Below are 71,884 nucleotides of genomic sequence, written 5' to 3'. Positions count from 1 at the left end.
TGAGCAGCCTCATCCTATGTTTCCATTTTTCCATCATCATCTGTGGTTTTAGAGTAAATGAAATTGGTTCTTTTGTTGCAAATCTTTATAATATGACCTTTTGACATTATTATTCTTTTGTTTAGATATTGAGAATTTATTTTTTGAGGAGTAACTTACGCTGTTAGTATTTACAAGTGCAGGTTTTCAAATTCAATCATATGCAAATGTGGATAATTTGTTGAAATTATGTAAATAATAACATAAAAATTGCTTACTACTAGGGGTGTGCATTCGGGTTTCGGTTCGGTTTTTTGTCAAAACCGAACCAAAATCGAAAAACCGAATTTAGTTCAAAATCCAAACCGAACCGAACCCGAAAAACCGAAAAACCAAAACCGAAAGACCAAAACCGAAAAACCAAAAACCGAACTTAAAAAACCGAAAAACCCGAACAAAACCGAAAAAACCGAAAAATCCAAAAAAATAAATATAATATTAATATATATATGTGTGTAATTTATTTTATTTTATATATACTAATAGAATATTTATATATAATATAAAATTAATAATACATATAATATATATAATATAGTAGAATTTATTAAAAAATATACTATATATTATATATAATATAATATATTAAATTAATAGAATATATATATAATTCGGTTATTCGGTTTTTTTCTTCGCCCGAACCGAACCGAACCGAAAAACTGAAATTTTTGTATTTTCAAAACCGAACCGAACCGAAAAACTGAAATAACCGAATCGAATTTCAAAATTTCGGTTTGGTTCGGTTCGGATATTCGGTTTCCGGTATTTTACTCACCCCTACTTACTACAACTCTTATGCAAATGGGCGTCTGGCGAAAACTAAAATCTAAGTCGCCTAAAATCCAAAAAAAAAACTACAGAAATTAACTTTTGGGCCTACTAGGCCTTGAAAAACATATATGGCTTAGAATCATATACTACTTCATGTTATTAAAATAATTATTCGTATACAAACTTTTTCAATTTATTTAAGTACGATCTTCATTGCATTTTCTATGCAATAGAGTCAAGATTCTTAGAGAATGGGAAAAAAGCATCATAATAATTATGAAGTAATGATATCAAAATTCAATCAATCTCCAATTTTACCCACATTTAAAAAAATAGAGTAAACTGCACAAAATACCCCTAACATTTCGCTGTGTAACAGCAGACACCCCTAACCTCTAAAAATCACTACACAGGTAATCTAACAAAATATATAATCACAAACAGTGCATATTTTGCCATTTTTCGGACGAAAATGCCCAAATGGGCTGAAGGGCATTATAGTCCATTTGGCTACATAGCTTCTGACTCTATCTGCACATCTAGACTGATGTGTAAGAGACGTCCCTTCAAACATCAATTATCTAATTTTCCATTATGCGTTTGTATTTCACATTCCCTCTTAGTATGATTGCTTTCATCTTTATCGTTCCACTTCATTTTAAATTTCATCTTTCTCGTTGTCGTTCCACTTCATTTTACCTTTCATCTTTCTCGCGTTCCACCTTGTTACATTTCTTCTTTCCCTCGATCCACTTCCTTACATTTCGGTTTGCTATCTGTAAGTTGTAACGTGTGTATTTTGCAATCACATTTCATCTTTCCATCGTTCCACTTCGGTTTGATCGGCAAGGGTTTGTGGCTGTAGGGTTACAGTGGTATCCACATTTTAGGGGATTTCATATGTGCGGTAACTGGAATTTTGGGTATTTCATCTGGAATGGAATCCCCTAAATGTACTGTATACAAGGGTTTAGGCGATTGAATCTCGATTTGGGCTAGGGTTTCCGTCTGTAGGGCAATAGTCGGGCAGTTGAAAAATTTGCAATTCTTGGATGAAGTTTACAGTTGGGCAGATGGAATTATGATTTTAATTTTTGTGCCATGGGCCATGTTTCGACGATATTGCATTTCTGATTTGAAATTTTGTATTGTTGAATTGAATTCAGGGCGTGTTGAAATGTCTTTTTCTTCTACTGAATCCTTCGGTTCCAGCTTCAATTGGGATTGGCCTCATCCTGAAATAGTGAGTTGTAATCACGATCTTCAGGCAGAGCTTGTGACTTCAAGGACGGCTGCTAACCCCGGTAGACGTTACTATCGCTGTCCAATATGGAAGGTTAAACTCATGTTTTTTTGGTCGTTTTCCCATTACTTCTGTTGGCAAAATTTTCGAGAAAGTATTATGCAGGAAGATGATTGCAAGTTTTCTTGATGGTTTGATGCGAGTCTATCCCCAAGTCAAGACAGTTACTTTCAGAGAGTCAAACTTGAGCGTGACCGATTGGAATCTGAACTTCGATCGAAATCGGTACTTGAGGGTGTTCTTCAAGAGAAATTGCGCATGAAAACTGTGGAGTTTGAAGGCTTGAAGTTACAACTGGGCAGAAAAACTGAAGAGTGTGAAGCATTGACGCTAACAATTGCTAAAACGGCAACAACTTTCCGAAAGTTAAAAATCACAATCTTGTTTTTAATCATTGTAATTTTGCTACTTTTGTTATAACAAAGCTATGTTATGTCGTGTTCACTCCTCCGTTATATTCGGATGTTGATAGATTACATTACGTTTTGTTTTCATTCATTCATCATTTGTTAAGGCAGGAATGAAGACGTTTTCAAATATGCCATAAATCACGAATGAAGTTACTAAACTATGACTGAAATCACAACCGTTGTATTGTACACAAACTATGAGTGAAATCACGAATGAAGTTACTAAACTATGATTGAAATCACAACCGTTGTATTGTACACAAACGATGAGTGAAATCACGAATGGAGTTACTAAACTATGACTGAAATCACGAATGAAGTTACTCATCAGCAACTGGATCAGATGCCACTCATGAGATATAGCCACCACAAATACTAGTCATTTTTTTACAAACCAGTTTGTAACAACACTTCGTTAACATACAAATCATATCATGTTTTCCACAAAATATAACCAAAATATTAACCAAACACGGATATTGTAACATACAAAGGGTTCACCCATCAGAAACCAGCACCACTTTTTTAAGAGTACGTAAGGCCAGTCAATCTTGATCACCGCGGCGGCCACATCTCTGAGGTTGAGTCCTGGTTCGTTTGCTAGGTCCCTGATCTGAAACATTAGGCTGCAACAATTAATGATATAGTAAGTATATACGAGAGAGAAAGCACTGCGTACGAGTAGAAAATATAGTGATAGATGCTTATTGAATACTACCGCAGGCAAAGTACTCTCTTCACGCTGACGCGACTCGTTCTGTTGCGAAGTCTCCTGAACCTGAGAACGAGCATCTGTCCGAGGATCATTGCTGCATGTCCTCCTATTATGACCTTCTAGACCACACCGGCGACATTTCATCACGAATGTTCGGCGCAATGACTCACTTCCATCAGCATGAAGACGAATCTGTGGCTCCTCACGCCTCAATTTCTTCGGCCTACCACGCTGTCGCTTTGACCTCGGGGGCGCCAGTTCCAACACACCATCAGAAGTATACTTGGGCCAATTGTCCACCCCATTGATTGGGTAAAGGACATTCTCGTACAGCATCATCATTGTTGTCTTCAAATAATATCGGGAGACGTGTCACGTCACATCATCACCCATCTTGTTGATTGTGGCGATAGCATGCGTGCACGAGATTCCGGTTAGCTGCCACAATCTGCATGAGCATGTAAAATCTCACATGTTGACAACATATTGGCCAGCCGGCCCTGATACTTGATACGAAGACTGTCCGTTCCATGTAGCCCTCCACGACGAAGCCCGCGCGTACCACTTATCCACAAGCTCCTTGATAACCGGAGGGACTGCGTGATCGTAGCTTTTGATCCACTGGCCTCTGATCTGTATCCTTTCCATTTGACTTGTTCGAATGTCCTCCAAGATGCTGATAATTGACTTTTCTCGCGCCAATGCAATCTTCGAATTGAATGTCTCACAAATGTTGTTGAGGAGCACATCACAACAAGTATGTGGAGAGAAAAATGCCTTTACCCACTTTTCTTTGGGAGCAACTCCAGAAAGCCACTGATGTGCTTGGGGGTACTCGGTCTGCAGAGCATCCATCTTATCCATAAAATGTTCGATGGTGGTAGTCACGGCAATCTCCCATAACCGTTCTTTGAAATTTTTGCCAAAAAATCTCTGCTTGAAATTGTTATATATGTACTGAACACAGAAGCGATGCTCGCTCTGTGGGAATTCCTCAACTATCAACTTTGCAAGGCCCTGTTGTAACACAACAAAACAAAAAGTTTCACAAAATCACAATTCCAGTACGTAATGTATGGATCAAAACACAGATGAAAAGTAATCACATAATAAGTACATTAAGTAATATTGAAATTAAGCCGGCCATATACCTTTTGTTGGTCAGACATAAACACGTATCTTGGGCCATTTGCATGCAAGTTAAGGTCATCAGACAAGTACTCCAAAAACCACTTCCACTGGGCATAACTCTCGGCCTCAGTCACAGCCCATGCAATCAGCCACCAGCCATTGTTGGGATCAATTCCGATTGCTGGCATGAGTTGTCCTTTATACATTCCTCGCAAGACACAAGCGTCCAAGAAGATAATGGGCCTACAGAACTGCATCCATCCCTTCTTCAATGGGCTTAGACAGCAGTAGAACCGGAGGAATCTCGGACCCACTGCACCAGAATCCCTCGTATTCTCGTAATGTATATGTATGGAGGAATCAAGGTGCGTCCTCTCCAATTTGGCTTTGTAGCTGAACAAGATCATGTATTGGGTTGCTGCATAGCCGAATATGTCGTCCAGTGCGTGCTCTCTGGCCCGATATGCCTTCATCCGACCTATCTTCAGCCCAAAATCTTCATCGACACACTGCCGGATAGCGGCCAGTGGTATGTGAGGGTTGGCTTTGATCTTCTCTATGTAACGCTCACCTAACCACTTTGCCGCCAGCCACTTCGAATCCAACACCTGAGAACATGTGTGCGCGTGATCGCGCTGCATATTCATCACCACATAATCCTGTCCGTTGTAGGATTATGACGAGGGAGGGAAAATGACGAAGTGAATGAAATTGAAATGGAGGGAAATGGAAGAGAGTGAAAAAGCTATAAGAGTTTAATTAACAAAAATTAAAATATCATTGCAGGCCCATTCCTCTAAGGCACAAAAACTAAAATTTCAAACGAAAACAAAAATTTCAAATTAAGGCGTCCCTTGGGTAGAGAAGAGAGAGGACATGTGAAATGATGTTCAAGGTCACATCACACAGAGGCGGCGTCATCCACAGTGCATGCAACAGGTGTAATACGCAAAAGGTCGCATTTGCCCTTTTAGCCCTTGAGGGTACTATGGTCCGAAAAAACCTCATTCGTGATTATATATTTTGTTAGATACCTGTGTTGTAATTTTTAGATGTTAGGGGTGTCTGCTGTTACACAGCGAAAAGTTAGGGGTATTTTGTGCAGTTCACTCTAAAAAATATGAAAGAAAAGTTATAAAACCGCCTTAGCCCTCAGTGTACGGTTGAAAAGAAAACAACTAAAAATTTATAAATGCAATCAGACGAAAGAGCCTAATGTGATGACAGAGATTAAAAAAATTATTCCCTTCGTCTATGAAATATTGTCCAAATTTTGAATGGCACGTGTTTTAAAAAATGTGAATAAAAGTGAGTTAAAAAAGTTAGTGGAATAAGAGCCCACGTTTATATATTAGTTTTATAATTGAATTTGAGTGTAAAGATGTAGTGGAAAGTAGGGTCCATTTACCAAAAGTAGTAAAAAAACAACATTGATAACTTTTTACGGATGGACTAAAATGGTAAAACTGGACAGCATTTCACGGACGAAGAGAATTAGTACTTAATAAAAGTAACTTTTATGAGTAGGTTTAGGGGCAAAATTGTCAGTTCAGACACCATTGTCATGAATTTGTAGTTTTTACAATTAAGATCTTTGAAACATGATCTTTCTAAGTTCAAGTATTTAAAAGTGTAAATATTGTTTTTCATGGACGATGATGTGCCCTCGATATATATTACTACTCTCTCCGTCCCGGCTAAGATGACGCATTTCTTGACCGACATGGGATTTTAGGAGTTATGAGTTAATATGTTTAATTGGAGAGAAAAAATGTGAGTGTAAGTATTAAAATAGAGAGAAAGAAAGATGAATAATTTAATAGAAATGAGAAAAAGTAGTTGGGGGTATTAATTGAAGAGAGGAAGTTTTAAAAAAAAGGAAATGTGTCATCTTAACTGGGTAAAATTGAGAGAGAAAGAAAGATGAATAATTTAATACTATAAGTGAGAAAAAATAGTTGGGTGTATTAATTGAAGAGAGAAAGTTTTCAAAAAAGGAAATGTGTCATCTGAACTAGGACAAACTAAAAAAGAAAACGCGTCATCTTAAGTGGGACGGAGGGAGTACTGGCTAGCAAATTCTATCTTTAGGTGAGAGAAAGCTAAGAGCCCAAGTCTTGAGCATATTAGCAATACACGAACAAATTGGTAGTAATTGAAAAGATAGCTAAGGGGGATATGCTTAAATGTTGAGGTATAGCTGAACGAGAAGACCATGAAGGCTTCTTAACAAAGTGCTACTATACAAGGAAGGCTGAACATCTCTTGTCATTGTACTCATTTACGATCAAGTTTACTTATTTCGTTCTTGTTCCAATTTCATCTTGTTCCTCATTTTTCAATTCTAGATTTGCATTAGACTGATTGTGCTGACAAACGGAAGAGAGATAAATTTTTTGACGAGGTGAGAAAACAAAAAAATATTTCACACTTCACAATCAGAACGACGATGTTTTAGATTTTTAGAGCATCCGCAACTGGGCTCTTATCAACGAGCACGATTGTGGGCCCGACCCCACTTTTTCTGCCTACACTTAGGCAAGAGTACAACACCCACATCCGTGCTCTTCCACAAGGACGAGCACAAGGGTCCCACCATTCTATTATTCAATTTAAATAAAAACATTTCCATAATATTAAAATTCATTAAAAAAACCGAAATAACATTACAAATTACAAATAAATAAAAATTACATAATTAAAATCCTAAAAAATAAAAATTACATAATTAAAATCCTACAATTAAAAATTACATAATTAAACTCTTAAAAATTAAAAATTACATAATTAAAGGCTAAAAATACCCCCGTAGAAGACTATTCATCCGACGACACTACCCCCAATTGTTTTTGGAGGCCCAATATCATGGCCTCATGCGATCGATGTTGCGCGGGGGTCATAGTTGACCTATCGGGCATATTGAGTTGGGCCAAAATCCCCCACAACGAGTTGGTGGGGGGTGGAGGTGGCTCATAGGGAACAGGAGCGGGTTCGGGAGCATCGCAGGATGGAGTCGGGCGCGACGGCGGTTGGCCGCCGCCTTCTTCCTTCCTTGCCGTCGGCGTTGGGAACCGCTCGGGGCGGCGTCGGGGCTACCCAAGTTAGCTCCGGCAAGTTGGCTAGCCACGTCTTCGGAGCCGGCGTCGGATAGGGATACCGACCTTTACCGTTTGGAGGAGCCGCTAGAGGAGGATGTTACACCTCCCCTATACTTCGAATGTGACCGCATCTCCTGCCAAATGTTGAGGTACTTGAACGGCTTGTAGTTCATGGATTGGTAGGTCGACAAGGCGGAACTGATGATGTCGACCTTGCTCCGGCCGCTCCCCGTCGACCGCTCTTCGTGGAGGTAATACCCCTGAAACTTTTGGATTTCTTCGTTGGCTCTGTATATGACGTTGAGCACCATACTCTCGTTGCGCTCGATTGTTCCCGCCGGCCGGTTTCATTATACCGGCGACAGATGCGCCACCAATATTGATCGCCGGATTGGTTCGTGCCATCCTCCGGATCTTCGGAGATTGACAAGAACGCCTTGAACAATTGCTCCATCTCCGCCGGATAGTACGGTGTGCGGACACCGCGAGTAGGAGGAGTCGGAGTTTGGGAAGGGCCGCTCGACCTCGCTCTAGGCTCGGGTGTCCACCCGTATTGCCCTTCGGGGGCATCATGGTCGTCGATCGAGTAAGGCCGGTAGCCACCTGGAACTCCCGAACTTTGGGTTTGAGGAGGGGCCGAATATTCCGTTTCCGGACTAGGAAACGGTTGTGAACCGAACCAATCGGGGTTCCAACCGTGGGAGCCCGGGGGGTGATCGTCGTGGCCGGACATTGTTATGTTGTAGGAGTGGAAGAAAGATTGAGAATGGAAATGAGAGAATGTAGATGAGAATGGAAATGAGAGAATGTAGATGTGAGAATTGTGTAGTGTGGTGTGAATTTTTGAGTGTGAAAGTGGGAGTATTTATAGATGAAAGTGTTTATTTTTGGGGGAAAAATTGAAAAATAAATTAAAAGTGGGTAGAAAATGGATATAATTTTTTGGGAAGTGGGAATTTTTTTTATTTTTAATCGGCTTTTTTAATTAAAAACCGATTTAAAAAAATCAAATTGCCAACGGCTATGCCGTTGGCCAATCACCATCTGCCACGTCGCCTGCTCGCTGGCACGGACTCTTAACGATGGTAATCGAGAGAGGCGGTGTTCATCTTTGGCGAAAGAAGAGTTTGTGAGTAGAAGATGTCATGTATTTCTTGGTTGATTTTAAAGTATTACAGCCCCTTCAATATATAGAGTAGATTTATCCCTATCTATGGTAAAACCATAAATGTAATCAATCACTCTATTCTAGGGAATTATACAATTGAATCAATCTATGGAAATCAATCATTCTGTAATCTTCTCTCTTGGTGGGAATATCCCGTTTGATATGGTTTGACACGGACGTGCTCGATGCATCGAGCAGCGCCGTGCCAGCGGCGCGAGCGCAGCGGCGGACAGCATCTCCGTGCCGCTGGCACGGACGGACGAGCTGCAGCTCGCTGTTATGGATGCTCTTAGTACGTGTAAATATTCAGACATAGCATCTGAGACCAAAAGGATGTTATTTTTGTTCATTGTATTAGGGTTATGTGAAATATGATTCGGAGAACTTCCGACTCTGGGAGAAAATTGACTAAAATATCAAAATTTATTAATTCTTTTATTTATTTAAAATTGTACAATAGATATTTTAGAATATAGTAATATACACCATTTTTTTTCAAGGGTTTTGATCCAAATCTGATTATTATCTCAACGCAGAGTGATGGATCCGCGAATTTCTGATGTTAGTGAATGCAGGAAAATACAGATCACGACACAAAGAATTTACGTGGTTCGATTTACTGAAGTAAATCTACACAGTGATGGATCCGCGAATTTCTGATGTTAGTGAATGCAGGAAAATACAGATCACGACACAAAGAATTTACGTGGTTCGATTTACTGAAGTAAATCTACGTCCACGGGAAGAAGGGAGAGCAAGATTGTATTGCTTGATCTGTTTTCTACAGCTTACAAATACAAACTTGCTATTTGCTATATGGTGTTTTATCTCTAGAGAGCTTCTAACCCCTTTCTACCAGATCTAAGTTCTATTTATACATTGAACTAAGATCGTGGCTTACATCATCACTCTAGGTCGTGGAGGTCGTGTAGGTCATGGCCTAAGATCGTGGCCTGAGTTGACGCCACGTGGTAGTGGGTGTGTTGGAAGTTGTGGAAATCCTGCATGGGTCCACTAACTCCTTGTTCGGTCGAAAACTGAGACCGAACTGCTTTGGTTGCCGATCTGAGAGTAGAGCTTGGTTGGCTTTTACCGAGCTGTAGGCTGAAGCCGAACTCTTTGGTAATGCCGAACTCGCAGAGCTTGATTGGTCGGCTTTTACCGAGCTGTAGGCTGAGGCCGAACTCTTTGGTAATGCCGAACTCATACTCTTCCTTGGGCTTTGGGCTGATGGGCCGTCATTGCTGTCGGGCTTGTTTAGTACGCACCCCATCACTACCCCCCCCGAAAGACGAAGTGAATCACTTCGGCGAAGCGAGTCACTTCGGCATTCTGGATAAAGGTACGGGGGAGGCTGACGTCAGGGGACGTGCCTTGCATGTGGCTGCATTAAATGCGACAGTAAAATCCGGCCGTTGAATCCTAAAAAGGTGGGATTCGAAACGGTGCGACGATTTTGAAATCTTCGCCGAATCTGATAAATACCTCCCTTCTTCATCATTGAAGCACTTTTGCGACTGCTTCTTCTGCACTCTATCTCCTTTGCGAAAAAGATTTTCTTCCGCTTTCAAAAATTTCCTCAGATTTTGCAAAGAGTAAGGACCATGTCTGCTTCTTCTTCGTCTGAGTCTGGTAGCGGTGGTGAAGGGGGTAAGGGGTCTTCTAGCCGGAAAGAATCCGGGGAGAAGACCGTAGAGTATTTTCACAGTATCTTGAGTAAGGATACTGTGATATCCCTTCACGAAAAATACTCTTTTCCTGGGGGGAAGGTTGCGATTCCCGACGACCTTTATAGGGCGGACTCGCCGCCGGAAGGTTACGCCACCGTCTACGAAGCCAGCTTAGAATGCGGGCTTCGTTTCCCCCTTCCCCTTGCCTTTGTAGAGTTGCTAGATTTTTTTTCAACTCCCTTTAGGTCAGGTGACTCCGAACTCTTGGAGGCACTTATCGGCTTTTGCTGCCGAACTGCGTAGGCTAGATAAGGATCTGTCTCTGAGGGCAATCCTTAATTTTTTCCAGTTCAAAAGGAAGGGATCTTGGTTTTACTTGGTCCCTTTACAGCCTTTTAGGGCCTTTTGTAAAACCAAATGGCCGAAATGGCAAAATCGCTTCTTTTTTTATAATAGGACTGCGGCTCCTAGTTTTCCCTGGAGAGGGCCGAAGTCCGTTATCCGTCATCCTCGGCCTGAACCGTTGGACGAGCTCGATGGCGAGCTCAACAAGATTCCCATAGTTAGGAAACAATACACGGAGTCTGAGCTCGTCAAGGGCGACGTCGTGTTCGACATCTCGTCTTCGGACGAAGAGGCCGAGGGTGAGGATTTCTCTTTATCTTTATGCTCTACTGCTTTAACGAAGAAAACTAACCTTGCTTTCTTGCTTTTTGGCAGTGTACATGCTGAACAAGGCTACCCGAAAATCTTCGGAGTCCAAGGAGCCGGAGAGAGAGAAGGCTACCAGCTCGGCGCCTGATGCCGAGAAGAATCCGAAGAGGCAAAAGACCTCTTCGGGTCCAAAGAAGCCGGAGTCGATTTCGGCAAGTAGGAAGGGGAAGACCCAGAACCCCCCGAGAGCGCCAGAGAAAGACGTGGTCTTGGCGCCTCCTTCGGAGCATATCTGTGAGCCATTTTTATGGCCCACGGACTTCGCCGAGGTGAATTGTCTTCTTGATTCTTTGGCTTGGCTTCTGTCCTGTATTTTTGGTGCCCTCTGTTGACTTTTTTCCTTATCCATTTTCAGAGGAACGATATGCTCTCCAAGCTCGTCGCAGTCGAACTTTCCAAAGCGTCCAACGACTATGCTGAGATGCAGAGGAAATTGGCGGCTGCTTGTCACCGGGCCGAGCAGGCTGAGGCAAACTTTGAGAAAGCCAGAGCTGCTAGGATTTCGGCCCAGGATGAAGCTCAGTTTGCCAAAAACCAGCTCGTCATCCAGCGAGAGCAGACGAAACGGAGTGATGCTGCCGCCGTGGTTGCCCAAGGAGAGGGTCTCCGTGTTTACACGGAGAAACTCTTTTTGAGCAGCCAGTTCTCGGCCTTTGTCGGTAGTCTGGTAAGGCTAATTGCCGATAAGGGCGAGCAGGGGGCCGACGTCGTGCTGCCTCTGTACAGCCGAGAGATAGCAGCTCGGCTTCAGAATCTGCCGCTCCTTGAGGAGCTCGCTTCATCCTCGGTCCTGCTTTCTGCAGACCGAGTCCGGAGTTGTCGAGCTGATCGGGACGAGAACCTGGAGGCTATCTTTGCCTCTGTGGGACCCGTTTCACCCGCTTCGACTTACAACGGAGAGGGTGAGGCCGAGCCGCTGGAGCTGGAGGCCGAAGTCGAGCGGGCCGGGCATCCGGAGAAGGAGGCCGATCAGGAGGCGGAGGCGAGGCCGGCAGGAGGCGAGGCCGAGGCTGAGGTAGCCCAGGAGAATGAAGCTGTACCAGACCGAGGAGCCGGAGACGAAGCTGGCGGAGTATGATTTCGTCTCCCTTCTCTTAGTCTAGTTTCTTCCTTGTAAAATGGCCTTGAAGCCCTAGTGTAAAAAAATTTTCCTTGTGAATGAAAAATTCTCTACACTTGTCTTCGTATAGCTTTTCGTACTCGCCTTTATTCCTGTTGTATTTTACTATCTGCTCGGTACAGCTGCCGAACTAATATAGCTGCTTTGTACTCAAGGAGATGGAGATACTTCACTGGAAACGGCTGTACTCTTCGGCTTTAGACGAAGCTGAGAAAAGAGCTATAGCCGATCAGACGAAGAATGACGAGCTTCTGGCTCGTTTAGTGAAGCTGGATGCCGATAATAAAGACTTAGAGTCCGATAAGAATGATCTGGAGGCCGAGCTGAATACGACCATTGCTGAGAGGACTGCGTACGAGGATTACATCCGTGTGCGCGGGTGAATGACCATATCAGATGTTCAGAGTCGAGTTGACGAACTGTGGGAGGAATATAATGTACTCCGGAGGAACAATGCGCTGGAGAGCTCGGCTTGCCAACAAGTCGTGACATCATTGCGGCGCTGGGCCTCTCGGTACGACATAGTTCTTGCCCGGCGTCCCTCAATTGAGAGATTCCTCCGGCATTTCCCGCCAACAGATGCTAGTACTCCAGCTCAAACCTCTGATTCACTTGCTCAAAACCCTACTCCAAGTCAGCAACGAACTCAGGGACAACCGGAGACGTCAAGTCGAGGACGGACTGAAGTTCGCAGAGGAGCTGTGGTTATGAGTGAGCAAGATCGGCAAATGCTTCGTGAAGAGACTCTTCGCCGCCGAGGTGCTAGGGCTTCCCGGGCTCAGAGAAGAGGTGGCAGGTCGATTAGAGCATCTCGTCGACCTGCTTATTCTGCGGCTGCCTGGAACGCCCGAACTCAGCTTCACGAGGATTTTGTGAATAGATGGCTCAACTTTAGCAACCCTGGACAGTAGAATAGTCCTTTGTAATAGCGTAACGCCATCTCGTAGGGTAGCGGAGTTGTGTGCCGAACAAGATTTGAAAAATGAAATTTTGTTTTCGCTTCTAACACTCTGTATTTACAGCTTAGCGAAAAATTTCATCGTACTTGTCCTCGGTCTTATGAAGTAAACTTCTTTGACCGGACTTGTCTTTGGTCTGATGAAATAAACATCTTTGACCGGACTCGTCTTTGGTCTGATGAAATAAACATCTTTGACCGGACTCGTCTTTGGTCTGATGAAATAAACATCTTTGACCGGACTCGTCTTTGGTCTGATGAAATAAACATCTTTGACCGGACTCGTCTTTGGTCTGTGTTCTAATTTGGCGATTTTTGTCGCCGGGATCGAACTTTCCCTTGTCCTAATTCGGCGAGTTTTATCGCGTGGATCGGACTTTCCCAGTTAACCGAAGTGGTCTTATGCAGTAAACCTCTTTGACTAGACATGGTCGTCCTCGGTCTTATGAGGTAAACTGCTTTGACCGAACTTGGTCGTCCTAATTCGGCGAGTTTTATCGCATGGATTGGACTTTCCCTTGTCCTAATTCAGGCAAGTTTTATCGCGAGAATCGGACTTTTGTTGCAGTTCGTTTCAGACGAAGTGCTTGATTTTTAAGCAGAATTGTGGTCTTGTATCCTCTTTAGAAGCTTTGACACACAATCTTTGGCTTGTTGCAGCTCGTTTCGGACGAACTGCTTGTTTAAGCTGAATTGTGGTCTTGTATCCTCTTTAGAAGCTTTGACGCACAATCGTTGGCTTGTTGCAGCTCGTTTCGGACGAACTGCTTGTTTAAGCTGAATTGTGGTCTTGTATCCTCTTTAGAAGCTTTGACGCACAATCGTTGGCTTGTTGCAGCTCGTTTCGGACGAACTGCTTGTTTAAGCTGAATTGTGGTCTTGTATCCTCTTTAGAAGCTTTGACACACAATCTTTGGCTTGTTTATGTTCTAAGAAGGGGATCAGCCTTCGAAGAACAAGATACCTCAGTAACATTTGTAAGAGACGACACGCACATAGACAGACAAAACGCATATAGACAAATAAAGACCAAGCAAACCAAAGAAAACACATTGACCGGACTGTCTCTTACAAATGGAGCTTTTTGAGGTTGGAAACGTACCATGTTCGGGGTACTTGTGCTCTTGACACGTGAGTCAATTTGTAAGACCCTTTGCCGAGGACTTCTGACACCCGATATGGACCTTCCCATGTGGGTTCGAGTTCGCCCAGCTTTTCTGCTCGGCTTACTTCGTTGTTTCTCAAGACGAGATCTCCCACTTGAAATTGCAGCTTCTTCACCCTTTGGCTGTAATACCGGGCTACTTGCTCCTTGTACTTGGCTGCTTTTATGCAGGCCAATTCTCTTCTTTCTTCGGCAAGATCTAGTTCGGCTCTCAGTCCGTCACCATTCATTTCTGAGGAGAAATTGAGTTCGGGGACTGGGTATGCCAATCTAAACCGGAATCACGGCTTCAGTGCCGTACACCATCGAGTTCGGCTCCGGTGTGACTTCGGTCATTCCGCCTGCCTCTGACTCCGGTTGCTGTGATTGCTATGCTTGATGGTGCCGAACTGATTGCTCGGCACTTTTAAGCGCAATCTGCGAACACACTTGCTCTTTTTTCGATCACCTCGGATGACCGCTATCTCTCCTTTGGTGGGGAAGGTGTTCGGCGAGGAAGCCTCTGATCGCTATGATCGGGCTTCTTTTTGTCTTCTCTAGATGAGCTGTCTAAAGACCGTTTTCGACGGTCTGCCTCATCGGCACGAGAAAACTTGTCCGCAATGTCCCACATCTCTTGAGCTGTTTGCGGACTGCATTCCACGAGCTTTCTGTAGAGAGCTCCGGGCAGGATTCCATTTTGGAATGCCGAAATGACAAGTAGATCATTGAGATTATCTACTTGTAGGCATTCCTTATGGAATCTCGTCAGGAAGTCGCTGATCTTTTCGTCGCGACCTTGACGTATAGAAAGCAGCTGAGCCGAAGTAATCCGGGCTTCCGCTTTCTGAAAGAACCTCCTGTGGAAAGCATCCATTAGATCTCGGTAGGATCTAATGCTGCCTTGGGGGAGGCTATCGAACCACCTTCTTGCGTTCCCGATAAGCAGTTCGGGAAACAGCTTGCACATGTGGACCTCGTTGAGACCCTGGTTCGCCATGTTATATTGATAGCGTCCCAAGAAATCATGAGGATCCACGAGTCCGTCATAGGTTATCGACGGAGTTCGGTAGTTCTGTGGTAGGGAAGTTCGGGTAATATCGTCCGAGAACGGAGTCCTCAATGCTCCGTACATGGCGAACCCGACATTTCTTCGGTATGGAGGAGATGGAGTTCTCCTGTGATTCCGGTACCGAGGATTCTTTCTTCTGGAAGACATGACACTACTGCGGTAGTGACTGTCTCGTATGGAGGGAGAGGGAGAATCCGCCGTTTTCGCCTCCGGCTGTTCTTGGCTTCTCTGCAGGAAGGTTAAGAATTCCTCCTGCTTTTCAGCCAAAAACAGCTTGACAGCCTCGTTCAAATCGGGCTGCTGGGAAGACTCGGTGTGACGGCTTTTGGAGCGGCTTGTTCCTCCGCCATGAGAACTGGTGGTGGATTTATCCCTAGGCTGTTTTCCAGACCTATGGGGTGGATTGGCTTCCTCCTGGTTCTCACGGGCAGGAATACGGGTACTCTGCGATCTGGTATGCATTTTTTGGGTTGAAAAAATGGTCAAAAATTCGCTTTATCACAAATTTGGTTCTCTGTTTCCCACAGACGGCGCCAGTGATGGATCCGCGAATTTCTGATGTTAGTGAATGCAGGAAAATACAGATCACGACACAAAGAATTTACGTGGTTCGATTTACTGAAGTAAATCTACACAGTGATGGATCCGCGAATTTCTGATGTTAGTGAATGCAGGAAAATACAGATCACGACACAAAGAATTTACGTGGTTCGATTTACTGAAGTAAATCTACGTCCACGGGAAGAAGGGAGAGCAAGATTGTATTGCTTGATCTGTTTTCTACAGCTTACAAATACAAACTTGCTATTTGCTATATGGTGTTTTATCTCTAGAGAGCTTCTAACCCCTTTCTACCAGATCTAAGTTCTATTTATACATTGAACTAAGATCGTGGCTTACATCATCACTCTAGGTCGTGGAGGTCGTGTAGGTCATGGCCTAAGATCGTGGCCTGAGTTGACGCCACGTGGTAGTGGGTGTGTTGGAAGTTGTGGAAATCCTGCATGGGTCCACTAACTCCTTGTTCGGTCGAAAACTGAGACCGAACTGCTTTGGTTGCCGATCTGAGAGTAGAGCTTGGTTGGCTTTTACCGAGCTGTAGGCTGAAGCCGAACTCTTTGGTAATGCCGAACTCGCAGAGCTTGATTGGTCGGCTTTTACCGAGCTGTAGGCTGAGGCCGAACTCTTTGGTAATGCCGAACTCATACTCTTCCTTGGGCTTTGGGCTGATGGGCCGTCATTGCTGTCGGGCTTGTTTAGTACGCACCCCATCACAGAGCATAATAGGGAGTACTGATTTTCAATACAAAACAAATACTCGGCGACTCCGATGTCACTTCCGACGGCGTCGTTTGACTTCGGATTCGACTCCGACGCCGACGAACTCCAGGCCATCGCCGCCGAGCAACGCTTCGAACTAATGACCGTCAAAACCGTCGACGCCGACCTCGACTTCGCCTTCGATCTCCAACTCCAGGAAGCCATAACCGCTTCTCTATCCATTAATCCCCAACCTTCCACCTCCTCTGCTGCCGCCGCTGCCTATCAACCCCAACGAAACGAGGATGAATTGAAATTCACCGACGTCCTCTCCGACGAGCTCCTCAAACTCGAGCAGGAACTCAGAGACCAAGCTATTTCTGAGAGAGAATTCCAGAATTTGAAGAATGATCTCGACAGGCGGCTCCACGATCATCAGTTGGCGCTTGAGATCTCGAGAATGTCGGATGATGAGTGGGATGATTGGGGGGATGATTTCGAGCGACCGTTTGGGGAAGGCAGTTCGAAAGGGGGGAGTAATGAGATATTTAGGGTTTATTTCAAGGGTTTGATGGAGAATCGTTTGACCGACGAATCTTCTCTGGGAGGAATTGGCGTCGCGATATGCAATTCGAGGGATGATTTGTTGTTTGAGTTGCGGAAGCCGTTCGTGGCCCACGGGGCGAACCGGCGGACCGCGGATATCGCGGCCCTTATCGAAGGGCTCAATGCTGCATTGGAACTCCAACTGCAAAGGCTTGTTTTCTACTGTGATTATAATCCGATTTTGAAATATGTGAGTTTTGGTTTGGTCTTCAATTGCAGGTTAATTGAAACAAGATTTTTTAAAAATAGATGCAGCTAGCTTTATTAGTTTGATTGCTTGGGGTGTATATCTACACACTGCAATCGGTGCTATGATCATTGTATGATTGTGTTTCAGTTGTTAAATTAGATGACATGAATTTGGAACCATCCATCGCGTTGTTGTGTTATATAATGAATGTCCTTTTCAAAAATTTTAAAAGATTTTCTAGTTTATGAAATTTGAGGGGTTGCTATGATTGACCGGTATTACTGGTGGTTTTATCGTTCCAAAATAATGAAATATGGTCCCTTCTTGCTATGATTTGAGTTTATACTAAAGCATTATGAATGCATCAACATGTTACAGAATAATGACTAGAGGCTAGGATACGGCTTTGTGTTTCATATCATGAATCATGATCACCCTGATGTGTTTAGTAGAGGGTGGATTAGGGATTGATTCCATGCTGAGAATCATTTGGGACTGGCTCTTCTATGTCTAAACTATAGATTTTATTGTTTGAGTTGGATTCCCACATGTTGAGATATTTTGATGTTGTCTTGAATACAGAGCTATAAACTAGTCAGGTTGATACACGAGCGCTGTATGATTAACAAATAGTGCTTGTCCTTTTTTTGTAGTTGTGTAATTGTCCTTTGTTTTCCTTCTAATTTCGTGAATTTTGTCTTTTTTGCGTTATACTATGATCTTGCTTAATATTAGTGCGTACACTGACTATTCTTACCCCCCACCCTTAACCCCTCCCTCATAGGATAGTCTTCGTATTAAGGTTAACAGTTAGACACTTGTGCAAAAGTGGGAGAGATATGACCTGGGTGGCTTGGGTTCATGTTGCATTATTAATATGGGAACATGGTTACTGTCACTTAGCTTTCACTTCACTTTGACAAAAGTATTATGAGCACTGTTTGGTAAATTACGATCATCCTTAACAATTGCAATTGATGGCTTGGATTAAGTATTAGGGTTTCTGTATTTGCGAATAGCTAAATTGCTGCAACTCTTTTTCAACCGCAGGTTACTAGACAGTGGTCGAGCAAACAGAAAAAAGTTGCTGCACTGATAGATAGAGTAACCGATCTTTCAAAAAAGTTTACGTACTGCCAGCCAGCTCTTGCAGCTCGAAAAGACATAAAGTTTGCGTTTAAACTAGCTAGAGAAGCGATAGATGCTCAGGTGAACAGGGCTGCAGAGGCAAGTAGCTCTAATAATCCAAAGGAGGCGTGTGTTATCTGTTTGGAGGATTCAAATATAAACCAGATCTTCTCTATCGATGATTGTATGCACCGCTATTGCTTTTCTTGCATGAAACAACACGTGGAAATGAAGCTACTCCATGGACTGCTGCCGACTTGTCCACACGAAGGGTGTAAATCTGAATTGAGAATCGATAGTTGCAGAACATTCTTGACACCTAGGTTGATAGACATTATGAGTCAGCGTATGAAGGAGGCCTCGATTCCAGTGACAGAGAAAGTTTACTGTCCTTACCCTAAATGTTCAGCTCTAATGTCCAAGTCAGAGGCTCTTGAACATTCAAAGCCTGCCATAGTAGGAGCGGAAAGATCTGGAGCCAGAAAGTGCTTAAAATGCAACAACCACTTTTGTATTAATTGTAAAGTTCCCTGGCACAACAACTCAACTTGTACTCAGTACAAAATGTGCAACCCTCATCCCCCACAAGAAGAGGCAAAACTGAAGAACTTAGCAGCAACAAATTTGTGGCGTCAGTGTGTAAAATGCAACCATATGATTGAACTCGCTACTGGATGTTACCACATGACTTGCAGGTATGGTTGAACCTCATATATCTCCATTAAGTTGATATCATACTTGCAGTATGTCCAGTCTGAAATGTTTACATTATGTTTCTATACCATATCATATGAAATTCCTTATAGCTAGGATCTTGACATTCTTTACTTTGAATATCCTTAAATTGTTTTTCTTATTTGAAGTCTCTTACTATTACTGAATTTAAAAGTTATCAAGAAGAAAAACAGAAATTTTCTTTTCAACCGGGATGTATTAGAACTAAACATGTTGTTTGCCCTATACAACAGGCAGGATTGCCACTCCATTATCTTCCAAAGAATAAAAAATAAAGAATCACTGATCATATTATACTACTACTAATGCTTTTATAAGTTTTTCTGAGAGGGCTTTTAGAGATTTTTAATATTAAGGTATTCTGGTTTTCACATTTCCCTGCAGATGTGGAAATGAATTTTGTTACACATGTGGTGCTGAGTGGAAAAAGAAGAAGGCGACCTGCTCTTGTCCACTTTGGGATGAGGAGAACATTCTGGAAGATGACTTCGACTCGGATGAAGAGGACGAGGATGCATACTTTGATTCAGATTCAGATGGATATTAGATTAGATTTTCGAATAGTAAAGAGTTCTCCTTTGAGACTACTTATCAAGTATTTTTCGGAACCATTTTGGCTTAGGAGTGTAAATATACCACTTGTTGGAATCGTAAAGAGTTCTCCTTTGAGACTACTTTTCAATTATCAGTTGTGTTTGTTATGAAAGTACTTTTGTCTTACAGAAATATTAACGGATGTTTATGTACATCCGTAAGCATGAACTTGTTAAGTGATTACCAATTTTTCATTACTAATATCCTGTGAACTCACTTAATTGTACACTCAACAGTCAACACAACTCACAATTAGCCAAAAATAATGCTAGGACATACAATTTGTATAGTTTTTATAAAGATATGACATAGAAGTCTACAACTTGTCGATATGTCCGAGTGGTTAAGGAGACAGACTCGAAATCTGTTGGGCTTTGCCTGCGCAGGTTCGAATCCTGCTGTCGACGTTTTTCAATTTTTCACAAAGTTTTCGCTCTATTGCTTGAAGTTTGCGACGGAATCTGTTAAATTCATGTCTCCTCATCTTAAGCTGACCACTTTTTTTTAAGAATGGAATGAATTACGAATATATGTAGGTATTCTTTTTCAAAAATAGAAAGAATACAAATATAAATTCATATTCTTAATTATTTTTTAGGATGCATCTTCTTGGATGTCGCGTTAATGTTCCTTGAATTATTTTTACATTCATAATTAAATATATATTGCAGTTTATTATAAATTAATTAAATTATCTTTAAAAACATAATTAAATTCATTTGTTAAGTTAATTAAATATGCTGCAAAAATATAAAACAAAAATAAATTATAATGTTAAAAAATAATTTAACAAAAATTATAATGATAATATTAATTTAGTTAACTTAATTAAACTAAATTAATTATCAAGATTAAATAGTTTCATCACGTTTTTATACTCTCCGTCCAGAAAAAATAGTCTTATCTTGTCATTTTGGAAAGGTCACAAAAAATAGTTTTATTTTTAAAAGTGGAAAGTTTTTCTCTTATACTTCATCTACTTTTTTCTCCTCTCTAATATTTTACCTACTTTTTCTTTCTATCTCTTTTAATTTACTTATTTTTTCACATTCTCTTTTACTCCCTCCGTCCACCATTATAAGGTTACATTTGACTGAGTATAGATTTTAAGATATGTAATAAAAAGTGGGTGAAAAAGGTTTAGTGGAAGGTGATTTCTATTTTTATATATTAATTTTATAATTAAATGTGAATAAGATAAAGTTAGTGGAATATAAGATCAATTATAAAAATAATAATGAGACTTATATTAGTGAACGTTGAAAATCCTTTTTTATTAAAATTTTTATCATTTATAAATAACAGTTTTTTTTAGAAGAGAGTAGTAAATTAGATCGATTGGTTGTAAAATTGTTCTATACATATTTAGGATTAAAAGTAGACTGGTGATCAAAAATGTTGATTCCATTTTTAGAGTGAGTTGAAACCTTCCACCCCGCCCCCTCCTTTTGTTAGACCATCACCATATATATCAACTGAGAAAATGACAAAAAAGAACTTAATAAAATAGCTAGCTTATAATACTATAAACAAATTTCAAGCGTCCCGTAAAAAAACATGTGACCGATTGTGTTGAATGTAAAAAGAAAAAGAAAACGATTGAATATAAGAGATATTGGATTAGATGGGAAGGAATCCATGAACTCATTTGTGTCTTAAGCAGAGACGGCCAGCGAGGCTAACCATTGATGCATGACAAACACCTGTACCCTTTCTCTCTCTACATATACACCATTTCTTGCCTTCACCATTTCAACATATCCACGGAGATACTACTACTACTCTATTAGTTCATGGGTAAGACGACACGTTTGTTGGCCGTTTTGGCCTTGCTTGCGGTGGCCGTCTCTGCTCGCAATGACGACGAGCGGTGGTCCGAAAGGGAAAGAGGCCGCGGAGAAGAGCGGTGGTCCGAGAGGGAGCGACGAGGCCGCGAAGAAGCTCGTGGCGGCACCGGATGGCGCGAGGGGGACGACTGGTTCTTGCTTCACCGTTCCAAGCCGGTGGTCGAGACTGAGGCTGGGAGCATGAAGCTGGTCCAGGGCTCCGGCAAAATCCCTATGCATATTGGCTTCATCACCATGGAACCTAAGAGCTTGTTCATTCCTCAGTATCTCGATTCCTCACTCATCCTCTTCGTTCGCAGAGGTATCATCTGTTCACACATTTTTCAGCCACGAAACACTAGAGATGGAGAGGTAATATGGTGTATTCTTGATTGCAGGGGAAGCAAGAGTGGGGAATATATACAAAGATGAACTGGTGGAGAGGAGATTGAAGGTTGGGGACATATACCGAATCGCGGCGGGATCCGCCTTTTATTTGATCAATGCAGAGGAAGGCCAGAGGCTTCATATCGTCTGCAGCATTGATACATCCGACAGCCTCACACCCTATAAATTTCAAGTACACTTGCAATTTACAAACCAAATTAACCCTCCCTTGCTAGTAATTTCATTTGAATTTTTCTCCTAAACACTCTGCTTTTTGTCAGTCCTTCTACGTTGCAGGTGGAAAGAATCCTAAGTCGGTGCTCTCTGGATTCGATCATTTAACGTTGTCGACAGCATTCAATGCAAGTACATTCTCAATGTACATGCTCCTTTCTATAAAATGGTTTGAGTAATGATGTTTGTTTTTCTTTTCTTTCCTCAGGTGACAGAGGAAGAACTGGAAGATATGCTGATGAGCCAACGTGAAGGCCCGATCATCTACTTATCGAACACGACTCATGCCCCTAGGGCGTGGTCTAAATTGTCCGAGATGGAGAGGGCGGCTGAGATGAGGCGAGTCGGAGGAGATGAGCAACAATCGACATGGTCTTTTAGGAAGATGATGGTGTCTTTCATGGATTGGAGTAACAAGAAGAATGATGATAGGAAGGGTTCAAGAACCGGTAAAGGCCCGGATGCGTACAACCTCTACGACAAAAAGCCTGATTTCAAGAACGACTACGGGTGGAGCGTTGCTGTCGACGAGAAGAACTATCCGCCCCTCCGCCACAATGACATTGGAGTCTATCTTGTCAATCTCACTGCGGTAATTAACCTGCCTTTTGATTGTTTTTTACTGAGACAGACTAATTGTGTGTGTAATGTGAATGCAGGGATCGATGATGGCGCCTCATATCAATCCGATGGCGACCGAGTACGGGGTTGTGTTGGAAGGAAGTGGGACGATACAAATCGTGTATCCAAATGGGAGCTTGGCTATGAATGCTAAAGTGAATGAAGGGGATGTGTTTTGGGTACCTCGCTTCTTCCCCTTCTGCCAGATCGCGTCACGCACCGGCCCGTTTGAGTTCTTCGGGTTCACGACCTCGGCTCACAACAACTGGCCTCAGTTCTTGGTGGGAGCAAACTCGTTGCTCCACGCCTTGAGAGGGCCCGAGTTTGCAGCTGGTTTTGGGATGACTGAAGATAGGCTCGACTACATCATTGATGCGCAGCGGGAGTCGACCATCCTGCCTACGGCCACGGTGGCTCCGCCGGGTGGGGTGAGAGAGGCAGTGAGGAAGTTGTGGAGTGTGTGATGAATGGGGTTTGTGTTGTTTTGTGGTGGAATGTGAATAACTAATGTTTTTATTGGTTCCGTGTGTATTTGGTTTGGATGAATTTGTTGATGTTGGTAATGTTCACTCTTCGGAAGTTGTGAATAATTTCGAATCTTCTGCTTCTTGTCCCGTGTGATGTGCCGCCTCTACGAAAACTTATTTAACTGTGAAGTGGAGTAGTAAAATTGGTAAACGTGACTAATTTTAATTCATGACTAGGGGTGAGTGAACTTATTTTAAGTTGAACCATCAACTCTTACAAATTATATTTTCTAAATTCTTATCTAATTTTTTTACTTTTTTTTTCGAAACTGAAACATGAACCAGCAAATTCACGGATAATCTGCTTTTAATTATTCTATCTCTCATCTGTTTTCTCAAAATCTGCAGAATCCCATGTCCACTTCAATATCACCTCTATATCATTTCAAGATACTTGAATTATTAGAAATATTTTAAACAGTTTTTATTAACGCAATGACTTCAAGAATAAGATTACCAATATCATATCTATCAGCTTGGTTAGTTCTATATACTTGAATTAATGAGAATATTTTAGTCAGTTTTCAGTTGATCTATGGATAATCCCATAAAATGGGAGGTGTTTCTTTTCGGCACATGGAAAAATGAAAAGATAGAGAGATGAAGATGGAATAGTGAAGTAAGTGATAAGAAATGTATTGAATATACCAAAATGATAAAATGACTCCACTATTATGGAATGGAGGGAGTAGTATTTAGTACTCACTCGGTCGGTCCCTCAGTAAGAGTCACATTTTATCATTTCGATCCGTCCTATAATAAGAGTCATATTTTTCTGTTTCAATCTGTCCCACAATAAGAATCATGCACATTTCATTTTTACCATAAATAGTAAGTAGGTCTCACGTTCCATTAACTCACTTCATTTACGTTCTATTTATAAAATCAATATAAAAAAGTGAGGCACATATTCTACTAACTTTTTTAATCCACTATTTTTTACATTTCTTAAAACTCGTATCCACACCAAAAGTGATTCCTATTATGGAACAGAAGGTATAATTATTTTATGATAAATTAAAATTTAATATACAATACCGTTTACTGTAAATATACACTTTCTTGAGACACAATTAAGCCAAATATAATAATATTTTAGGTCATTCAAGTAAATCCAAAATCGGAACGGACGTCCTACCCTAATTAGGTTTCTTAGTACGAAACGAATCGCGTGTATTTATGTAATGCATACCAAGACCTTCCATAACAAAACTATTTTCCTTGTCAATGTCAACAAGAACACACATACCTCTCCCTATATAAACGCATACATACATAACTTTGATAACTCGCAAGAGAAATTCCCCCGTCTTTTTTCTTCTTTCCAAATTCTTTGTTTTCTCGCACGTTTCTTCAGCAATGGAAGACCTTACTTTCGATCCAGAAGCCTACTCCGAATACATGGATGACATTAACTACAGCCAGGTTCTCATTCTCTCATAGTACTACTACTTATTTTATGTATATAAGTTTGCTTTATATAGTCTTACTATTTTATAAATAATTTCAGGGCTTCTATGTAACGCCGGGTAAAGATGGGTCTGTGATCCTGGGAGGCATCAGGCGCGTCGAAGGCGGCGACCGCTACCAAAAGGCAGAAAGCGCTGCCAAGTTTGCGGTGGAGGAGTACAACAACAAGGCTGGGGAACAAGGTTTTCTCAGGTTCATCACAATAGTAAATCTCAACGTGGAGCCCACCGCCGGAGCGCTCTACTACATCACCGCCGCCACGGAGGACGCTGCCGGTGAGATTTGTCTCTATCAGATGCAGATTTGGGAGAAACTCAACACAGGATATCTAGTCCAGATATTCCGCCCTGCCCCATACAGCCTCAAATCATCAGGTAACTCCTTTAATTATCATTAAATTAAATATTTTTGTCGATTAATATGATGAATTAGTTTATAATTGATGGATTTGGTATTGTAGAGAAGCTAGCACACAAAAATTGCTGCCTTGTGATTAATAACTTGGTGCCTTGGATGGATGAAAATTATTTGTACTACAAGTGTTTCAAAGGTGCACGTCAGGTAAATATTGTTCCTTTTTTTTGGTGGCGAAATGTTATAAATAAATTTTTATGTGATCTGTGAATAATTGCATATTCATTAATTTGTGATTAAATTTTCAGATTTTAGGAATCAAGGTATGTCACAGTGCCAGTGGGGAGAATACAAATCATGCGTACATATGGATGAGAAATTCTGCAAAGATGGAACAGATTGCTCACAAGTATGGCGGGAGAAAGATGCCACGCTCTAATGTTTGCTATACTTTTAATTTAAGCAATTAGAATTAACTTGGAGTATTAGATTTTGCTCTTTATATTTAATGTTGTTAGTTTCTATAAACTTTTCATGACATTTATCGAATAATTACTAAATCTTTCCATGTTTAAATTTTGTCCATGTGTATGCCATTTATTTTTTCTACGTGTTGAACTTATTTGCTTTAGTAATTATTTGGCGTTCTCATACTAATAATGCTACGGAATTTCGTGAATCTTACTTAACAATATGTGTAACTTATTTGATAATTGCGTCAAGTTTTAAGAGAGACAGAAAGATTGAAGGATTTATGAAATTTAACAGGATAATATGAAAAGATTGAGATATCATATGGAGTAACATCTAATGACTAATGTTAAATGTATAATGGAATAAAATTAATGTTTCTTGTGTATCAGCTTATCAACACATTAGAATAATTATAATTATAATTGTGTTGATATACTTGTATACATGTCATTATTTTGTTACAATTATTATATTTTGTTGATATTGTTGTATATGTATTAATATACACATGTCATTTTTTTATAATAATATATTTTGTTGATATTGTTTATGTTATCAATGGGAGGTGTTTAGGTTGCGTGTTTTCATCAAATCTTAAATTCGTCAAATATCAATATAGCTATTTAAATATATTAATATAAAATATCAATGTTTGAAGGAAATTGTCGATTTTATATCAAAAATCACGAAAATAAATGAACTTGTTTTTATATGTTGATGATATTTAATTCAATATTTATATTTTGATCAGTTAAATGCTTCCAAAATTACATTGATATGATTTAAATTTAATATGAAACTAAGAGATATATATGAGATTCTATTACTATAACTATTAATTTTATAAACAAGGAAATGCCTATTTTTTTAAAAAAAAGTTATTTAATATTATTATTATTATTATTATTATTATTTAATTACATATTCTTATATAGACATTTATTAATTTTTATTATTTGTTGCTTCTCTTTTTACACCGAACTTCGACTAATATGCTGACAGCCCTCGTTTTTACATTAAATTGCTCTTTTCAAATAATTAAGACTAAATTTATCATAATTCGAATTATTTCCAAGGAGATTCACATCTTATAAGTAAATTCGAAGTATTTGTTGCCAAAATAATTATAGTACTATATGTCATAATTCCAAATTGATTCACGGTAATTCTGATTGACTCCATTGATGAAAGACATGAAGTTCAGATGTCATGTCCACATCTACAGTAGAGAAGAACGACGCACAGGGAGATGAGATCTGGTCTCCGCCGAACAAGAGAAAGATAAACACCATTAACGAAAGAGGAAAAAATTTCATGGCTAGGTAGAAAAGGGAAAATGATTATTAAAAAAAAGAGACGTTGAAACTATGAAGAAAAGGGAAAAAGAATTAAACATATAGCATTTGAGTAAATATACTTAATGAATAAATATAAACTAGTACTACTAATTTATTTATACAAAATTTTGGTAGGTTCTGTTCTTACCGGCTGCATTCTTTGGGGCAACCCATAATAAATACGTATATATATACAGAATTCAGTGTGTGGATTCCGGCGAGAGATTCGGGAGAGACGACGAGCCGCCGCTAGTACCCGCCGCAACCCTACCGACCTAATTACGCTTTTGGATTTGCACCGTTTTTCAATTATCGAAATCATCACCTTTTTGTAAGTTTTTGTCTTTTCTAAATGTACTACTGTGTGCTGATTTGGACCTGCGTATTTTTGTATTTTAATGAAGTGAATTGGTTGTCTTGTCTGGATTCCGATGGCTAATTGAAAAGCCGCACGTGAGTGGCAGCTATATCTTATAATTTGGTGTTGTTTCTGCCGAGTTAGAGTCATTTTGGGAGAGAAGAGGATGGACGTGGTGGCTAGCTGCAAGGTAATCTTAGTCTGATCAGTACTAGTTTATTTGCCTGTAGCATTGTTGTTTCAGTTTTGATATTACTCTGAAGATGCCATGCAAGTCATTGTTAAACTATACCATTTGGTTAGAGGCTTACACTAGGTTGAGTCTATTTGATATTGTACTGCTGTGTGCCACAGACTTGTGTAATCCAGAAACAAGTGGCAATTAATTAAGTGCTTCATGCGATCAGCGTTATTTATGACAACCCCATATTTTGCTAGCCGAGAGGGGCGGAAACCTTGGCTGAAGCTATGTACGACAACCTCATATTTTGCTTTTTGCGCGTGTGTGGAATCTTTTTCTTAGTTCTAGGAATTTTTTTTATTGAAAACCTGCAAGAAGGTCGATGTGCATATACTTGTGGGTACGTCAGAAATGTAGGAGGTGCTAGTGACAGTCCGCATATTAATGGGTGTGTCACAGTGAGACACACACTTGAATATGTGGTTCTTGATGAGTAACAAGGAGAGAATGTTATGTTTTAAGAACCAATTTGCTCTGTCAAGGAGATTGAAAGACATGATATATTTTACCAGTAGCTTGGACTTCAAATAAAGATCACTGCACATGTGTTTGATTAGATCGTATAGGGGTATATTCATTGAATTCATTTTGATTCATATTAATAAGTTATTTAGTTGATGAAGGACAGCTGTGATGGATATTGATGTGTATAAAGTTGTTCTAAACTTGGTGTGTGCTTAAAAACTGATCATATAATGACATAACCCACAACTATATTAAGGTTGTAAATTTGTAATGTATCATACTACAGTTGCTGGGAAGAATTCATATGCATCATAAGGGTCTGTCGATGTAGACTTTGAATTTAAATGTGTAAACAGAGATTAGAGGGAATTCTCATGTTTCTCTGTAATCTTCTTTTGTTTGCTCGTGTTGGTCTTGTTATAATTTAGACTTTAGAAAATGATGCCTTAATGTTTCTCAGCTAGTATGTTTATTATTTAGAGAAAAATCTCTAAATTGTTTTTCACAGGACAAACTAGCATATTTTCGGGGTAAGGAGCTCAAGGATGTCCTTACCCAACTTGGACTTTCTAAGCAGGGAAAGAAACAGGTCAGATGCTTGATATGTAGCTAATTCATGTCATTTCCACAATAAGGAAACTTCCACTCTGTCATAGACTCTTAGTCCCTTCTTTCTTCTGTGTATCTTGCACACTGGAGCCTGAGAGCACCTAGTTGGAAGTTGAACTTAAGACTCTAAAATATCTATCATCTTTGTTGTTCCACAGATGGAAACCTACTTGTATATCGGTGCTACTGTACCTGCATGCTGTAGTTTCCAATTACTCAGAGGCTTGTTGTCTCACAAGTTCTATTTTGTTTGCATAATGAGTACTATGTACTATTACTTTCTAACTATCCCGTCAATGAGTACTTTGTATTGCTTTCTAAATGTTTGGTGGTATTCAATTGTCACATGACCTTGTTGACCGAACATTGACAATTCTCTCTGATGATCGAGGTAGTTGGCTATGTGATCTCTCTGTTACTTTCAAATAACAAATGAATTGAGGATAGCTATCTATATGTTATATCACTTCCTGTCAGAATCACATATAATTTTTAAGCGAACTCCATTTGCATTGGACCAATGAAAGTTATGCATCAAAGTACTGTTGCATTCACATATCTGTTCAAGGATTTTATGCCCCCCATATTAGATCCTTGTGAGAAGACAAGATGATGTAGACGATGGCAAAAGCTCCTGAGAAAGTTGTTGTGCTCTTATGTAAAATGATTTGAAACAATGTTCAAATCTTTATTGCTAGGTAATCATATGAATATGGTATAGTCATTGTTTGGATCAGGGATTAAATAATTAGTCAACCACAGATATATATGCAATAGCATGTCCCTTAATACATATGAAGATACATGAGTAATACTACAACTCGGAACTCTCATGTTTTTCTGATATAATATCTGACAACTATTGAGTATTGATGCAATGGAGTATTTTTGCAACAGTTTCATCAACATGGATGAATGCTATTGGAAAGGACGAAGTGGCAAAGCTCGTTGATGACACATATAGGTCGTTTTAAGAAAAAAAAAATCATTCATTGACTATTGCAGATTTGACATAAATTGCTTTTGTCTACTGTCCTCAATTTTCTTCTATTGCCTGTATACACCATCAAGGAGCAGACTATAATTTCATTTTTCTTCATTCACTTGTTCAAATTTAAGTTCCATTTAGATTTCAGAGCTATATTACTTTTTCCCCATAATAAAAGACATTTAAGTACAACAGAAAAAAGTTGAGGTGGTCGGTTAAAAAAAATGTAAAGTGACTACATGAGGTAAAAACTGCAACTTTGAGATGAACGATTTCCTGGAAAGTAGGGAGGAGCACTCATAGGTTGGACCTAATTTTATGCTGATTATTCTCTTTCTATATTCAGAAAAATGCAAATCTCTGGGGCACCTGACTTGGCATCAAAATCACAAGGCCTTTCAGACGGTGCAAAGGTAAAACTTAAAGATCATATGGATATGACACGCTGTCTCTGTGGAAGCTCATTGCCTACTGATTCAATGATTAAGGTATGTGCAGTTGTGTTCACAACCTCCTTATACTCTGTTCATCTTGATGTATTTGTCGTTCACAACCTCCTTATACTCTGTTCATCTTGATATATGCTCCGGTTCAAGGAAAAATTTAAAAGTTTAACTGTTGATTCAGTTTGACTTGTTATTATTTAGAATTAAGCTCAGAAACCTAGATATAATATATCTAGGATATTAAAAAAAGAAATAATAGTCTCTACGGATTTCTCCATCATGATTCCTTTGAAGTGTTACTAGTTACAGCATTGCATAAGCTTTTTAGTAGCCCACAACATAATTTGTTTATTTTTTTCATTTAATATTAGTGTTTTGTTCATTGTGTCTGTCAGGTGCCTGTGCCTTGCACCAAGGGTCCAATATGCATTTGCACCTTTGAGCGCTTTATTATTGTAAGAATGGGAGTGCTCATTCAGTTGCAAAAAAGGGAAGAAAAAAGCTAAGCTAAAGGCTGATGAAGTGAAGAAGGAAGCTAGAAGAACTAGCCGTTGGAAATAGCAGTTAGTTTGTTAGAATGTAACAGTTAGCTTTGTTGCTTTCTTGATTCTTGTAGTTAGTTAGTTAGTAGCAGTTGCTACTTAGATATAGAGCTTTAAATAGCTCAATACCGATTGTATGTAGGTAGAGTGTATTCATTCAATAAAAGAGTTTTCCAGTTTTCTCTCCAAGATTTCATCTTCTCTACTCTAAGTGTGAGAGTGTGTGTTCTGCATAAGTGTGTGAGTACTTCACATTACAGTGAGTGTGTGTGATCTATTCAAGAGTGTGTAAGCCTTGTGTGTTAATCCTAACAAGTGGCGCCGTCTGTGGGAAAGGTTTGAAGCTGATTTGCAGAAGTTCAAGCAGTTTCAGAGATGGCAGCAAGGCTTGATGCAGAAAAATTCACAGGCAAGAATGACTATGGCCTGTGGAAGATGAAGATGAAGGCGGTTTTGATCCAACAAGGCTTGGCTGCAGTGCTTTCAAAACCTGAGGAAAAGGGAAAGGCTCCAGTGCTTGATGATAAAGCACAAATAAAGATGGAGGAGATGCAGCTCAAGGCACACTCTGCAGTGATTTTGTGCCTTGGAGATAAAGTCTTGAGGGATGTTCAAGAAGCCAAGACTGCGGTGGAGATCTTGGATAAGTTGGATGAAGTTTACTTGGCCAAATCATTGGCTAACCGGCTGTATCTCAAGAAGAGGCTCTATGCCTATAGTTTCTCTGGAGAGAAACCTATCATAGAGCAGTTAGAGGAGTTCAACAAGATCATTGATGATCTGGGCTCTGTGGATGTTAAAATTTCAGATGAAGACAAGGCTATTCTTACATTAAATGCCTTGCCCAGCTCTTATGACCAGTTGAGTGATGCAATCATCTATGGCAGAGATAAGCCTATCACCTATGCAGAAGTCTACTCGGCCCTGATGGCTAAGGAACTCCAGAAGACCACCAGCAGAGGCTCTGCAAGCTCTAATGTTCAAGCTGCAGAGGCCTTGAATGTGAAGAAGTTCAAGAAGCAGAATTTCAAGAAGAAGTTTGAGGGCACAAAACCCTCAAGCTCTGATGCTCAGAAGGAAACCAGAGCATGTTATTGGTGCAAAAAATCAGGGCACTTGAAGAAGGATTGCCATGCGTGGAAGAGAAAACTAGCCTCTGAGGGCCACAACACTTCTGATTGTGTGGAGAGTACTGACCCCCCTGCTCAACTTATGAATATCAGTGATAATGGGATCAGTCACAGGTGGATAATGGACTCAGGGTGCAGCTTCCATATGTGCCCCAACAAATCTTGGTTTCATGATCTTCAGGAAGCATCAGGGACTGTAGTTCTTGGCAATAACCATGTGTGTCAGATCAAAGGGATAGGGAAGGTGAAGCTAAGTTTGCAAGATGGCTCAATGAAGATTCTGACTGGAGTGAGGTTCATTCCAGAGGTGAAAAGGAACCTCATATCACTGGGAATGTTGGAAGAGAAGGGTTTCACCATTGTGATGTGTCAGGGAAAGATGCTTGTGAAATCTGGGAATGCAGTAATGATGGAGGCTGACAGAGAGCATGTGCTTTACTATCTTAATGCAAAGGCAGTTGGTGGAGAGAGCAATGCGGTTTTAGAAGAGCCCTTGAAGCTGTGGCACATGAGGCTGGGCCACCCAGCTGAAGGGACCATGAAAGAACTCATCAAGAAGGGTCTGATTCCTGGAGAATTCAAGAAAATGGATCCATGTGAGCAATGCATACTTGGTAAAGCAAAGAAGGCACCCTATTCAACAGGTACTCACTCATCTACAGTCCCATTAGACTACATACATAGTGATCTCTGGGGCCCTTCACCTGTAAGCTCAATTGGTGGTGGGAAATACTACCTTGCTATTATTGATGACTACACTAGGAAATTGTGGGTGTACATACTGAAAGAAAAGTCAGAAACATTCACAAAATTCAAGATGTGGTGTAAGGAGGTGGAGCTAGAGAAGGGAAGGAGTGTTAAATGCCTAAGAACTGATAATGGCTTAGAGTACTTATCTGCTGAGTTTGACTTGTTTTGCAAAGAGAAGGGTATGAGGAGGCACAGAACTGTTCCTAATAATCCTCAACAAAATGGTGTTGTAGAGAGGATGAATAGGACTATCCTAGAGAGGGTAAGGTGCTTGCTACTCAGTTCTGGTCTGAGCAGCAGATTTTGGGGTGAAGCTGTGTATACAGCAGCCTATCTCATTAACAAATGTCCATCCACTGCTCTAAAGTCTGAAACCCCTGATTACATGTGGTATGGAGCTCATAGTGACTACTCAAAGTACAAGGTGTTTGGGTGTGCAGCCTATGCTCATGCTAGGCAAAGCAAGCTTGAAGCTAGGGCTCTGAAATGTATCTTGCTGGGATATCAGAGGGGTGTTAAGGGGTATAGACTCTGGTGTATTGAGTCTGGTAAACAGAAAGTAATTGTGAGCAGGGATGTGGTGTTCTTGGAGGATCAGATGCCCTACCTGAAAGAGAAGCTGGAATCCAGTGAAGTTGAGGGTGATTTCTTCAAGGTGGAGCCTGTGGGACTTGGCCTAGGAGCAGGTGGAGCTACTGACTCAGAAACTGAGTCTGAAAATGATGATACTCCATCTCAGGAACAAAGGAGTAATGAGCCTACAGCTGATCCTAACAGAGAATATCAGATTGCAAGAGATAGAGGAAGAAGGAAAGCAAAGCCCCCTGAGAAATTTTCTGATGTGGTCTACTATGCTCTTTGTGCTGCAGAGAGTGTTGATGGTGCAGATCCTCTCACCTATAAAGAAGCCATGAGGAGTAAAGATAGAGAAAGGTGGATACAAGCCATGAATGAAGAAATAGAGTCTTTACTCAAGAACAAAACCTGGAGTTTGGTGGACAAATCCAAGCTGAACACAGATGGAAAAGAAAGAAAACTGATCAGCTGCAAGTGGTTGTTTAAAAAGAAGGTGGAGACCACTGACAAAGACAGAATCAGGTTCAAAGCAAGGCTGGTGGCAAGGGGATTTACACAGCAAGAAGGAGTTGACTTCAATGAGGTGTTTGCTCCGGTTGTTAAGCACACATCTATTAGGATTTTGTTGGCTGTGGTGAATCAGCTAGATTGGGAATTGCAGCAGCTTGATGTGAAGACTGTCTTCCTAAATGGTGACCTAGAGGAGACTATCTTCATGGAACAGCCAGATGGCTATGTGAAGATTGGAGAAGAAAGCAAGGTGTGCTTGCTACAAAAGAGTCTTTATGGTCTTAAGCAAAGTCCTAGACAGTGGAACAAGAAGTTTGATGCACAAATTAAGAAGATTGGCTTCATTAGATCAGAGTTTGATGACTGCATCTACATAAAGAAGTCAGGCAGAACCCCTATTGCCTATCTATTACTTTATGTGGATGATATGCTGCTTGCAGGACCTTCTTTGACAGAAATTCAGAAAGTTAAGGAGGATTTGAAGTCTAGCTTTGAGATGAAGGATCTGGGAGAAGCTAGGAAGATCCTAGGCATAAATATTCTGAGGGATAGAGGCTGCAAAAGGCTGTGGATGCTTCAAACTGACTACATTGAAAAGGTCTTGCAGAAATTCAAAATGGAAAATGCAAAACCTGCATCAACCCCACTGTCACAGAGCTTTAGACTATCTAAGGAGCAGGCGCCTAAAACTAAGCAAGAGGCTGAGGAAATGGAGTCTGTCCCCTATGCTAGTGTGGTTGGAAGTGTTATGTACACAATGATATGTACCAGACCAGACCTTGCTCATGCAATTTCAGTGACTAGTAGATACATGGCTGACCCGGGGAAGGAGCATTGGAATGCCCTTAAGTGGATTCTGAGGTACATGAAATCAACCAGTGGCTGGGGAGTTGTTTTCAATAGCTGGGAAGGTGAATCTGAGGAGGTTGTTCAGGGCTACTGTGATGCAGACTTTGCTGCAAACCTAGACAACAGAAAGTCCCAAACAGGCTACCTTTTCACCATGTTTGGAACTGTGATCAGCTGGAAATCAGGTTTACAAAGTGTTGTTGCTCTCTCAACAACAGAATCAGAGTATATGGCTCTCACTGCAGCTGTACAGGAGAGTTTTTGGATCCAGGGAGTGATTTCTGAATTTGGTTTTAACCAAAAGACAATGGTGATTCATTGTGATAGTAGTTCAGCTATTTGCTTGGCTAAACATCAGTTTTTCCATGAGAGGAGCAAGCACATAGACATAAGACTACATTTTATTAGAGATGAGATTGAAAGAGGGAGAGTGAAGGTGGTAAAGATTAGCACCTTGCACAATCCGGCTGATATGCTAACTAAATCTCTAAGTAGAGTTAAGTTTGATCATTGCAAGGAATTGATCAATGTTTGCTGTAAGAACTGAAGTGAGCCCTCAGGTGGAGAATTGTAAGAATGGGAGTGCTCATTCAGTTGCAAAAAAGGGAAGAAAAAAGCTAAGCTAAAGGCTGATGAAGTGAAGAAGGAAGCTAGAAGAACTAGCCGTTGGAAATAGCAGTTAGTTTGTTAGAATGTAACAATTAGCTTTGTTGCTTTCTTGATTCTTGTAGTTAGTTAGTTAGTAGCAGTTGCTACTTGGATATAGATCTTTAAATAGCTCAATACCGATTGTATGTAGGTAGAGTGTATTCATTCAATAAAAGAGTTTTCCAGTTTTCTCTCCAAGATTTCATCTTCTCTACTCTAAGTGTGAGAGTGTGTGTTCTGCATAAGTGTGTGAGTACTTCACATTACAGTGAGTGTGTGTGATCTATTCAAGAGTGTGTAAGCCTTGTGTGTTAATCCTAACAATTATGTTTACTTGTCATCTGATATGAGTTTCTGGATGTATCTGTGACCAATCTAAATAATATTTTATGTACATAATGGTGCAGTGTGAGGATCCAAGGTGTAGTGTTTGGCAACATATAGCATGTGTGGTTATTCCCGAGAAACCAATGGATGGTGTTCTACTTAGTCCACCAAAGACCTTTTACTGTGAATTATGTAGGCTGAGTCGAGCAGACCCGTGAGTAAAAATATGCCACCTTGTCTTTCCTCATAAATCATGGGACTGGCTTCTTTTTTTACCTTTACTGGGCATTCCTTACATGTTATGAGTTGATTGCTATTATTAGAGCTGATTCTCAAAGGCTTTATATTCACCATCTGACGAGTGGCGACCTTATTATTTGTTAACCTATTTTTTACTTTCTACATTTATTTTGTTTGAGCAGTCGATGAAGATTGTGCCATTTCTATAAGTACGCCTTTACGTACTTCCTTCATGATCTGCCTGTGTTTGTTCTTTATATTGACTGCAGTAATTTGTAAATAGTTATGTAGTTGCTTGTCACAATCTGAGGTTTAAGTTCTCCATGGTCACTCTTTTGGATACCATTTAATGAACTGAACATAAAATAAAAAAATTAGCAGATACTTGTAGAATTCTTAAGATAGTTTGGTTGTATGTTTGTTCTTGCATGGAATTTATATCTTGTGCATGTTAATGGTGTAACAAGCAGCTTCTTGTCTTACATCCTGTAATCTAGTAAAAGTTTCCAACTTTTCTCCTATTCTGAGAATTTTCTAGGGTCATGTCAATGTATTTTCAATCAGCTAAAAGTATATGCTAATTATCTAACTTGCCTTTTAGATTATGGGGATCTCTCATATCTCATTACATAATTAAGAGCTTGCCTAATGTTGGAAACTTGTTTGTTTTATTATGAGATAGGCAGCTGGTCCTTCAATTATAAACAGCTTAACCAAGATACATGCCCTATACAGCTATACTGCATTTAAACTTGATACTGCATGATATACTTGCTTACTTTTGTACTTGGAATGAATCCAGAAGAATGATGCCTTATATTCATCATTGTGTTGAAATATGCAGTTTCTTGGTGTCAATTGCAAATCCTCTTTGTCCTATGAAATTGAATATCACAAGTGTTTCTGCAGATGGGTATGTCATTGAATTTTCCATCTTTTTGTTAATGTTATGCTTAGCACACAAGGCTCACACACACTAGAGTATATCACACACACTCACAGCAATATGATAACTCTCTCTATTGGCAGAGAACACACACACTCACACTTAGAGTAGTGAAGGAGATGATTTCTTGGAGAAAACTGATTCTCTTTATTGAATGAATTCTATATTCTACATACAACCGAGATTGAGCTATTTAAAGCTCTTACAATCAAGTAGCAACTGCTACTAACTAACTACAACAAGAATCAAGAAAGCTAGAAGTGTAACTGCTACATCTTAACAAACTAACTGCTATCCCAACGGCTAGTTCTTCTAGGCTCCTCCTTCAATTCATCAGCCTTTTACTTCACTTCTTTCTTTTCTTCTTGCAACTGAGTGAGCACTCTACTTCTTACAATTCTCCACCTGAGGGCTCACCTCAGTTCCTAAAGCAAACATTGATCAAATTCTTACAATGATCAAACTTATCTCTACTCAGAGATTTAGTGAGCATATCTGCTGGATTGTGCAAGGTGTTAATCTTTATCACCTTCACTCTCCCCCTTTCAATCTCATCTCTAATAAAATGCAGCCTTATGTCTATGTGCTTGCTCCTTTCATGGAAAAACTGATGTTTAGCCTAGCACATAGCTGAGCTGCTGTCACAATGAATCACCATTGTCCTTTGGTCAAAACCAAAATCTGAAATCACACCTTGTATCCAAAAACTCTCCTGTACTGCTGCAGTGAGAGCTATATATTCAGATTCTGTTGTTGAAAGAGCAACAACACTTTGTAGACCTGACTTCCAGCTGATCACAGTTCCAAACATTGTAAACAAGTAGCCTGTTTGGGACTTCCTGTTGTCCAGGTTTGCAGCATAGTCTGCATCACAATAACCCTGCACAACCTCCTCAGATTTACCTTCCCAGTTAGTGAAAACCAACCCCCAGTCACTGGTGTGTTTCATGTACCTCAGAATCCATCTCAGAGCATTCCAATGCTCCTTCCCCGGGTCAGCCATGTATCTGCTAGTTACTGATATAGCATGTGCAAGATCTGGGCTGGTACAGATCATAGTGTACATAACACTTCCAACCACACTAGCATAAGGGATAGACTCCATCTCCTCAGCCTCTTGTTTAGTTTTAGGAGCCTGCTCCTTAGATAGCCTAAAGCTCTGAGACAATGGAGTTGATGCAGACTTGGCATTCTCCATCTTGAATTTCTGCAAAACTTTTTCAATATAATCAGTTTGCAGCATCTACAGCTTCTTGCAGCCTCTGTCTCTCAGAATATTTATGCCTAGGATCTTCCTTGCTTATCCTAGATCCTTCATTTCAAAACTTGACTTCAGATCTTCCTTAACTCTCTGAATTTTTGTCATAGAAGGCCCTGCAAGTAGCATATCATCCACATAGAGTAATAGGTAGGCAATAGGAGTCTTGCATGCCTTCTTTATGTAAATGCAATCATCATACTCTGACTTGGTGAAGCATATCATCCACATAGAGTAATAGGTAGGCAATAGGAGTCTTGCATGTCTTCTTTATGTAAATGCAATCATCATACTCTGACTTGGTGAAGCCAATCCTCTTCATCTGTGCATCAAATTTTTTATTCCACTGTCTGGGGCTTTGCTTAAGCCCATAAAGACTTTTCTGTAACAGACACACCTTACCTTCTTCTTCAATCTTCACATAGCCCTCTGGCTGTTCCATGAAGATAGTCTCTTCTAGGTCTCCATTTAGGAAAGCAGTCTTCACATCAAGCTGCTGTAGTTCCCAATTTAGCTGGTTCACTACTGCCAACAAGATCCTAATTGAAGTGTGCTTGACAACTGGAGCAAACACTTCATTAAAATCAATTCCCTCTTGCTGTGTAAAACCCCTAGCCACCAGCCTTGCCTTGAATCTGATTCTATCTTTATCAGTGGTCTCCACCTTCTTTTTAAACAACCACTTGCAACTGATCAGCCTCCTTTCCTTTCCATCTATATTCAACTTGGATTTGTCCACCAAAATCCAAGTTTTGTTCTTGAGTAAAGACTCTATTTCTTCATTCATTGCTTCTATCCATCTTTCTCTGTCTTTACTTCTCATGGCCTCTTTGTAGGTGAGAGGATCTGCAATATCAATACTCTCAGCAGCACAAAGTGCATAGTAGACCACATCAGAAAATTTTTCTGGAGGCTTTGCTTTTCTCCTCCCCCTATCTCTTGCAATCTGGTACTCTCTAGTAGGATCTGCTGTAGGCTCGTCATTCCTTCTACCCTGAGCTGGAGCACCACCACTCTCTGGATCAGACTCACTCTCTGAGTCGGTAGCTCCACCTGCTCCTAGGCCAAGCCCCATAGGCTCCACCTTGAATAGATCACTCTCAACTTCACTGGAGTCCAGCTTCTCTTTCAAGTAGGGCATCTGATCCTCCAAAAACACCACATCCCTGCTCACCACCACCTTCTGCCTACCAGGCTCAATACACCAGAGCCTATACCCCTTTACTCCTCTCTGATATCCCAGCAATATACATTTCAGAGCCCTAGCTTCAAGCTTACTTTGCCTAGCATGAGCATAGGCTGCACACCCAAACACCTTGTATTTTGAGTAGTCACTATGGGCTCCATACCACATGTAATCAGGAGTCTCAGATTTAAGGGCAGTAGATGGACATTTATTGATGAGATAGGCTGCTGTATACACAGCCTCACCCCAAAATCTGCTGCTCAGACCAGACCCGAGTAGTAAGCACCTTACCCTTTCTAGAATAGTCCTATTCATCTTCTCCACAACTCCATTTTGCTGAGGATTACAAGGAACAGTCCTGTGCCTCTTCATACCCTTCTCTTTGCAAAACATATCAAATTCAGCAGATAAGAATTCTAAGCCATTGTTAGTTCTCAAGCATTTAACACTCCTTCCCTTCTCTAGCTCCACCTCCTTACACCATATCTTGAACTTTGTGAGTGTTTCTGACTTTTCTTTAAGGATATATACCCACAACTTTCTAGTATAATCATCAATGATAGCTAGATAATACTTTCCTCCACCAATTGAACACACAGGTGAAGGCCCCCAAAGATCACTGTGTATATAGTCTAAAGGGGTTGTAGATGAGTGAATACCTGTAGGATAGGGTGCCTTCTTTGCCCTTCCAAGTATACACTGCTCACAGGGGTCCATCTTGTTGAAATCTCCAGAGATTAGGGCGGCGCCCTTTTTGATGAGTTCTTTCATGCTTCCTCCTGCAGGATGGCCCAGCCTCTTGTGCCATAGCATTAGGGAGTCCTCTGACACTGCATTACTCTCCCCATTTACAGACTTGGCATTTAGATAGTAGAGAATGTGCTCTCTTTCAGCCTCCATCATTACTGCATCTCCAGATTTTACAAACAACTTTCCCTGACTCATCAGTATGGTGAACCCCCTTTGCTCCAGCATTCCCAATGAAATGAGATTCCTCTTCACTTCTGGAATATACCTCACTCCAGTTAGGATCTTTATAGAGCCATCTTGTAGGCTTAGCTTCACCTTCCCTATCCCTCTTATCTGACAAACATGGTTGTTACCCAGCACCACAGTACCTGATGCTTCTTGAAGGTCATGAAACCAGCTTCTATTGGGGCACATATGGAAGCTGCACCCCGAGTCCATAATCCACCTGTGACTGACCCCATTGTCACTAATATTCATGAGTTGGGCTGGGGGATCAGTACTCTCCACACAATCAGATTGGTTGTGGCCCTCAGAGGCTAGCTTTCTCTTCCATGCATGACAATCTTTCTTCAAGTGTCCAGGTTTCTTGCACCAATAGCATGCCCTGGTTTCCTTCTGAGCATCAGTGCTTGAGGGTTTTGAGCCCTCAAACTTCTTCTTGAAATTCGGCTTCTTAAATTTCTTAACAATCAAGGCCTCTGCAGCTTGAACATTGGAGCCTGCAGAGCCTCTGCTGGTAGTCTTCTGGAGTTCTTTGGCCATCAAGGCTGAGTAGACCTCTGCATAGGTGATAGGCTTATCTCTTCCATAGATAATTGCATCATTTAACTGGTCATAGGAGCTAGGCAAGGCATTCAATGTGAGAATAGCCTTGTCTTCATCTGAAATCTTGACATCCACTGAGCCAAGATCATCAATGATCTTGTTGAATTCCTCTAACTGCTCTATGATAGATTTATCCCCAGAAAAGCTATAGGCATAGAGCCTCTTCTTGAGATAGAGCCGGTTAGCCAAAGATTTGGCCAAGTAAACTTCATCCAACTTGTCCAAGATCTCTACTGCAGTCTTGGCTTTTTGAACATTCCTCAAGACTTTGTCTCCAAGGCACAAGATCACTGCGGAGTGTGCCTTGAGCTGCATTTCCTCCATCTTTATCTGTGCTTTATCATCAAGCACTGGAGCCTTTCCCTTTTCTTCAGGTTTTGAAAGGACTGCAGCCAAACATTGTTGTATCAGAACCGCCTTCATCTTCATCTTCCACAGGCCATAATCATTCTTGTCTGTGAATTTTTCTGCATCAAGCCTTGCTGCCATCTCTGAAACCGTTTGATCTTCTGCAAACCAGCTTCAATCTTCCCACAGACGGCGCCACTTGTTATGCTTAGCACACAAGGCTCACACACACTAGAGTATATCACACACACTCACAGCAATATGATAACTCTCTCTATTTGCAGAGAACACACACACTCACACTTAGAGTAGTGAAGGAGATGATTTCTTGGAGAAAACTGATTCTCTTTATTGAATGAATTCTATATTCTACATACAACCAAGATTGAGCTATTTAAAGCTCTTACAATCAAGTAGCAACTGCTACTAACTAACTACAACAAGAATCAAGAAAGCAAGAAGTGTAACTGCTACATCTTAACAAACTAACTGCTATCCCAACGGCTAGTTCTTCTAGACTCCTTCAATTCATCAGCCTTTTACTTCACTTCTTTCTTTTCTTCTTGCAACTGAGTGAGCACTCTACTTCTTACAGTTAACATTCTGAACCTTAGCAATATGTTTCCCTCTACTTCCTGAACCTGAGCATATTTGTAATTTGAGTGCTCTGAAGACGATATGCATCTAGTCTTTCAATCTAGTATGTCTGATGGGAAACTATATACTTCGTTCTAGCTTTTCAATGTCTCAGCCATTTGTTTGTTTCTGATGCATGTGCGATATGAATGCAAATGCACTATGCAATGGCTGGTCCGAGTCTTGAAATGCATAAAGTACATTTAATTCTAGACTTCTAGTTAAAATTCAAAATTTGTTGCCTTGTGTTGTGGTCTGGTTGAACCTTTCCTCACGCACTGTTGCACACTATTGATCAATCCATACTTTTTGTAGTGGGACGGACTATAAATGCTGGAAATTTGTGTTATCTGCCAAGATGCTTATCATTTTACTTCCAATTTGTTGATTCTGATGTTTTCTTGTTTATGTATCTTCCATTGAGTTGTTTTAATTAGTGGCTGCATATATGCACATTTGGGGTGTGCAGCTCTAATCCTTGTCTGAGCATTGAGAAAACGTTTAAACTAACAAGGGCAGACAAGGACTTGTTGTTGAAACAAGAACACGATGTTCAGGTTGGTGATCACTTGATGTTATAGGAAAATCATCTGTCTTGCTATATTAGAATATACTAATCTTTACATGATTATGATAATTTCCACCCAGGCATGGTGTATGTTACTCAATGATAAGGTCACATATAGAATGCAGTGGCCGCAATATGCCGATCTGCAAGTGAATGGTATGATATCCACTTAGATTGCTTAATTTTGTGAGTCTATTAGATGTAGAAGCTCACTTCTTCTCCAACTTCACCAAAATCATTTCGAATTTGTTCTTTAGCTGCTGCTAATATAGAGAAGATGCTCATCTGATGCTAATTTGTTATTGTGCTTTTAGTACATTTCCAAATCAGGACTTGCCTGTTCATCCATGTGCATAGTATAATACTAAAACCCTCTTTGGGAGGAGGGTTGGTAGCATACATTTTGATTTTTGTGTACGCATTCCATTTTCTCTTTTGTTCTCTTTGACGTGAACGATAGAGGACATAGTGCTGCCCTTGCTCACATGTAGAACATTTTTGTCTTATTAACTAACCTTATAGGTGTACCAGTATGGGCAATAAATAGACCCGGTTCTCAACTTCTTGGAGCAAATGGTCGAGATGATGGGCCTATTGTGAGTTGTCTCTTTAAATTGGCATTTATTTCTATGTATCGAATTAGAAAACCATTCATTGATAAGGAGTGACGTTTCTTTTATGGGGAAGCATGTCTTGTTTGCTGCAGTCCCTCTTATACATTTTAGTATGCACCTCTTTACGTGGCAACATCCAATAGTTTGCATGAAGTGATGACTTTTTGGTGGTTAGTTCCCAGATAAAGTAGGAAAATGATCTTTTTTGCTGTAATTTATATGATCATATATTCTAATGCTTGGTATGGATCAACTACGTGGACCTTGTTTTTCCAGTTTTCTCTATCAAGGATTATTAAACCAGATGATATAAATGATTTTTTTTCTAATGGTGGATGTATACAATAATCCTGTATTGGAACTTGGAGGCATCCTAGACATATGCATATGGGCAATTAACATATCTACAATTGTTTTCATTTCTTTCCTCTGCTACCAAATCGTTCATTCTCTGTAGATGCCCCCTCCCTTCCCCTTTTAGGTTTTCCCTTTTTGGGCCTTTCTTATTGGGTGGAGCGGGGGGTTTATGGGGGAAATCATTAACTCAAATATGTCACTCTCGTTCAATCATGTTTGACTAGATATTCAATGTTGTTTTTTATTTTACATATACCTTAGTGTATGCATTTCTTGCTGTTTTGTCAGATTACAACCTACACAAGCGACGGAATTAATAAGATTTCCTTAACAGGATCTGATGCTCGCATTTTCTGCGTGGGAGTTAGAATTGTAAAGAGAAGGACTTTGCATCAGGTCAAATGGTCCTCCTACATGTTTATTTTGGCATATAATTTGAAATGTTCTCTGGATGTATATTCATGTGGTTTGTTAAACTTGGGTATCTTAGTTGGCTCAAAAATTAAATAATGCACTGATAATATATTACTATTATATTCTGAACCATGCTGTATGCACTTGATCCCTCCATGTTTCATAGGACAAGACTTTCTAGTGCATTCATGGCCCTTTTGTATTTCTCTCGGCCGTGCATCTATAAGTTGAAGTATATAGCATGGCGCCATTGTAATTGTGTCAGGTGTCATTAAACATCATTATTTTGTATGTGGGGTTTGGCGTAATTTTTCTGTGTTTGTGGGTACCAAACTCATTATTGATGTTTAATTTGTATAATCATCGTTTCTTTGCTCGCCAAAATGTTCATTTTCAGTTTGATGATTAGGTTATCTCCTTGAATTTTCCATTTAAAGAAATGATGGACTCGGTCTTGGTTTCTGTTGTACCGTAATACAGAAGTTTGTGAAACCTATTGGCAGTGTACATTTGTTTCAGTTTTTATTAACCTGGAGTGGACTTAACAGTGAACTTCTGCCATCTTATTTTTAGATTCTTAATTTGATCCCGAAAGAGGATGAAGGTGAGCGTTTAGAGGATGCGCTAGTTCGTGTTCGTAAATGTGTTGGCGGGGGACCTGCCGCAGAAAATGCTGATAGTGACAGTGATATTGAAGTTGTTGCTGATTTTGTTCCTGTCAATCTCTGCTGTCCTGTGAGTAGTCTTATCATAAATACTTGCAAAGTTGGGAATGATTTGAAAGAGAATAAGATGTCTCTCTTGTCTACTTCTCATGAGCCGATCTAAGGAGTCTCCTATTGATTCATTTTGTTAGCCGTGAGCATAGTATATTTCCGTAATTTTACGAAAATCTTTGGTTTACTTAACGTCTAAATCTGTAGTTGTAAAACCCCTCTATCTATTTTTAAAACATCTGTGTATGGGTTCCTATATATTTACTTTTATTATTGAAGTTCATCGTATGCCATGTTTTGTGTTTGTATGAGTGAGATTGTAGCATAGTCAATGTTATGAATTTGCCATCATGAATCAGCATTTCTGCTTGATGCAACCTTGTTTCTTTGTTTAAGGTTGCTATTGTGGTGCAATTATGATGAAACTGATTAGCCTCTATACTCTTATGATTGAATTCTTTAGATGATTGGTATGAGAATGAAGATCGCTGGAAGGTTTAAGCCTTGTGCTCACATGGGCTGTTTTGATCTGGAAGTATTTGTGGAGATGAACCAACACTCCAGGAAGGTAAATTGATTTATTTACTCCATATCTTAAATGGATGTTCTTGGCTTTTTGCTGTGAATAAGTTGTATATTATTTGTTAACTGATAACTTATATTTAAGACCTTCCTCAGCATTGTTTTTATTGTTCTTGAATGCTGTTTGAGAATGCAGTGGCAATGTCTCTGAAGAACTATTCTTGGGAGAATATCATCATAGATCCTTATTTCAATCGGATATCACACAAGGTACTTGTGTCTTGTGGTATTATATCTTCTGCCATTCTTGGTTGATATCACACTCCCTTCATTATGTATTACAGATGCGGGATGCTGGAGAAGATGGGGCAGAGATTGAGGTAAAGCCTGACGGCTCTTGGCGTGCTAAGGCAGATGGAGATCGTAGAGGTCTTGGGGAGCTTGGGCTGTGGCATTTGTATGACGGTTCCATCTGTTCATCAACTGAAGCAGAATCAAAGCCAAAAGTAGAACCTAAACCAGCTAAACATGAGAATGGTTCTGATGGTCATGGTGCTCTAAAAATAGGGATTAGAAGGAACCAGAATGGTTGCTGGGAAGTTAATAAAGCTAATAATTCACGAGGTGTCTCACCTGCAAATAGACTTAAAGAAAACTTGAAGTAAAATGGTGAAATTATAATTCCTATGAGCAGTAGTGCCACTAGTAGCAACAGAGATGGTGAAGATGGCAGTGTTAATCTGGATGATGAGGGACTTTTCTGCTGTTAATGGTACTGAATATGAGTCCATGCCCCTGAGTGTTGAACCACCACATGGATTCAATGATCCAATTACTGCTACTCCTGGTGTGGATGCAGAAGTAATTGTCCTTAGTGATTCTGATGAAGAAACTGAACCACTAATGACGTTGAAGGATGTTTACAGTGGAGCAGATGCTAGTAGCATTCGGTTTCCAGTTCCACAGCATGGGATTCCTGATTCTAATTATGAAAATCCTGCTGTTAGCAATGGCCCCCCGCTCCAAATACCTACAAGGCCTTCTGATGCTTCAGCTGTGCAGACTGGTTTGAGAGACAATCCTGATGTATCTATCAAATGGTATTCATACTGAGGACTGGAGATTTATCAGGCTTGGTAATGGTGGCAGAGGGGGTTGGGGTGAACGCACAGCTGCAAATGGCTTAGGTTCAGCCAATCAAGTACATCTGAAAGATAGTAACTTGGAAATGTTAGCAGATCATGGTAACACTACTACTGCTACGTTATTTCTGAATCCCGTACCCCCAAAATGGATTAAAAGATAAGTAGTTTTAGGTTTGATCTATTATTTAATTATCAGCAAATTGAATATTCATTTAAGAGATGAGTTGTTTCAACCATGTGTGATGGGGTACGAACTAAACCCTAATGGCAAGCCCAATAACAGTGACGGCCCATCAGCCCAGAGCCCAAGAAAGAGTATCTGTTCGGCACCAAAGAGTTCGGCACGACCAAAGAGTTCGGACTCAGCCTACAGCTCGGTAAAAGCCGACCAGTCAAGCTCTCCTCTCAGATCGGCAAGAGCTGATCGGTAAAGTCCAGCAGTTCGGTCTCAGCATTCGACCGAACTAGGAGTTAGTGGACTCATGAAAGGCCTCCACGACCTCCGCTATACCCACGATCTATTTAGTGGTACGAAGCAGTTATTGAGCAGTTATTGCTCACCCACGATCTTGTTAGTGGGGCTGCAAACCACGACCTTAGTTCAATGTATAAATAGAACTTAGATCAGATAGAAAAGGGTTAAGCTCTCTAGAGATAAAATACCATATAGCAAGTCTGTGTTGTAAGCTGTAATCCCAGATCAAGCAATACAATCTTGCCCTCCCTTCTTCCCGTGGACGTAGATTTACTTCAGTAAATCGAACCACGTAAATTCTTTGTGTCGTAATCTTCATTCTCTACCAGCATTTACTAACATCAGAAATTCGCGGATCCATCACTGGCGCCGTCTGTGGGAAGAGAGAACAAAATTTGTGATAAAGCGAATTTTTGATCCATTTTTTCCACCCAAAAAATGCATACCAGATCGCAGAGTACCCGTATTCCTGCCCGTGAGAACCAGGAGGAAGCCAATCCATCCCACAGGTCTGGAAAACAGCCTAGGGATAAATCCACCACCAGTTCTCATGGCGAAGGAACAAGCCGCTCCAAAAATCGTCCCACTGAATCTTCCCAGCAGCCCGATTTGAATGAGGCTGTCAAGCAGTTTTTGGAGGCGAAGCAGGAGGAATTCTTAACCTTCCTGCGAAAAAGCCAAAAGCAGCCGGAGACGAAAACGGCGGATTCTCCTTCTCCCTCCGCACAAGAAAGTCACTACCGCAGTAGTGTCGCATCTCCCAGGAGAAAGAATCCCCGTCCCCCACATGTTCCAGTTCCTCCTCGGTACCGGAATCACAGGAGAACTCAATCTCCTCCATACCGACGAGATATCGGATTCGCCGTGTACGGAGCACTGAAGACTCCGTTCTCGGACGACATCACCCGAACTCCCCTACCACAGAACTACCGAACTCCGTCGATGACTTACGACGGGCTTGTGGACCCTCACGATTTCTTGGGGCGCTATCAATATAACATGGCGAACCAGGGTCTCAACGAGGTCCACATGTGCAAGCTGTTTCCCGAGCTGCTCATCGGGAACGCGAGAAGGTGGTTCGATAGCCTCCCCCAGGGCAGCATCAGATCTTACCGAGATCTAATGGATGCCTTCCACAGGAGGTTTTTTCAGAAAGCGGAAGCCCGAATCACTTCGGCTCAGCTGCTTTCCATTCGTCAAGGTCGCGACGAAAAAATCAGCGACTTTATGACAAGATTCCACAAGGAATGCCTGCAAGTAGACGATCTCAACGATCTGCTTGTCATCTCGGCATTCCAAAATGGAATCCTGCCCGGAGCTCTCTACAGGAAGCTCGTTGAGTGCGGTCCGCAGACAGCTCAGGAAATGTGGGACATTGCGGACCAGTACTCCCGGGCCGATGAGGCAGACCGTCGCAAACGGTCGTTAGACAGCTCATCGACCCGAGGAGACAGAAGGAAGCCCGATCATAGCGATCAGGGGCATCCTCGCCGGACTCCATTTGAAAGAATTCAAAGGGCTCCGGTGCAAGACAGATTGGGACCTCGTCTCAATCCCGAGAAGCCGCCCGCTCAGTTCGTACCGCTGAACAAGCCGAGAGCGGAAATTTTCGAACTGCACTCTGACCTATTCGAAAAGCCAAAGCGGATGACGAAATCAGCCGCGCGTCGACCACAGGATAGCTACTGCTCCTACCATCAAGACCACGGTCACGATACTGAGGAGTGCAGAAACTTGGCTGCAGGTATCGATGTTCTTGTGAAGGCAGGGACATTGAAAAAATACCGAAGCAAGCAGCCAAAGAAGAATAAAAAGCAGAGTGGTACGAACTGCGCTCCTCAGGATCCGAAAAGGCAGCCGGATCCCGAAGACGATGACGAGCCGCAATATGATGGAGTAATCCAGACTATTGACGCGCTCCCTGCCGGGAAGACCAAGTCGTCCCTAAAGTCAGAACGCAGAGGCTCCAATCGAGAGGAGCCAACGCATAAAAGGCTAAAGCAGGACGAAGTGATTACGTTCTCGGCTGCTGATCCCGTCCCGGCCATCTCTCCTCACCAAGACGCCATTGTCATCCAAGCCGGAGTGGCAAACAAACTGATCCACAGGGTGTTTGTGGATACAGGAGCGTCAGTCAGCATTCTTTTTAAAGAGTGCTTCGACAAACTAGAAGTGGACCCAGCTCGGCTCAGTCCGGCTCCGCTTCCCCTGAAGAGCTTCGCCCAGGAGGACACCCGCCCTGAAGGTATTATCAGCCTTCCGATCACGGTGGGGAAAGCGCCTACTAGCTCCAGTACGATGATTGAGTTTTTCGTGGTGAAAGCTCGGTCCCCGTATAACATCATCCTGGGAAGAGACTGGCTCAACACAGTTCGGGCCGTTTGCTCCACTTATCACCTCACCATCAAGATCCCTACTAAAGGAGGGATAGCGGTCATCCGAGGTGACCAAAAGAGAGCAAAGGAATGTCTGCAAATTGCGCTTAGAAGTACCGAGCAGTCAGATCGGCACCACCAAGCATAGCAATCACAGCAGCCGGAGTCAGAGGCGATGACCGAAGTCATACCGGAGCCGAACTCGATGACAGTTCAGCTGTACGAAGACGATCCATCCAGAACGGTTAAGATCGGCTTCGCGGGAACGCCCCTACTTCGGGAAAAAACCATCCAGCTCCTCAAGGAGTATAAAGACGTCTTTGCATGGTCTCCGTTGGACATGACCGGAGTGCCCCCCGAGGTAATCACTCATCGGTTAAATATTGATCCTTCAGTCCGGCCGATAAAACAGAAGCAAAGACTCTTTGCGGCAGAACGAAGTCAAGTCATCCATGACGAAGTCCGTCAATTATTGAAGGCGGATGTGTTATTCGAAGTGAAGTATCCTTCGTGGGTGGCCAATCCTGTCATGATCAAGAAAAAGGAAGGAGGATGGCGGATGTGCATAGATTTCACCGATCTAAATAAGCACTGTCCCAAAGATTGCTATCCCCTTCCGAACATAGATAAAAAAGTAGAAGCTTTGATAGGCTTTGAAATTTTTTGTTTTCTTGATCTGTACAAAGGATACCATCAAGTTTTAATGGATGAGATTGACGCTTCAAAAACGGCCTTCATTACTGATTTCGGCATTTTCGCTTATAAAAAGATGCCATTCGGTTTAAAGAATGCCGGAGCCACTTATCAAAGGATGGTAGACAAGCTTTTTCGGCACCTGATTGGAAAGGAGGTCGAAGTGTATGTTGACGATATAGTCGTCAAAAGCAAAAGCACTTCGGAGTACGAGCACAACCTCAAGTCCACTCTCAACGTGCTCAAGAAAGCCAACCTCAAACTTAATCCCCAAAAGTGTACCTTTTTGGTAGATTCTGGAAAGTTTCTGGGTTGTTGGGTTTCAAAGGACGGACTCAAGGCAAACCCCTCAAAAGTTCAAGTCGTTCAGAACATGGCAATGCCGAAGTCCATACATGACGTGCAAAGGCTAACCGGATGTCTAGCCGCACTGAATCGATTCCTTTCCCAAGCAGCCGAAAAGCAACTGCCGTTCTTCAAGGTGTTGAAAAAGGCACCAAAGTTCGAGTGGGGAGCCGAGCAGAAAAAGGCCTTTGACGAGCTCAAAAGTTATCTAGCCGAGCTTCCTATTCTCTCTGCTCCAACCGAAGCCGAAGTAATATTCTTATACTTAGCGGCATCGGATCAAACCATCAGCGCGGTGCTTGTACGAGAAGAAGGCCTAAAGCAGCTTCCCATCTACTTTACAAGCCGAGCATTAAGAGGTCCAGAAACAAGGTATCAACCTCTGGAAAAAATTGCTCTGGCATTAGTAAATGCAGCAAGGAGACTGCGGCCTTACTTCTATGCTCACAAGGTATGCGTCTTAACTGATCTGCCACTTCGGCAAGTGTTGACCAAACCAGAAGCATCAGGCAGAATCGCCAAGTGGGCTATAGAGTTGGGAGAGCACGCAATTGAATATCTACCTCGGAAAGCCATCAAGGGACAAGCCTTGGCAGATTTTCTTGCAGAAGCAAAGTTCGATCAAGCAATTCCTGTTATTGCCGAACAGAAGAATTCTGCCAATGCCGAACTAGCACAGCCCTTGGAATCCGAAGTAGAGCCGCCGGACTGCTGGAGCGGATTCGTAGATGGAGCTTCAAACAAGATGGGAAGTGGAGCTGGTATTTTACTTGTCGCTCCCGACGGACACGAGGTAACCTACTCACTTCGGTTCCTATTCCCCACTACTAATAATGAAGCCGAGTACGAAGCCCTCCTGGCCGGACTCCAGTTAGCGCAAAGTCTGCTCGTCAAATCTCTCAAAGTCCATTGTGATTCACAAGTCATAGTAAATCACATGTTGGGTACAAGTGAAGCTCGTGACGAGAGAATGAAGAAGTATTTGGACAAAGCGCAAAGCATCAGCCGAAGTTTCTCCTATTTTCGGATAATCCGCATTCCCAGAGCGGAAAATAGCCGAGCAGATACCTTAAGTAAGTTGGCCTCAGATCCGAGCTCAAAGGCGGAAGAATTAATGCATCGAAGCATTGATGAAGCCGAGGTACATTCAGTATCTAGCTCGCCGAACTGGATGACGCCGATCTTGCAGTATCTGGATCAAGGACAATTGCCCGAGGATAATAGAGAAGCTCGGAAGATCACGTGCCGAGCACTTCGGTACGAACTTCATGAAGGAGTCCTCTTTAGAAAGTCTTACCTCCAGCCGTTATTGCGGTGCGTAGGACCAGAAGAGACGGACTACATCCTCAGAGAAGTTCATGAAGGATCGTGCGGTAGCCACATCGGAGCCAGAGCTTTAGCTAAAAAAGTTCTGAGATGGGGATATTATTGGCCAACCATGGTACAAGAGGCAGTGCAGCTCGTCAAGAAGTGTACGAAGTGCCAAATTCATGCAAATGTCCCAAGGATGCCGCAGACCGATCTATACACTATGCAAAGCCCTTGGCCTTTCATGCAATGGGGCATAGACATAGTGGGACCACTTCCTCAAGCTCCTCGGCAAATGAAATTCCTTATCGTTGCCGTGGACTACTTCACGAAGTGGGTGGAGGCTGAACCATTAGCTACGATAACGAGCTCAAAGGCATTGGACTTCGTCTGGAAGAACATAGTGTGCCGATTTGGCATACCCCACATCCTCATCTCGGATAATGGGACTCAGTTCACCGACAAGACGTTCAAGAATTGGTGCCAAGAGCTGAACATTCAACAGCGGTTCACTTCGGTCTCCCATCCCCAAGCAAACGGACAAACGGAAGTAACGAACCGGATTCTGGTGAAAGGGTTAAAAGCTCGGTTAGAACAAGCCAAAGGACAATGGGTAGAAAATCTCCCTCAAGTCCTATGGTCCTACCGAACTACGCCCAAAACCTCCAACGGTGAAACTCCGTATAGTCTGGTGTACGGCACTGAAGCCGTAATTCCGGTGGAGATCGGCGTACCCAGTCCCCGAACTCTAAATTTCTCCTCAGAAATGAATGACGACGGACTGAGAGCAGAACTAGATCTCGCCGAAGAAAGAAGAGAATTGGCGTGCATAAAAGCAGCCAAGTATAAGGAGCAAATAGCCCGGTATTATAACCAAAGGGTGAAAAAGCTTCAATTTCAAGTGGGAGATCTCGTCTTGAGAAACAACGAAGTAAGCCGAGCAGAAAAGCTGGGCAAACTCGAGCCCACATGGGAGGGTCCGTATCGGGTGTCAGAAGTCCTCGGCAAAGGGTCTTATAAATTGACTCACATGTCAGGAGAACAAGTACCCCGAACATGGCACGTCTCCAACCTCAAGAAGTTCCACTTGTAAGAGACAAGGTCCGGTCAGTCTGTCTTGTGTCTAGTTCGGTCATAGGGGTACATGTTTTTATTTGTTTGTTTTTTACTTGTACCTTTTACTTGTCGTTTTATAAAAAGTTTAAAGTTTTTTCTTTCGTCTTTTTCATTTTTTCTCTATGTGTTTTGTCTCTATGTGCTTGTCGTCTCTTACAAATGGTACCAAGGTATATCGTTCTTTAAAGACTGATCCCCTTTTTAGATCGATTATTAAAGACTATTGTGAGTCCAAGCTTCTAAGGAGGATATAAGACCACAATTCAGCTTAACAAGCAGTCCGTCTGAAACGAACTGCAATAAGCCAACGATTGTGAGTCCAAGCTTCTCAGGAAGATACAAGACCACAATTCGGCTTAAGAAATAAGCACTTCGTCTGAAACGAACTGCAATAAGGGAAAGTCCGATCCACGCGATAAACCTCGCCGAATTAGGACGACCAAGTTCGGTCAAAGAAGTTTACCTCATAAGACCGGGGACGACCACGTCTAGTCAAAGAGGTTTACTGCATAAGACCACTTCGGTTAACTGGGAAAGTCCGATCCACGCGATAAAACTCGCCGAATTAGGACAAGGGAAAGTTCGATCCCGGCGACAAAAATCGCCAAATTAGAACACAAAGACGAGTCCGGTCAAAGATGTTTATTTCATCAGACCAAAGACGAGTCCGGTCAAAGATGTTTATTTCGTCAGACCAAAGACGAGTCCGGTCAAAGATGTTTATTTCATCAGACCAAAGACGAGTCCGGTCAAAGATGTTTATTTCATCGGACCAAAGACGAGTCCGGTCAAAGATGTTTATTTCATCAGACCAAAGACGAGTCCGGTCAAAGATGTTTATTTCATCAGACTAAAGACGAGTCCGGTCAAAGATGTTTATTTCATCAGACCAAAGACGAGTCCGGTCAAAGATGTTTATTTCATCAGACCAAGGACCAAGTCCGGTCAAAGAAGTTTACTTCATAAGACCAAGGACCAAGTCCGGTCAAAGAAGTTTACTTCATAAGACCGAGGACAAGTACGATGAAATTTTTTCGCTAAGCTGTAAATACAGTGTTAGAAGCGAAAACAAAATTTCATTTTTCAAATCTTGTTCGGCATACAACTCCGCTACCCTACAAAATGGCGTTACGCTATTACAAAGGACTATTCTACTGTCCAGGGTTGCTGAAGTTAAGCCACCTATCTGCAAAATCCTCTGGAAGCCGAGTTCGGTTGTTCCGAGCAGATGAAGAATAAGCAGGTCGACGAGATGCTATCCTCGACCCAACGCCTCTTCCCCGAGCCCGAGAAGTCCTAACACCTCGGCGATGAAGAGTCTCTGCAATAAGCATCTGCTGATCTTGCTCGCTCATAGTCACAACTCCTCGGCGAATTTCAGTCCGTCCCTGTCTTGACGATTCCGGTTGCTCCTGAGCCCGTTCTCGTCTTGACGTTTCCGGCTGTTCCGGAGTTCGTTGTTGACTGGGAGTAGGATTTTGAACAAGGGAACCAGAGGTTTGATCTGGAGTGCGAGCATCTGTTGGCACGATATGCCGAAGGAATCTTTCTATGGAGGGGCGCCGAGAAAGAACAATGTTGTACCGAGAAGCCCAGCGCCGCAATGATTTCACAACTTGTTGGCAAGCCGAGCTCTCCAGCGCATTGTTCCTCCGGAGTACATGATATTCCTCCCACAGTTCGTCAACTCGACTCTGAACATCTGATATGGTCACTCCCCCGCGCACACGGATGTAATCCTCGTACGCAGTCCTCTCAGCAATGGTCGTATTCAGCTCGGCCTCCAGATCCTTCTTATCGGACTCTAAGTCCTTATTATCGGCCTCCAGCTTCACTAAACGAGCCAGAAGCTCGTCATTCTTCGTCTGATCGGCTATAGCTCTTTTCTCAGCTTCGTCTAAAGCCGAAGAGTACAGCCGTTTCCAGTGAAGTATCTCCATCTCCTTGAGTACAAAGCAGCTATATTAGTTCGGCAGCTGTACCGAGCAGATAGTAAAATACAACAGGAATAAAGGCGAGTACGAAAAGCTATACGAAGACAAGTGTAGAGAATTTTTCATTCACAAGGAAAATTTTTTACACTAGGAGGGCTTCAAGGCCATTTTACAAGGAAGAAACTAGACTAAGAGAAGGGAGACGAAATCATACTCCACCAGCTTCGTCTCCGGCTCCTTGGTCTGGTTCAGCTTCTTTCTCCTGAGCTACCTCAGCCTCGGCCTCGCATCCTGCCGGCCTCGCCTCCGCCTCCTGATCGGCTTCCTTCTCCGGATGCCCGGCCCGCTCGACTTCGGCCTCCAGCTCCAGCGGCTCGGCCTCACCCTCTCCGTTGTAAGTCGAAGCGGGTGAAACGGGTCCCACGGAGGCAAAGATAGCCTCCAGGTTCTCGTCCCGATCAGCTCGACAACTCCGGACTCGGTCTGCAGAAAGCAGGACCGAGGATGAAGCGAGCTCCTCAAGGAGCGGCAGATTCTGAAGCCGAGCTGCTATCTCTCGGCTGTACAGAGGCAGCACGACGTCGGCCCCCTGCTCGCCCTTATCGGCAATTAGCCTTACCAGACTACCGACAAAGGCCGAGAACTGGCTGCTCAAAAAGAGTTTCTCCGTGTAAACACGGAGAGCCTCCCCTTGGGCAACCACGGCAGCAGCATCCCTCCGTTTCGTCTGCTCCCGCTGGATGACGAGCTGGTTTTTGGCAAACTGGGCTTCATCCTGGGCCGAAATCCTAGCAGCTCTGGCTTTCTCAAAGTTAGCCTCAGCCTGTTCGGCCCGATGACAAGCAGCCGCCAACTTCCTCTGCATCTCAGCATAGTCATTGGACGCTTTGGAGAGTTCGACGGCGACGAGCTTGGAGAGCATATCGTTCCTCTGAAAATGGATAAAGAAAAAAGTCAACAAAGGGGCCACAAAAAATACAGGAAAAAAGCAAGGCCAGAAAATCAAGAAGAGAATTCACCTCGGCGAAGTCCGTGGGCCATAAAAACGGCTCACAGATATGTTCCGAAGGAGGCGCCAAGACCACATCTTTCTCTGGCGCTCTCGGGGGCTTCTGGGCCTTCCCCTTCCCCTTTGCCGAAGTCGACTCCGGCTTCTTCGGATCCGAAGAGGTTTTTTGCCTTTTCGGAGTCCTCTCGGCATCAGACGCCGAGCTGGTGGTTTTCGGCCTCTCCGGCTCCTTGGACTCCGAAGATTTGCGGCTAGCCTTATTCAGCATGTACACTGCCAAAAAGCAAGAAAGCAAAGTCAGATTTTCTTCGTTAAAGCAGTAGAGCATAAAGATAAAGAGAAATCCTCACCCTCGGCCTCTTCGTCCGAAGACGAGATGTCGAACACGACGTCGCCCTTGACGAGCTCAGACTCCGTGTATTGTTTCCTAACTATGGGAATCTTGTTGAGCTCGCCATCGAGCTCGTCCAACGGTTCAGGCCGAGGATGACGGATAACGGACTCCGGCCCTCTCCAAGGAAAACTAGGAGCCGCGGTCCTATCATAGTAGAAGAAGCGATTTTGCCACTTCGGCCACTTCGTTTTACAAAAGGCCCTAAAGGGCTGTAAAGGGATCAAGTAAAACCAAGACCCCTTCCTCTTAAATTGAAAGAATTTAAGGATCGCCTTCAAAGACAAATCCCTTCCTAACCTACGGAGTTCGGCAGCGAAGGCCGACAAGTGCCTCCAAGAGTTCGGAGTCACTTGGCCTAAAGGAAGCTGAAAAAAATCTAGTAAATCTATAAAGGCAGAAGGGAGGGGGAAACGAAGCCCGCATTCTAAGCAGGCCTCGTACACGGTGGCGTACCCCTCCGGCGGGGAGTCAGCCCTATGATCACCGTCAGGTACCACCGCCTTCCCCCCAGGAAAAAAGTATTTTTCGGGTAGGGATATCACAGTATCCTTACTCAAAATACTATGGAAATACTCTACGGTCTTCTCCCCGGACTCTTTCCGGCCAGAAGACCCCTTATCCCCTTTCCTACCGCTACCCGACTCCGAAGAAGAAGAAGACATTTTTCTTACTTTTTGAAGGTGAAGAAAGTCTGAAGAAGCTCTTGAAAGCGGAAGAAAATTTCTCGAGAAAGAGAGAGTATAGAAGACGCAACAGCAAAGGTGTTCAAATGAGGAAGAAAGAGCATATTTATCAGATTCGGGAAAGATTTCGAGATCGTTGCGCCGTTTCGAATCCCACCTTTTCAGGATTCAACGGCCGGATTTTACTGTCGCATTTAATGCAGGCACGCGCAAGGCACGTCCCCTGACGTCTGCCTCCCCCTTACCATTATCCAGAATGCCGAAGTGACTCACCTCGCCGAAGTGATTCACTTCGCTTTTCGGGGGGGGTAGTGATGGGGTACGAACTAAACCCTAATGGCAAGCCCAATAACAGTGACGGCCCATCAGCCCAGAGCCCAAGAAAGAGTATCTGTTCGGCACCAAAGAGTTCGGCACGACCAAAGAGTTCGGACTCAGCCTACAGCTCGGTAAAAGCCGACCAGTCAAGCTCTCCTCTCAGATCGGCAAGAGCTGATCGGTAAAGTCCAGCAGTTCGGTCTCAGCATTCGACCGAACTAGGAGTTAGTGGACTCATGAAAGGCCTCCACGACCTCCGCTATACCCACGATCTATTTAGTGGTACGAAGCAGTTATTGAGCAGTTATTGCTCACCCACGATCTTGTTAGTGGGGCTGCAAACCACGACCTTAGTTCAATGTATAAATAGAACTTAGATCAGATAGAAAAGGGTTAAGCTCTCTAGAGATAAAATACCATATAGCAAGTCTGTGTTGTAAGCTGTAATCCCAGATCAAGCAATACAATCTTGCCCTCCCTTCTTCCCGTGGACGTAGATTTACTTCAGTAAATCGAACCACGTAAATTCTTTGTGTCGTAATCTTCATTCTCTACCAGCATTTACTAACATCAGAAATTCGCGGATCCATCAATGTGCAACTTTCTATGGGAGAAAAAGCTGAATGATTGCTCCTACTAAAATTGCATCTCACAGTTTAGTGTAAACTTTAATGAGTTTTGTTATTGTCATAATTCATCTGAAATTTTACTTGTTTCCATTTCTTGGTTGGCAGCGACATTTTCTCTTGGTATGAAAGGTTTGAGTAAGGAAAGATCTGATAATCCGTTTTTATTTCCTCGCCAACGGCGTTCTGTAAGACCAAGATTCTCCGAGTAGAGACATAGAAGAAGAGGCAATCCGGAGGAAATGCGTTGATAGGACTGCTGTCAGAGATGCCTTGGTTTTTTTGTGGAGAGGCAGTCTCATTCTTGCTACCTAGTTGACCATCTATACATGCAGTTGAGTTGATAGAAGAAGCTGACCACTGCAAAATGATATTAGTACCTCTTATGCGGCCCTCACAGAATTTGGTGAGCCATTGATTATCAAGCTCCTTAATTCCTGTTGTGTTCTGCTTTCTGATCTCCCAAAATAGTTACCTTTTATTTAATCCCCTTTTCACTTTCTAGCTTGCTTGTTTGCAGGTATAATATTGCTGCCAAATTGCTCATTTTGTAGTTCCAGTTAGATGGTAAAGTTAGAGTTTCGCCTAATTTTGCTCCATCTAGGTTAGGAAAAATCCCTGTAAATTAGACAGCATGATATAAAGCCAGTGTTACTTTTATTGAACTAGTATTAACACACGTTCACTTAATGAATACAAATTTCGCACTAATAGGAAGCTGGACGGATGGTTCTTGCTTATAGTTTCATGGCTCGTCAGAGGAAAAAGAATAAATTTTTCAAATTTGATAGGAAGTGCAAGAGATTTTTTATACTCCATTCGTATTTTTGGGTGTTCACAAAGTGGAAAATTTTCTCTTATATTTTACTCATTTTTTCTTCTCTCTCTTATTTTACCCGTTTTTTTTTATTCTCTCACTTACTTTACCGATTTTTTTTAGACATATGAAGTAGTTATTTAGTGGAGGATATCATTGTTAATATCGTTGTATTAAAATCGACACGTTAATATAAGATATGAACACAATAAGTACTCCACCTGTCCAATTAAATATGAAATGTTTTCCTTTTTTAGATTATTCCATTAAAAATGAAACGTTTCTTAAAATGAAAATAACTTTATCTCTACTTTTTCATCTCTTTTACTTACTATCTCTTCATTAATACACAAAAACACTACATAAAGTCTCATGCCGATTCCCAAATATTGCATATTAATGGGACGGAGGGAGTAGAATATACTTTAACTACCTTAGCCAGAATGGACATTTATACCCTTTATTTGAAATTTAGGGATGCATATTAATTTTAATTATTGAAATTGAAAGAGTATGATTTTATATATTAATACACCCTCCATCCCATAAAAATATAAATATTTGAAATGACACATGAATTAATGCACAATTGGTAAAGTAAAAGATAAGAGGAGAATGGTAGTTAAAGTAGTATTAGTGAATAGAGGACTCATATTATTATTAGTATTTAATAGTTATAATGATAGACTATAGTGGTATAAATAGTAAATAAATTGATATACATGGATAATGAGTTGGAGACAACTTTCCATAAATAAAAAATGCACATATTTTTATGTTAAAGTGTCATTAGCTTTAATTTGATCGGAATTGTTTATCGTGAAAATAAGAAAAACTCAAAAATTTCATATAATTAAATTAAAAGAAGTTCAAAGGAAAAAAATCAAACAATATTGAAAATTCAAATACTTATAGGCAAATAACTATATAATTAATTATTAGTTCATTTCATATAGTATGATTATTGATTTATTACAACTATATATATATATATAGGTTTTTATCAAAACATAGTTATATTTCTATCTGTGAATCCATCCATCAAGCATAGAGATAAATAACCAACAGAAACCAACTTCTGTCTCTATCCATGGAGACAGTGTGACGAGAAAAACAAACAGCATTCAAACATCATAATAACCAAATCTATCTATTTCAACTACATCATTTTCTTAAGTAAGAACACAAACAAAAACACAAACACAACAACACTTTTATTTAGTAATGTACACGAACCTCCACCTCACATACTTATCACAGTAGGGGAAGAATCGGGCTGCCTACTGAAGACGACTTGGACACATCAGGCGCTGATGGCGCTTCTTCGAGGCAACTCTTGGTCATTCCAACGGTCAGCTTCTCCACTTCCTCTTGTGTGTGTATGTGGATCTTCGTGACCACCTCAACAAACTCTCTGCATTCATCACACATCAGAACAAGAATTTGGCCAAAATTGGGCAATTTTACATGCTATTATCCCAAAAAACCCCAAGCACTGGACTTACTGCCAAGGGTCGTCGCCAATTACCATCATGTCGTTCTCACTATCAGTGTACAGTATGCGCCATCCACAGTTAGGATCGCGCAAGAGGCCTTCCATGTTGAAAAGCCTCTCAAGTTCAGTCAGCAAATCTTCATAGCTATTCAATCTAGAAAGATCAATGGCTCTCCCCACCAAGCTACCTGGTTTGTGAACCTATGAGCAGGAATGGTGATCACCCTTTCGAGTCTCATGAAAAAGAGTATTAATTAGCCATCGCTGCCCAACTTGATTGGAACGTACCTTTGTACAGCTCCTCTTGTTAGGACCCTGTAGATTGATGGCAGCAGGATCTTCTGTCAAAGAGAAACCGAATAGCTTGCAGCTCTGAACTTCTTCCTTCAAGTTGCTTTCATTGTTCATATGTTTAAGGGCAGACGTTCTCTCCAGCGCCCTTGGTTCGTTTGTCAGATGTGGCATCCGACTTACATCAGCTTTAGTCCCACTCAAAATCGAAGTCTCTGTCTGAAAATTGGAGAAGTTGGATAGTATGAGCCCTCCTGTATGGATGTTCTTGTGATGAATCGGAATGCTTCTAGAACCTTCTGAAGCCAGAGGATAGAAGCTTGGCGTTGACATCTGATTGTGAAGGTTGTAACCGTGTTGAGGTTTTGGCCAAACACCGATATCCGAACTACTTATTCCCGCGAGAGATTTGAATGGGCAAATTTCTTGACCTTGCAAGACCTTAGGAAACCAATTGGATTCCAGAAAGCCTGTGAAGTTGGCGGGAGCGTGGTTTCTCACAAACTCGCCATAGTTAATCTTATCCATCCTGTTCGCCACAGGATTAGGAGTGGTAGGTTGCATACCAAAATCGAGCTGGCGGTTCTCTTGATCACCTCTATAGAAAGGTGATAAAAGACCTACATTTTCTTGACCTTGCAAGACCTTGGAGGATCTTACTGACTCCTCAAAGTCCAAAACAGAGCCCCCACCTGCATCAACAATTAGATTTCAAGGCCAGCCCAGAGTAAAGAATGCATAGTAGAACAATTAAATCAAATGGAAAGAAATGCACCAGCAATAGGGCTGCCATGCGGGGTAACATGCAGATTTGACCTCAGTTTCTTCGTCCTAGGTGAGGGCTGGATACTCAGGGGTGCATAGTTACCTGAAAAATCTATGTCCCATGGAGAAACTCGTTCTTGGTGGTTTCTCATGATGTCCTCATCCCAACGAACCTATAGCATTTTCCGGTAACAAGGATGTAGTGAAGTTGCAAGAAACGATTGGATAAGTCCAATAACAGCAACAACAAAAAATGTTAAACCACTTAGTCTTTGCTACTAACACTAATGCATTTTATGCTTCAATTCCCATGGGTAGAACCTACTTACGTAGTAGCGATTTTATTAAATAAACTTAAGGCATAAAAATAAGTAGAGATGCCAATCTCAATTCCACTGATTAAATAGAGGCCCTAGAATGGCAGCAAAAATGGAAAATCACAGAAGTGTTGCCTGGTTATGAAGTTGTACTCTACCATCAGGCATCTCCATTTTGAGTTCTGCCATCTATAAGGATCCATATCACCGACTCCAGTCACCACCCCACTGAACCTGCAAAATACAATCAGCATACATCGCAGAGGCTAAAACCTCCTGGTAAGATTATGGGATTTCACGTGGGACCTTCTTTCAGGAGAATCATCAAAGTCGAATTTCATTCTGAATCTTGTCCCAACAAGTAACTTACTGGTGGTACACATAACATATTTTTCAACGGGGACAATAAAATCAGCATGGCTTGACCTGCAAAAAAATAGTTCTAAGCAGATATGCCACGTAATCAGAGAGGCTAATAGTACAACACCATTTAATCTAACATGTCACGAGATTTTTTTCTCATTTAGTAAGAGTTATTATTTTCCTGCATTTGTATATTCCCCATCAAATTCTAGCCACATACATACTTCATTGCCTAAATCATACTATTATTTTCTGTTGCTCCAATTATTGAGGGCAAGGCAATGGTGAGATTCAGAAATTTTTGAAACAGCTAATAGCTCCTCGAATGAACTCTCAGGCAGTCAACCTCTAAGCCATGCTTGAATCAATCACATCAGTGAACTCATCATCTTTCTTTTATGATAAAAGTTCTAGAGTTCTAGTCACTGTTATTATTTTGGAGACTCTATATTTGACCGGTTGTATCAATAAAGTACGGTTGCTAGAATGCTAGGATAAAATGTTAATTTGGATTAGAATGGTACTCTACTAGAGATACTGAAGGTTATGCTAATTGTTAACAGGTTCTATGGGACAACAGTACCTTGGGCTGTAGAAAACATGAAATGAAGTGTTGCTTGATATAGCATTGGCAACTGGAGAGAGGACATTGGGATAAGAACCCTGATTCTTAATGATCGAATCAGGCAAGCCATTCCTAGGTCGAGCAGCTCGTCTAATCCCAAATCGTAGTTCCCCAGCTTCTCCTCTGCAGTATACAGGTAATGCACCTTATAAGGCGAGGAACACTTTGAACAAGAATGCTGCAGAGCAAAGCTGAGTTCCAATATCAGTCCATTTTTTCTCACAAACAATAATTATTCTGCATTTTACTCATTTCCATTATTTTCCTTCAAATCAACTTATATTTATATATATCCAATGTGTTCCCAAGCATCAGTCTGAAACATTATTGCTCAAATGCAAAACTTGGTGAAATGTACCTCAGAAAGAGAACAGCATCCCCTGAAACAAGATTTTTCTGACTGACAAATATGCTCCAACCAGTAGTGAGCAAATGTCGCCTAGGCTGGCCTGCAATGCCATAATTAAACACTCAGAATATCCAACAAGAGAATGAGTGATACACGAACCTTATACCTCTATAAATGTGTCTGAACTTCCACTCCATTCCATGCAGGTCTTTGGCTATGAGTTCCTGGGAGGGCCTTTGCTCTTTATAATCCTACAACGGAGTGTAATTCCTCAGCAAGACGAACTTTACTGAGGTAAATAGAGAATTCAAGTGCTGTTCATCATAAGAGGCCAAACCAGAGGGGGGAAGCAATCTTCGGCAGCCCTACGAGGAACGGAAAATCCACCATGGGTACTGGTATCCGAAGCAGTCAGGGTCTTGCAGAACATGTGGGAAGTCGACTTTGCTGGCATAACACCATTCCCGTCCTCATCAAAGTCTGCATTTTCATTTTCTTTGCCATCCAATTTCACCCCTCCCATCTGCATCAGCACAAAAACTTTACAAAGGCTAAAATTGAACACACAAGTTTTCTCTAGCACCAAGCCAAGGCCTTCTTCCCTGTCACTAATTATATAGAAAATGAAACGTAAACAACAAGAACCAATATTAACTATCATAAAGACCCAAGTCTTTCACTAACCAAGAATTTAAAGTATAGACCTCAAGAAGCAATCTACTCACCACCAATGAATTTCCCAATTCTTTCACTAATTAAGAATTTCAAAAATCACACATCCATCTCAAAAACCAATGCATCTACCTATAATTACCTACAGTACCTCTGGAAGAGGAAGCAGATTCAGTTGAGTGTAAACCTCATCATTCTCTTTGTTTGCCTGTTACAAAAACATTAACCAAAACACAGAAATAGAAACTAAACCAAACCACAACAAGACTTTTAAGTTGAAATCACGCCCTAAAATATAACCAACAAGGCATTGGACACAAACCAAAAGCTCGACAAAGCACTCACAAGTAGCCGAACATCAATAACTCGGCAAAAGATCTGTGGAGGAAGATCAAAAGTAGGCATATCCAAGGTTGGAAAGGGTGAGGCAAATGCCGCCTGCTCCATGTGGCCTTGAGGGAAATACACCACCACATTTCCTTTCTTAGGCAAGCTGGTGAGAGGTCCAGCACAAGCATGCCAGAGCTCCACATATATCGATGGTGGAGCAGATTCTGAAATTGAAGTTTGCAAACACCCGTAATCACCACTACCACCTTCGCATTCTTCTCCATTCACACATGCAATATTCTGCTCCACCTCACTCACTGCATGATTCAGATCAAATTCCATGAATTCCCAGATTAAAAAATAAAAGTTTCCAACTTTCTGCTTTTGTTGAAGCACACACTTCAGTCACTCTAGCATTACACGACCACAAAAACAAACGCAACTAACACGACAAAACAAAGGGGCAAAGTACATTGATCAAGAAATAGGCTGGAATTAGTAATTAAGAATGTTTCCAAAGGCTCTATGGAAAATTGCCAGGTTAATTATCCTGAAGAGAAAGCCAATTTTGAGCAAGATATCCATAAAGGTGGCGCCTTCAGAGGGAGAAGGCCAAAGAAGTTTCACAAAATAGTGATATATAGCAAAGAGAAAAGGAAGTCATATTTTTTTGGGTGTGGATAATAGGATAACAAAAGAGTTTGTAAGTAGTAGTAGGTTAATCTAAAAGATGAAAAGGAAAGTGAGAGGGATATCAAATAATTTTCAGCAATAGTTGAGTCATTTCATTTTCTGCACTTATTTTGAAAAAAATGATAATAAATAATTAAAATGAAAAGAAAGTAAAGTAAGTGGCAAAATAAGATAAATAAGAGTACATTATTTTCTCTCTTACTTTACATTTTCTTCACTTTAATTATTTATTATCATTTTTTTAAAACGAGGGAGGAAATTGAAATAACTCAACTACGCGGAACAGAGGGATTAACAAGATATTCGAAATATGATTCCTCTCCCATTTGCAGTTCTGTGAAGAGGGAGCAGCAGCAATAGACATAGACAATTGCTTGGCAAGCACAGAAACAAAAGAAGCCAATGTAGATAGTAAGTACCCTTTTGGAATTAAGATTTAAGACTGTTTTTGTGTGTATTATAGAGAGAGAACATAACAGGGGATCCCACCCCACAAGCTAAGACATTACAGAAGTTACGAACCAACAGCCCAAGCCTAGCTCGATTTCTAGTCTTTTGTTGGTTGATTTTCATTGTAAATAAATTCTACACTAATTACTAAGATAATCAATTTTTTCTTTTTCACTTTTAGGTTGAGGCCCCTTTAAGAGCATCTCCAATAGCACTGGACGTCAAATAGCCATCAAATAGCCTTCACACTGCCACATCATCAGCACTACAATTCTCCTGCCACATCAGCTTGTCACATCAACTGGACATCAAATAGCCCTCACATAGCCTTCACACTACATTTCCACATCACTAATAACAATTATATAATTTAATTTACACTTGTATCAACATACGGAATTTAATTTACGAGACAAATACGGAAAATTCGAATAATAATATTAAAATTTAAAAAGTACATTAATTATAAAAAAAGTACAATAATATAAAAAAAGTACAAAAATTAAAAAGTACATTAATTTAAAAAAGTAAAACAAAATCACTCATCGCCGCCGTCCTCGTCTCCGTCGTCGCCCAGCGCTTCTTCACCGTCGTCGCCGCCGCCTCCGTCACCACCTACGCCGCGGCTATTCCCGCCGGTGTCCCTCCTCATCGCCTCCAATTCTTCACACTGGCTCTGGAGCAATACACGAAGAAAATCCTTCACCTCGGGGTCCACCGCCGCTTGGAAGTCGGCTAAGGTCTTCACCATTTGAGCGCGCGTTTGTTGGCGCGCGAAGAATTTGAGCTCCTCGGTAGACCTGCCGAGGGGGGATGCCGAATGGACGTCCTGGGAACTCGGGGTGCCCCTCCTCGCAACCTGCTGCGCCCGCCTTTGCCCAACCGGGCGAGGTCGGCGACCGAACGACCGAGGAGTCGGGACCTCCTGGGCCGTCTCAGGGAGGTCTGACGAACCACCGCTGCTGCCGCTATAATCTCCGGTATAGTTCAGTCTCTGCCTCTTCGGCCAGCCAGCGTCGACGCCTGCCCGAAATTTCTCCGACTCGTTGAGCACAACGTAGCAGTTCCAGTAGGTGAACTCATAGTACTTCTTATCCGGATCGGGGTAGGCTCTCTCCGCAATCCTCCTGCAGTATTCCTCTGTTTGGCCACTGGTCTGCATGCGGAGGGCGTTGGCGTACAAACCCGAAAATCGAGAGACGCCAGCCCTGATTCGGTCCCAGCACTTCCGGACCTCCTCCCCGGTGCACGGTCTCCCTTCAGGGCAAAATGCCCTGTAGGCTGCGGCTATCTTGGCCCACAAGTTGACGATCCTCTGGTTGTTCGAAACCAGAGGATCGTCGCAGACACTCACCCACGCCTTGGCAACCGCAACGTTCTCCGCGTCTGTCCACTTCCTCCGGCCCCGGATTTCGGCTTGGGGCTGCGACGACTCGCCGACCTTCTTCGCCTTGCCCTTCTTCTTACCCTGCCCTACTCCCTGGCTTTGAATGAGAGTTTCCGAAACCTCGTTAATATCAAAACCCAAGTCCGCTAAGGAGAAGGTCTCCGTATACTGTGCATCCGTTGGGGTCGATGTGTGCGAAGAACCGGTGGAAAAATCAAAAGTCGGCCGATAGGTGTTGTCCCCCCCGTGCGTCCCCTGCGCCGGGGGAATAATCTGTTGCGCCGGTGGCATCATCTGCTGCGCCGGTGGCTGCATGCCGGGTGCCCACCCCGGCATCATCTGCATAGGGGGTTGCATGCCGGGTGCCCACCCCGGAATCATATGCTGCCACGGGTACATGTTGTAGTACCCGCTCATCGGAGGCCAACCACCTCCCCCAGGAGCCGGGGAAGTATGGGACCCTGCCCCGGGAGTCGGGGGCGTCTGAGACCCTACACCGGGAGGCGGGGGAGTCTGAGACCATCCCCCGGGATTAACTGGAGTACCTTCGTAGTTGTTCTCCATTGCTCGTTATTGATCTTGTACAGAAAGTAAGGTAGAGAGAGAGTACTCGTTAAAACAAGTGGTGCGAATGAAAATGAGGTTCAACGCGCGTATATATAGTGTGTTCGAAAAACAAAAAAAAAATTTAAATCCGACGCCGGTTTGGCGCCGATCCGGGACGCACAATGGCGCCCGTGAGGATCGGCGTCGGAACCGGCGTCAGCGCGGGAATCGGCATGGCGACGCCGATTTTGACGCCGATTTCGCCCACGCCAGTTCCAATGGTTCGGCGTCAAACCGGCGTGGGCGAAAAATCGGCGTGGCGGTGGTGACGCCGGTTATTGGAGATGCTCTAAAGGAGGTCTCCATTGAATGCAGACAAAAATGTCTTTAATCTTCCTAATAAAGAAGAGATTTTTAATTTAAGAATATCAAGACATGCTTGCCATCATATCTAGTATACTAACCACAATCACATCTGTCATTAATTTTACTTTGACTAAATCATTAGAGGTAAAAAAGTGGTAGTCATGTTTGCCATAATTCAAGTACATGCCACCTTTTTTGGGTTTTCAAAGTTTATGTTACATAATTTCATTTTCCTTTCATTTTGTAGACTATGCGTTCTGTGGTTTTCGTATTTTAATTTTTATTGCACTACATTCGCGTAAATTAAGACTATCTATATTATTTTGTAAAATAATTATATTAAGGAAACAAATACTAGTAATAGTACTCTATGTTTTTTCTCACACCTAACTAAATACATGTGATGCAATATTCCTTAGTTTGTGCTTTGTAGAATTACGATATCGTATTCATACTTATATTTATTAATAAACTAGTCCGTATAAATATAAGTTAGTGCAATCCGTATGTTTTACCAACAAAATTTCGATGTGCACCCACTAATCCAGATTGGCCTTATCTATTTTATTATAATGCTCGTAATTATTCATCATAATAATCAACATAAAGTAAATAATGGGATAAATATTAAGATAATTATGTGTTAATATACATGACCCCACACATTAACATTTTCCAGGCGGAGCTCTAATTATGCCATTGACAATGGAAATGTCATTTCTCTATTTTTAGGACCTACACATAAATAAGTAGAGTATAGGAAATGATCATTTTGTTAGCAACTTATGTACATATCTTAGCCTCTTATATAGATATATATATATATATATATATATATATATATATATATATATATATATATATATATATATATATATACTAGACAAGTAGCTAAAAACTTGCATCAATTCAAATAGAGAGTGAGAAAGATGAAGAGCAATATTTCAGTTTCATCCCACTATTTATATCCAACTTCTAAAGTTGCTAGTTTAACCTACTGAAATGATGGATAAATTTTCTAGATTGAAACATCGGTTTAAGACTGCTTCATCGGGCCATAAAAATAATATGGGTTATTTAATAAAATCATCATACAAAACACATGGTTAAGAGTTTTTATCTTGCTCTAATTAAGTCTCTAACATAACTATCAAACACCCTTGACATGGTCTCAGCCTTCAAAACTTTTGTACATCTCCATAATGATCATGTTGATTATTTGGCTGGTTAAGTGGTGGACTATTATTTGTGTTGGGCCTGAGTTAGTTTCGGCCCAGGAAACTTGGGGATGTGTGTTGCCCTAGCCCACTCCACTTGAGATATACTCTCTTTACTCCATCCGCCGTTTGAGATGACTTATTAACTCTCACTGTGCAGGCTTTTTTTTTCTCTCTCGGTTTTTTTTATTTCCCTTGAGTTCTTCTTCTTTGGTGATTCTCTGAGTGTCACACGGTGGTAGGGCTCATATGCTTGAGTGTGTAATCGTGTGAATGGGTGAGATTAGCAACTGATTCGGTTGCTAGGGTTCCAGAGGAGATTAGGGTTTTCTGGTGAGAGGTTTCTTGTGAGTGTGAGATCAGAGAGGGGTCAGATCCGGTTTAGTGGAGTAGATTGGAGTTGTATTCATCGGGTGTGAAGTTATTTCACAACTGAATTCAACGTTGCTCCCTTGGATTGTTGGTTTGGTGAATAGATCTGCACTATTAGCGGGTGGCTGAGCCACGGCTTGTAGATCTATGCGATTCCTTTGTTATCTCTCTGTTTCTTGTATACTTTGTTTAGATCCGAGAGGATCTCTCATTCTATGCTAACAAGTCTTCCAGTGTGCAGGTTCCTTGGTAGAACTTGGAGCTACTGGAGCAGGAAGACAGTGCTATAGTGTACAGCTATCTACTCTGTAATAGCTTGTAGTTCTTGTATAAATCAGTCGCTTGGTTGGTGGTTTGACTGAGCCATCTTGTAAACAAGACCAAAGAGGTCTCGGTAAATAGTGAACCCGGATAGTCTGATCCCTACAGTGGTATCAGAGCCACGGAGGGACTATTCCGGCACGCCGAGTCGCTAAAGGAGGTGGGCAAGTGGAACCATCCCTCGAGTGGGGGTTTGCTCTGGTAAATTGGCTGAATCTTTCTGGATTTTTCTGTTTTCTGTTTAGTGCCAACTATAGGATTGGGATTTTGTTTCTGGTAGACAGTCTTGGCAAGACTTAGGTTTTCCTTGTGTGTTTTCTCTGTGTTTCTAGCTTCCGTGGTGTGTTTTTTTCCCTCTTGTGCTCTCTGCTTGAAAATCTCCTATTGCTTGACCACCAAGCATATTGTGCTGCCTAAGTGACCCCCTGCGCCCTCCAGAAGTGAGTGATTGCGAACTGGGATAGCCTTAGCCGGCCTTGCTCGTGACAGTCAAGGATTTGAGGTTCTTTGTGTGAAATCTGTGAATCTGTGTTTGTCTGTTGCCTTGGTGTTCTGCCTTTTGTGATTGGCTGACTGCTTGTTGTGTGTTTGTGTTGTTTTCTTGCTCTTAGTGTTGCCAGAAAATTTTTTCTTGGTTTTAAAATGGCTCAACCTGTCAACTTGGTCCCTTTCAATGGTAAAAATGATTTTGTGATCTGGAAACAGAAACTAAAGTGTGTTCTTATTCAACAAAAAATCTTCAAATGTGTTGATGGCACTTTGTCCACTGATACCCCTCAAGAAAAACTGGATGAAATGAATGAATTGGCCAAGGCAACCATTATTCTCAACTTGTCTGACTCTGTGATTAGGAAGGTTAATCATATTGAATCTGCTTCTGAAATGTGGAAACACCTTGATACTTTGTACACTGAAACTTCTATGTCTTCAAGGATGTATTTGCTTGAAAAACTCTTTAAGTTCAAGCTTGATTTGTCAAAAGATATGGATGACAATGTGGATAGGTTTCAAAAGCTGGTTCAAGATATTAAAAGGTCAGGGGATAAAAGTATTGATGAATATACCAGTATTGCCTTGATGAATGTCATCCCTGACTCTTACAGTGATGTTAAAGCTGCTATTAAATATGGCAGAGATACTGCTCCTCTTGAATTGATTATTAGCTCTCTTAAGTCTAAGGAAATTGAATTAAGGGAAAGGGCTTCTGATAAATCTGCTACTAACAAGGTGTTTAATGTTAGAGGTAGACCTAATTCTAGAGGGGGTTCTGAGTCAAATGGAAATTCTGGTTCCAGGTCTAATTCTAAAAAGAAATACAGATCTAGGTCCAGCAGTAGAGACTCTAGGTTTGTGAGGAAATGCTATAATTGTGGGGAACCTGGGCATTTTAAGAAAGATTGTAATAAGCCTAAAAAGAACAAGTCTCCTAACAATAGTGGAAACTTTCAGATTGAAAATGTTGCCAATCTTGCAAAACTTGATGCTGAAAATGATTCTGTTTTTATGTTGCATGATATGGTGTACATGAATACTTCCCCTGTATGTCAGTTTACCTCTAATGATTGGTTGTGTGATTCTGGCTGCACTTATCATGTTAGTCCCTTCAAGGAATTGTTTTCTGATATTAAGCCTGTGGTTAATACATATGTGTCTATGGCTGATGACAAGAAGTGTGCTATTCTTGGTATAGGCAATGTGTGTTTGCAATTTAAAAATGGCTATGTGTTGAACTTGAAGGGTGTAAGATATGTGCCTGAGTTATGCTACAATTTGTTGTCCTGTACTGCCCTTGAAAGTGATGGCATGAGTGGTAAATGGGGGGAAGGGAGCATGAAAATCTGTAAGGGTTCTATGTGTTTGTTTAAAGCTAACAGAGAATGTGGTCTTTATGTCTGTACTGCTGTGCCTCTGACTTGTGAGAAAGCTTATGCAAATGTTGCCAAATCTGATAAATTGATGCTGTGGCATAATAGACTAGGTCACATGAGTGAAAAGGGTTTGCATATTCTGAAAAAGCATGACATCTTATTTGACTCAAATGTTCAAGGTGATTTGCCTTTCTGTGACACATGTGTGCTAGGTAAACAGCACAGGGTCACATTTCCTTCTCCAGTGCCTGCAAATATTATCTCTAATATCTTGGAATACTTGCATATGGATGTTTGGGGCCCTGCCCCTGTGCCTTCCCACTCTGGGTCTGTGTATTTCTTATCTATCATTGATGATTTTTCAAGAAAAGTTTGGTGTTTTCTGATGAGACATAAACATGATGTGTTTGGAAAAATTACTACTTGGAAAACCTTGATAGAGAATCAAACTGGTAAAAGGATTAAGGCTATCAGAACAGATAATGGTTTAGAATTTTGCAACCATCAGTTTGATGATTTATGTGCTGGGCATGGCATTAAAAGACATAAAACTGTTCCTTATACTCCTCAGCAAAATGGAGTAGCTGAAAGAATGAATAGGACTTTGCTTGATAAAGTAAGATGCATGTTAGCAAAATCTGGTTTGTCCAAAAAGTTTTGGGGTGAAGCTTTAATGACTGCTACTTATCTTGTGAATAGATCTCCTTTTGTGCCTTTGCAAGGACAATGTACTGAGTTTGTGTTCTCTGGAAAAACCCTTAACCTTTCTAATCTAAGAGTGTTTGGATGCTCTGCTTTTGTTCATACTAGAAATGATAAACTTGAACCTAGATCTAGAAAATGTGTGTTTTTGGGATACCCTGAGGGTGTGAAAGGATATAGAGTGTGGCTAAGAGATGAGCCAGGGTTTAAAGTCATTATTAGTAGGGATGTAGTGTTTAATGAAACTGACTTCCCTTGCTTGAATGTGACTCAAAACCCTGCTTCTCAGAATGTGGACAAGGACCCTCTAACTGAGGTGGAGTCCACAGATAACCCCACTGATGTGGAGCATCCTATGGATGTTCCAAGTGAGGTGGAGCAGCCATTCTGGAACATCACACCTGTCTATATTCCTAATAAAACACCTAATGAGGGGGGTCTACAAGATAATGTTGAAACTGTACCCATCTGTGACAATGTGAACAATGATGCTAACTTGCCTGATGGTCCTATGTGTGATCCTCCTGTTATGCCTGTCCAGAATGTCTTGAACTCCCCACCTGGTGTCCAAAATGCTATTGATGCTCCTAACCTCAGTGATTATGTGTTAGCTAGAGATAGACCTAGAAGGCAAAATGTTTC

At 41.6% G+C, this 71,884-nt stretch overlaps 3 protein-coding genes, 1 non-coding gene and 2 pseudogenes across 4 annotated transcripts; 5 read left to right on the top strand and 1 right to left on the bottom strand.

The window, feature by feature from the left end:
* Positions 1–16,596: 16,596 nt before the first annotated feature.
* On the top strand, positions 16,597–19,938 carry LOC121787469. Its single transcript, XM_042186203.1, has 3 exons — positions 16,597–17,369; positions 18,420–19,192; positions 19,617–19,938. The coding sequence occupies exons 1-3, from the start codon at positions 16,644–16,646 to the stop codon at positions 19,777–19,779; spliced, it is 1,662 nt and encodes a 553-aa protein (XP_042042137.1). The 5' UTR covers positions 16,597–16,643; the 3' UTR covers positions 19,780–19,938.
* Positions 19,939–20,151: 213 nt separating this feature from the next.
* On the top strand, positions 20,152–20,233 carry TRNAS-CGA. Its single transcript has one exon. It is a non-coding gene; the product is annotated as a tRNA-Ser (tRNA).
* Positions 20,234–21,619: 1,386 nt separating this feature from the next.
* On the top strand, positions 21,620–23,358 carry LOC121773179 (vicilin-like seed storage protein At2g28490). Its single transcript, XM_042170012.1, has 5 exons — positions 21,620–21,974; positions 22,051–22,232; positions 22,321–22,401; positions 22,482–22,865; positions 22,933–23,358. Exons 1-5 carry the CDS (start codon positions 21,620–21,622, stop codon positions 23,356–23,358), a joined length of 1,428 nt encoding a protein of 475 aa, XP_042025946.1.
* Positions 23,359–24,671: 1,313 nt separating this feature from the next.
* LOC121772092 lies at positions 24,672–25,765 on the top strand. The gene is made up of 4 exons (XM_042169062.1): positions 24,672–24,846; positions 24,932–25,265; positions 25,352–25,452; positions 25,554–25,765. Exons 1-4 carry the CDS (start codon positions 24,781–24,783, stop codon positions 25,713–25,715), a joined length of 663 nt encoding a protein of 220 aa, XP_042024996.1. The 5' UTR covers positions 24,672–24,780; the 3' UTR covers positions 25,716–25,765.
* A 1,471-nt stretch (positions 25,766–27,236) lies between these two features.
* Positions 27,237–45,645, top strand: LOC121773163 (annotated as a pseudogene).
* Positions 45,646–59,132: 13,487 nt separating this feature from the next.
* LOC121787460 lies at positions 59,133–64,032 on the bottom strand (annotated as a pseudogene).
* Positions 64,033–71,884: the final 7,852 nt, after the last annotated feature.

This window comes from Salvia splendens, chromosome 2 (genome assembly GCF_004379255.2).
Source record: "Salvia splendens isolate huo1 chromosome 2, SspV2, whole genome shotgun sequence".
NCBI classification, from domain to species: Eukaryota; Viridiplantae; Streptophyta; class Magnoliopsida; order Lamiales; family Lamiaceae; genus Salvia; species Salvia splendens.
This window is presented reverse-complemented; position numbering and strand designations above follow the sequence as displayed.

Bases quoted from the DNA above. Each gene is read 5' to 3' on its own strand.
- LOC121773179 (XM_042170012.1), top strand. From the start codon at position 21,620: ATGGGTAAGACGACACGTTTGTTGGCCGTTTTGGCCTTGCTTGCGGTG. The intron at 22,402-22,481 runs GCAAGTACATTC...TTCTTTCCTCAG, and splicing joins CGTTGTCGACAGCATTCAAT to GTGACAGAGGAAGAACTGGA. The intron at 22,866-22,932 runs GTAATTAACCTG...ATGTGAATGCAG, and splicing joins ATCTTGTCAATCTCACTGCG to GGATCGATGATGGCGCCTCA.
- LOC121772092 (XM_042169062.1), top strand. From the start codon at position 24,781: ATGGAAGACCTTACTTTCGATCCAGAAGCCTACTCCGAATACATGGAT. The intron at 25,266-25,351 runs GTAACTCCTTTA...TTGGTATTGTAG, and splicing joins ATACAGCCTCAAATCATCAG to AGAAGCTAGCACACAAAAAT. The intron at 25,453-25,553 runs GTAAATATTGTT...TTAAATTTTCAG, and splicing joins GTTTCAAAGGTGCACGTCAG to ATTTTAGGAATCAAGGTATG.
- LOC121787469 (XM_042186203.1), top strand. From the start codon at position 16,644: ATGTCACTTCCGACGGCGTCGTTTGACTTCGGATTCGACTCCGACGCC. The intron at 17,370-18,419 runs GTGAGTTTTGGT...TTTCAACCGCAG, and splicing joins ATAATCCGATTTTGAAATAT to GTTACTAGACAGTGGTCGAG. The intron at 19,193-19,616 runs GTATGGTTGAAC...ATTTCCCTGCAG, and splicing joins TGTTACCACATGACTTGCAG to ATGTGGAAATGAATTTTGTT.